The sequence below is a fragment of the Scyliorhinus torazame genome, chromosome 24 (assembly GCF_047496885.1).
Source record: "Scyliorhinus torazame isolate Kashiwa2021f chromosome 24, sScyTor2.1, whole genome shotgun sequence".
Classification (NCBI taxonomy): Eukaryota; Metazoa; Chordata; class Chondrichthyes; order Carcharhiniformes; family Scyliorhinidae; genus Scyliorhinus; species Scyliorhinus torazame.
Window position 1 is genome coordinate 43501374 of NC_092730.1, and position 57406 is coordinate 43558779.

Here is a 57406-nt window from a genome sequence, read left to right on the forward strand (position 1 = left end):
CTCAAATCTTTATTAAATTTGAGATCTCTTATTGTAAGATTCTGACCTCGCAATTTAGAATGCCCCACAAGAGGAAGCACCAACTCCACGTTTACTTTATCCACACCGTTTGACATCTTATACACCTCAATTACAGAATTGCGCATAAATTCTGAATGAGAAACTGTTGGCCAGTCTTCCTCAGTTTGAAACTCACAATGTCGCGCAAAAACATCCGTTACAACTATTACTGCGATGGGACAAGTAGTTTTTCCTCAAATGTTTTTTAAATTTGCTATCTCTTACTCTAAGGTTAAGAACTCTGGTTTGAGAATGCCGCAAAAGAGGAAGCAATAGCTCCACATATACTTGATCCTGACCGTTTTGCAGTTTATACACCTCAAGTAGATATCAGCGTAAAACGTCACAGTTACAAACTGTTTCTCTTCTTCACTTTGAAACCCACAATGTCGCGCAAAAGCTTACGATTACATTTTTACCGCGATGGCCGGCATTCAATCTCGGTTGAACTGCTTAGAAGGCAGCTATGCTCACCACTGTACCACCGCCGCTCACTGCCTGAGTCCTTTTGGTACCTGGCATTTGTTTGATAAACTGTTTGTAAAAAAAGTCGGACTAAGCTTCTGTTATTTTACTCCAATTTAATATGCTTCTGAATGAAAGTGTCCTTGTCGCATGGCTCCCGCTCAGCCAGAAGAATTGCCGAGTCCGCAATAAATATATTTATGCAATTGAATTCCGATGTTCTGTGTGTCCTTACATAGGATTCTTACTCCGACCTGAGACCGAACCTTGTCCTGATCCTGTGTATTTCACCATTATTCAGTAATCTACAGTCCCTCCAGTGGATTCTGACGTTATCGGTTCTTATTCCACAAGAGTCTGCTCTTGGGCGGCACAGCGGCACAGGGGCTAGCACTGCTGTCTCACAGCGACAGGGACCCGGGTTCAATTCCGGCGTAACACGGTCTTCGAATCGGCACCGACCCTCGGAATGAGCACTGTACCTTGGTCCAAAACCCTAACCTCTTCCTGTAACCTCACCTGAGGCAATTTAGCCGGGCCAGTCAATCTCGGGAATTGAGTAAGCGGAGGGAACTGCGACAGGAAACCAGGGTACCCAGAGAACACCCACGCAGACATGGGGAGAACGTGCAAACTCCGCACACAGTCATCCAATGCTGGAATTGAACCCGGATCCCTGGCTCTGTGATGCAGCAGTGCTAACCACTGTGCTTTGGTCCCACCCAAAAGCCGACTCCGCTGGACAGCACGCTGGCGCAGTGGTTAGCACTGTGGTATCACGCGCCGAGGTCCCAGGTTCGATCGCCGCTCTATGTGACTGTCCCTGTGAAGTTTGCACATTCTCCCCGTGACTGCGTGTGTTTCGCCCCCACAACCCAAAATAAATGTGTAAGCTAGGTGGATTTTCGACGCTAAATTGCCCCTTCATTGGAAAAAATGAATTGGGTACTCGAAATTTATTTTAAAAATGCGATTCTGGCGGATTTCGAACCAATAACGTCAGAACGTCTCAGCAGAACACGAAATACAAGTCCTACACTGTATCACTTGCTCCATAGAGCCACCAATCATATATTTTTTATTATTGGTTATTGTGTAAATAATTTAGTTGCTAATTCATCTGGCCCCAGGAGTATCCATAACACAGTTTGTAAATTGAACTTTGAGTTTGTCGTTTTTTTGACGCGATTAACCCACTCTTTTACTCATGTTTCTATTTACTATTGTTGACTAAAGATTCCGCGGAAAACAAGTTGAAACTGGATAGATGAAGTTAGATGATGAGAATATTTTGTGAATTTTATTTGAGGACTGTCCCCTCATTTTCTGTCGTGACCTGCGATATCTAATTAAATAATTCACCACTGTGATGGCCAGGAGCTGAACCTGTGTCAATTGTTCGGACAGTCGTAACTCTACTACCATCTCTTACCGGGCTTGGTCACCCCCTCTGTATTTATAGAACGAATACACAAGCAATGAACCGGGATAATGGGTTAAATCAGAGATTAGATTGTTTTGCAACAATGTGGCTGGAATGGGAGTCTTACATTTTCCGATAGATCGGGATGAGCAGGTTCGCTCAGTCAGAAAGCAGATGTCTGGGGCTTTAATAGTGACTAATTGGTGTTTTACAATAATGCACTTCTAAAGAAGTGTGAAATACTGTTCCCTTTTATATAACTTAAACATTTAAATTGATTGAATGTCTTTTTAACTTCGAAAACAGGATGAGTTGGCCATAGCTGTGTTCTTTAACGCCTGTGAAGCTATCTGTATTTCAAACAAGCTGCGGCTGTTAACCCTTTGTGGGACCTTTCCCTTTCTTTTAAAATCTCAGGCTTTTCCAGGCTTACTTTCATGGCTCAAATGACATATTTTTCCATTTTTGCATTACACCCCCTCTTGGCATTTGAAACATGGCCCCCTTCTTTTAATTCTTATCCCCCTACTCATTTTATACCATTGTATCCTATATCTGTGCTTTCAATATTCAATTTTCCTGGTTTCAAATCGTGTCCCAACCCCATCGTGTGCTTTTATCCATCGCTTATACCACAGTTGACAGACAGGTTATTCCTTAATTGTAATCACCGTGGACTATCGTGGCATCTGTTCAGAAAGGTAACACAATAGCTATTTTTCGTGTATTACACTATCTCCAAAGCATTTTATCTCTTGGGATAGCAGCACCGTACAAGCTGCCTCGTGTCCCTTAGGATCAGTAAGCCACTCAATACATCAATAACCAAAAAGGTTGTTTATCTGTCACTGGCAGTCGAGTGTCCCATTCCTGTTGAATCCAAATTGCTTTATGTTCCTCATTGGTATCGTAAACGACTATATCATGTATTAATCACTTACTTCCGTGCCTCATCAATTTAAAAGGTGTCTTTGAACTCACTTCCAACCCTGATTTTCTCTCATGGGTAACTAACATGTCCCTGAACCAAGTACGTCCGGAAACATTTGACAGACATGCTATTGTAACTGACTGCCATGTCTCTTCAAGATCCCTTTCCTCCGTTATCATGTCTTGAGACACATGAAGCGTATATTTGCCCTTATAACAGTCGCCACATAACCAACCAAAAATGGTTGACAACCCTGTTTCTATTACAAGGAGCAATACATTTAATACATCCAACTGGTGGGTGTCCAACTCAATTGAGCCCACTTTCTTCACTTCGAATCATCACTTTATCGTCTTCCATATAAACATTATTCCTCCCTGTTGTCAAGTACAAAGTTACAAAAGTAAGCCTTATCTCAACACTTTGCTTTGCAACTAATCACACAAACAGTTTGTGTGTTACAGCTTTACATATGTTTTAGCAATCACAATTTGAAAGACAAAATATAATATCAACACATCGTTTCCTGGTCTTAACAGAGTGCTTTATAAGCCAGCACTTGTGACCAATAATGAGAGTATATAAATCACACATGGTATTAACAACATCAATATTCCCCGTGATATGATATGTGCTGGTACTTTGGTAAATTACCCACGAGATTACCCTTACTACACTTTAAGTGAACCCCTTGTTTAACCCCTTGTATTAAAACAGTCCCATTTTACAGAAAACTCACACCCTTTGTGGTTGTTGAGTAAACAAAATTTGTTCAAACTGTTGAGCAGCTTTAGCTCCGTCATCATCAGACAGACTGAGATTAACTGCTGGTTTTCGCTATTGTATGACAAGTTGTGCTCCTGTCTCAAGTTCTAATTAACTCTGTCAGATTCTGTGCTGTTGCGTTTAATTCTAAGCATGTCAATTGTATCTGTAGATGTCACTTGTTCTTTAGAATAATTCATGCTTTTGACAGCATCCAATGCTATCCTAGTTCCAATTCTTCTATTGCCCAGCTATCTGCCGCCTGTTGTAGTTTAGTGCTGTAAGTCTACCTCTAACTAAAATCAACTACCAAAGTCCAGCATTTGTTCCTTGTCAGTTGGCATCTGTTATCTCAAGCCCATGTCAAATTATTTTTCATACATACATAACAATTCTTAAAAAGATGCACGACATTACTTTTTAATAACTATCATAATGCCTCAAGGGAACTTCGTTTAATACATTGGTTGTAAATTTCCCACCACAACATCAAGCTCAAACAAACAAAAATGTCATAATACTATTGTCTCGTAAATTGTGGGGGTTCCTCGTCAGTCACTGCTGTCTGTCGCGACCCTTAAAAAATCCATCATGTAGTACACGTCCCGTGGAGAACTCAGATCATCCATTGTTGAATCCCAAATTTCTTTATCCGTCAGTCTGGCCTCAATAAAATTCGAGATGGATTTGCAGGTATAACATTAGTTATTTTATTCAGCTTGCAAGCTAAACTTAGTCCACAGTGATACAGATAACATGTTGCTCTCTGCAGCTCCGGGACTAAGTGAATGTCCCAGACAAAGAGATCAGTACTGATACATTCAAATGGCATCAAGTTTCACATACTCGACACCCATAGGTCATCCTATGTCCCTCCTGACCTGTTTGATCTATTCTGATTGGCTCACTTCCAATCCCTTTCTCCGGCCCCTATCAATTCAACATCACTCTCATAGACACACCTCTTCCTGCTTTTTCCCATGCGGTCTAAAATCCTTTGTCTCTACTTGCCAGAATCAAAGTGGTTTATTTCTACATTACATTAACTAATATCTCTAAAGTAACTATTTTATATCACATTCGTCATTCCCTCCTTTTATCATTCCATGATAACCAGACTATCCAATCCATAGCTACGGTTCCCGATCTAAAAAGATCCGTCGCTGCATTTCCAATTCCTGTCTTAGCCCCCCTCCCCCCCCCCCCCCCCCCTCATCTGCCTCACCCTCATGGATTTTAACAGTTAAATTTTTTGAGGCGCTGATCTGATCCAGTGCACCCCGCATGCTACCCATCACACATTTATGGATGGCTAGGCTCACAAAGATGCAGCCGATAGCTACCACTAAATACATGGCCATATTTATCAACCAGTCCTTCCAACCTCCAAATCCCCAGTTACCCCAAGAGCCAGAACCCTGCATCCCGTCCAAGTGATCCCGTATGCGATCCATAAATTTAGTGATGTTAGCGGTCAAGCCTTGAACTCCCATGATACACTTGCCCTGCACTATGGCGCATGCCCCACCCTCACGAGCCAGAAGATAGTCAAGAGCATACCGGTTCTGCATTGCAAACAACCGTATCTGAGACAACTCCTTGGTTATTGCCCCGAGGGCTCCCAAGGTTTCATTTCCCAAGATGGTAAGGCCGCAAATAAAATAATTCCTATCACTGACAGCCAAGGAACCCCCCACACCTCCCAGTGTCAATACGCTCAGAATGCCCCACCCGGCTGAGTGGCCCCGGTTGGGTGCAAGAACCTGAGGTTTTTTCCAGTTCTCGCAAAATTCAGCAGAGACTGCCCGGCGTGCTAACTGATTATGCAGGTTCCACGCCGAAGGGCAGGGGACTGTGGTAGGGACTAGGGTCCCTATAGCAATTCGGCGGGGAAATGGGGGTGACAAAACGTTGGTCGCTGTACCATTAAATAAAAAGTAGTATCCTTGCTCCGTGTGCAGGCTAGCATCACAATCAGCATATCGGTTGCGTAAGGAACCCCCAGTAGCCCAGTTTATCCAACTTTGAAATGCCCATTCGGGCCGCCCAGCAATGCGGAAAGCCCTAGTCCCAACAGTGATATGAGAGACATTCGCCCAGCCACAAAGGAGCTGGAGGCCGGCGTTCAATGGAACACAAGTGGTGTTGTAACAAATGCATTGGCCAGACGCCTGGGTGATATGGCACCTCCTGTCCGTACAGGTGGGGAACAGACATGTTATATTTGTGTCCACTTCTACCAGCAAACAGCCGTATCCTTCACTGCTGAAGCAATTCTCGTACGACCGGGAATCCCTATTGGGAGTGAAGTGGCTAGGTATGTACGCCCTCCACCGCCGCAGCCTATCGTACTGTGAATGGGAATTATCCCGAGGAAGGGGAGGGCAAATAGCCGGTGGTGCTGAACCCGGATCGTAAGGAAGAGTGACCTGATCGGGCAGTGGCTCGGAACGCTGACAATGAACCACCGTTTGGGGAGTGCCCCAAAGCGGTGAAACAGAAAATAACCTAGACACCGCTGCGGGGTTTGGGTAGCAGACAACCCGTCCCTGGCCATACAAGCGATGGTAAATCTGATAGAAGAGATTCATACTACCCGGGTTTTCCTCAGTTTGGCCTTTAATTAACTTAAGTGTATCTCCCGGTAACCTACGTTCTAGCTGTACTTCCCTTCTCATACGCCCCGTCCTCTCTCTAGTCCCTTTCACTTTCTCATAGCCTCTTCCTACGCTCTTCTGACAGCCTGATGTTACCTTTATTGCACCACCCTTAACACATCCAAAATCGAATTTACATGTACTCCAAAAACAAGGCAATGTCCATATAATGTTCCCTTCCCATCGCCGGGACCGGTGCAACTGCTTCATGACTCCTGCATTCTCCTTAACTTTGATGATCTTCCATGAGTCGATACCATGTCCTCGTATATGGGGGCAGCGAAGAACATCACCTTTGCACAGGTGATGTATCCTTGTAGATTGGTTGGGGCTACACAGATACATAATATTCCCCTTTTCCATGTCCATCGCCAATAACACGCCAAGCGGAGTGAGGCCAAATATCATACAGACGATGCGTAGCCACTCCATCATGCTCCACACCTGTAAAATAGCACTGGAGAAGGGAGGCAGGTTAGTATCCGACCTTTTACAGTAATGGAGATGGACTCAATTTACAGTGATGTAGGTGGACCCAAGCACTTCGCCCCTCCACTTTAACTGCTGTGGGGGTGGTAAGGAGAACTTGGAAGGGCCCGTCCCATCGCGGCTCCGACCCCTTCCTAGTCCAATTTTTGACCATGACATAACTACCGGGCTGGACTGAAAGTGAGCTAGGTACTGGGGGCAATGGCTGGTGAGCCGCGCGGACCTGGCCATGGAGCTCCTTGAGCACCTGCGTGAGGGCTAGGACATAGGTGGTCATCTCTTCAGTCATATGGTGAAACTGAACCAGTCTGGGAACCTGCAGGCTCCAGGGAGTTCTAAGAGGCCTGCCATAAAGAATTTCGGCAGGAGAGAGCCGGGCCGGTCCCGCAGGTGTAACCCGCAGCTGGAAGAGGGCAACGGGGAGCAACTTAAGCCATGTCAGTCCCGTGTCTGCTCTTAATTTAGCCAATTTAGTTTTGAGGGTCTGATTGTGTCTCTCAACCAACCCGGCCGCCTGCGGTCTATAAGCACAGTGTAACTGCTGGCGTATGCCCAACTGGGAGCAAAGCTTCTTGTTAATTTGTCCAATAAAATGAGGCCCATTATCAGAACTTAACTGGGCTGGTATACCGTACCGGGGAATGATTTCCCGCATCAATACTTTAACCACAGTAGCTGCTTTATTATCGATAGTCGGATACGCCTCGACCCATCTGCTGAACACATCCACAATGACCAAAACATATTTATAACATTGACACCTTTCCAACTCAATGTAATCCATTTGGAGCGTCTCAAAGGGACCACTGGGCAACGGGGTTTGCCCCATCCCACAAGGGATACCTTTTCCGGTGTTATATTGCAGACAAATCAAACACCGATTACTGATACTTTGGGCCAACCCCTGCATTTTAGGGTGCCACCAAGTGTCCAGCAACAAATCACTAGTCCCTCGAGCCCCACAATGAGTTGCAAAGTGTACACATTCAATGACCCATAAAGCCAGCACATCAGACATACAAGTCTGATGTGCAGGCGTGGTCCATAAAGAGGAAACAGAATCATATGTACAACCTAACCGTTTCCACATTTGTTTATCACTCTCAGGAGCGTCCTCCTGTAACCATATGACGTCTTGGATGGTTGGCATTGACTTGTCAGAAGCAGACATATTTATAGTAGATCGTTTAGTCTGACTTAACATCTTAGGCACCATCACTTGCTGAATTTGCGCGGCTGTTCGCGCTGCACAATCTGCTCTTTCATTACCAACGTCAACTGGGGTTCTACCATTCGTGTGGGCAGTGCATTTAATAACGGAAATCTGCGCGGGCATAAGGAGGGCCTGCAGTAGGTCATTAACTAAACCCCGGTTGGATATTTCTGTGCCTGCCGAGGTAAGGAATCCCCTATTCTTCCAGAGTTGTCCGAAGTCATGAACTACCCCGAAAGCATATCGGGAGTCAGTGTAGATATTTACCCGGCGATCTCCCCCAAGTATACATGCACGGGTGAGGGCAAAAAGTTCGGCTTGTTGTGCTGAGTAAGGGGTCTGGAAAGCTGCCGCTTCTAGAATCAGACCATCCTGATCTATGATTGCTTAACCGGACAGTCTCCGGCCAGTGGGGCTTACTAATGCACTGCCATCATCATACATAATCATGTCAGGTTGTTCTAACGGAATATCACTCAGATCGTCCCTTATTGTTGTAGTTTCCTGAATCAAGGCTAAACAGTCGTGACCAGGCGCGTCCTCATTGACGGGGGGACCGCTAAGAAAACAGGCTGGATTGATAGTGGTACAATATTTAAATGTCAGACGTGGATTGTTCAAAAGGTATACCTCATACCTATTCTGACGAGCTGCGGTAAGATGCTGAGTCTGCAGTTGCCTCAGTAGTGCGATGACCGAGTGGGAGCTATACACCGTAATATCCTGTTGGAGGGTGAGAGCAAGTAACGGCTATGCGATGGCATTGATTGAACGTAAATCCTGTACTGGTCTGGTTTGGCTGGTTTAGGCACAGCAAGTATGGGGGTGTTACATTCTGATTGGCAAGGGACCAAAATACCCTGTTGCAACAGCTCTTGAATTAATTTGTCTATAGACGGAGCAGCTTGGGGTCTCAGGGGGTATTGCTGAATGGAAGGTAGCTTTACATGATCCTTAATCATTACCTTTATAGGTGTAACATTTGTCTTTCCCACTTGTGATGGGTATTCCGCCCAGACCTGTGGATTGACATATTCCAACACACCATCTCCCCTGTGATGCTGCAGTTGAGTGTTAATCGTTTCAGGGACCTCAAAATATTTTATGGTAGTGCCGTCCGGCATGACTTGAAGTGCGTACTCTGTTGGATCCGAATGATCCACTGCCCTCCTGACCATTCGCCCCATATCCCTGGCATGGTACTGGTCGTGGACCTGACGTGTAATATGAGGGCTTACCGAAGCTGACTGTGGCCATAACTGTGGTGATATTGTAACAAAATCGGCTGTACCTTCTTTTCCGATGACTGTGGCTGTAACCTTGACTGGCCATTCGGTCTCAATTAATGGCCGGTATTTGTCCTCCAACTCCCTGTTTCGTCCAGTTCTGTCATAGGCCAGGGTAATGTGATGCAGTGACTGTTCAATGTCTAACGTCCACCACTGGGGGGGTGATAGAAATAGAGCACTGTTGTCTCATCCTCCATGATGTAACCGTTACCCCCTCATCTCCGCACTCTAGCTGTAGCTGGAAGATACACAGTAAATCTCGGGCCAACAAGTTACAGTCCAATCCAGTAGTCACTACAAACTGATGATCTGCAGACTTATTCTCGTAAGTGACTGTCACAGGCTCAGAAATAGGATACTCACACACCTGTCCTGTCTTTTAAAGGGGCATTCCTGTTGCCAGTGATCTGCACGGCCGCAATTAAAACATGCATTGCTCCCTCTATATCTGCCTCGTCCTCTTCTCCCAGTAGACCAATGGCCACTCAGAGGGGGCTGCGGTTGTAAAGCTGTCGATGCGTTCGGTGGGCCATAAAAAGGAGCTAAGGGTCCCTTTGGGTGGGTTTGGTATCCTCCTCCTCGCTGATCCACCCACCCAAAGTCACAATATTGGGGCTCCTGCTGATAAACTACCATTTCTGCCGCTTGTTGGGATCGCCAATCATCCTTTTTCATTACATACTCAGTCTTAACCTTTGTAACTGAGCCTCCTTCTTGGCCTACACCCTCCTTCCAATAAAATCTGACTGCCCTTGCCATCTGGGAAGGGTCGTTCTCTGTCCAATTCATGTTATTACATTTCACAGCAGTAACCACAGAAAGTGGTAGGCAATGCATTAACATAGCACAATATTGAGGGGAATTCTGACCATTTTGATACAGCAAATCGCCTGACTGCCCCCGGTAGATTTCATTAAAACGCTCCAGAAATTCCTCTGGCTCTTCAGTCTTCTTAGGTTTTAGGTCTAAGATAACAGAAAGATTTATGGGCCTTTGAAATGTGCTATTCAACGCATTCAAGATCTGTGTCCTTCTATCGTCGTCTAACGCATAGGCCTGCTGAAGTGCGGCATGACTAGCATAATTCAGGTGGTTAAGATAATTGCGGTACTCTGCTGGGGTTAAAATCTGCTGGACTAGGGCCCAGAGGTCCCTTGAATCAGCTTGATAAATTGAGATGGTAGTTCTCAAGGAATCCACGAAGGCAGCAGGAGATTTTTTTCTATCTGGGATTGTAGCCATAATAGCCATCATCTCACTGGGTGTCCATGGGAAGTAAACGTCTATCGTGGGGTTCGCTCCCGCAGTCACTGCGTCGGGGTTTCGCATCTTCCTAATCGGTAACTGTCTCCGAATGTCACCAGGGGGCACTCTAGCTATTTCCCCTGGTTGTTCCAAGACTTCAACGTCTCTCCCTGTCACTAGGGGGAGTTCTTTCTCTTCAAAAGAAGTTGTTTCAGCTTCCTTTGTTCCCGAATCTTGTGGTTTCTCCTTAGTTTGGAGAGACTTAGGTGATATGCTAAATTGTTTCTGGTGAGGGTCAAGGCCCTCTCTCGCTGTCCGAGATCTTGTCCTAGAGCTAACTGGGCTTGTGGGACAGAGTTCCTTTTGCTCTTCTGGTCGTGAAGTTGGTAAATCAGGACCCACACTATCACCCACACTATCATCCAAAAGGGCTTGAGTTTCTGGCATATTTGGAATCTGGGGAGCAATGACTGGGTATATATTATTGTACTCTGGTGGTTCTGGAATGAGCGCAGACCATGCTATGGGTGTGGACGGAACTTTTACTGACTATTCCAAATTATTGAATTTTTCTTTTTCTGTCAATTCAAGGCCAGCCATTGAACTACGTAGCTCATCTTTTGTTTCACACGTGCCTTTCCTGTCCCTACTTGGTTGAAAAGGTTCTAACAGTGGTTTTTTTTCTAAACTTAAAAATGTTTGAAAATTCAAATTGAATTACTGCAACTTGCAAGCTAAGCTCTGATCTCAACTCAGAACTAAATTTACGGTTTGCTTAACACAAACTTGTATAACATTTACAACTTAATTATGTCTTTATCTTAACAATTTTTTTCTTTTACATTCACATAAATGTTGGCAAAATCAACTATCATCTCCAGATTTACACTTTTTTAAAAAATGCTGTCCGTGACCTCCTTTAAGTTTCTATTAATCTCCTGATAAAATGAGATAAACATTATTTCAAGTAAGTAAAACTTAAGATTCTGGCAATTTCAATCAATTGCTTTCGAAAATAATAACTTTTATAAAAGAGGTGGAGAAACCCACTGGTTTCCTTTAAATAATTCAAAACGTAACTTTGCTGGTGTTCACTGACTCAAAGGAAAGGTATCCGATTACACTACAGGCTGCTGCTGTTACCTCAAAGCCTGAGTGATAAGCACTGTCTGTCTTTTGAATTTGCCTGCTGCTGTTAACCCTTTGAGAGACTTCTGCTTCAAACAATATGCAGCATTCCCCACAATCTCAATTAGTCCTCGGAACTGCGTTTTTCGCCACCACAGTCCAAGGGTACAATTTTAGCTTAATCAACTATATATTTAAAACACTCACACATAGAGTTGAACAATCTTCAGATTTAAAAACAGTTATACTGGACTGAACCTTCACTACCGAAGTCCCATCAGCCCCTGAACCCATATAATAGACTGAACCTTCACTACTGAAGTCCCACCAGCCTCTGAACCCTTATACTTGGAATTGAATCATCATTTGAGATGTCACATCAACCCAAAACCCTAACACAAGCCGAATCAACAATATGAAATCCCATCAATTAAATTGCTAATCCCCAGACTGACCTGTGATTTCGTCGAGGCGGTCTTTCTGTGCCAACCGCGAGTGACCAGACTAATCAGACGATAAGAAGAGGGGAACAATCAATGCGCGTTCGTTTTCCAGTTCTACATTGAGGGCCCTTTGTTCCCCATCCTCCTGTTCATAATCAGTCTAATTCTGATTTCGCAGTTGGATCAGGATCGCCCTGAGAAATCCCGGGTTTCGGCACCAAATGTTGAATCCCAAATTACTTTATCCGTCAGTCTGGCCTCAATAAAAGTCGGGATGGATTTGCAGGTATAACATTAGTTATTTTATTCAGCTTGCAAGCTAAACTTAGTCCACAATGATACAGATAACATGTTGCTCTCTGCAGCTCCGGGACTAAGTGAATGTCCCAGACAAAGAGATCAGTACTGATACATTCAAATGGCATCAAGTTTCACATACTCGACACCCATAGGTCATCCTATGTCCCTCCTGACCTGTTTGATCTATTCTGATTGGCTCACTTCCAATCCCTTTCTCCGGCCCCTATCAATTCAGCATCACTCTCATAGACACACCTCTTCCTGCTTTTTCCCATGCGGTCTAAAATCCTTTGTCTTTACTTGAAAGAATCAAAATGGCTTATTTCTACATTACATTAACTAATATCTCTAAAGTAACTATTTTATATCACACTCGTCACCATCAGCTGGTGTCCAGGCCACATGTCCAGTCAGAGATGTGTCACCGAAGGTTTCAGTGCTCAGTAATCATTTGATACTTCGGTTTATTCCTAACTCGAAAAGATTTCTTCCTGGCTTTGTCATTTACGTTCCTCAAATATGTAACCAATTGTATCATTTTTCTCTCTTTCCGTTGAGCAATTTTATTTCAACATTTGCAACATAGGTTTTGACAAAATTTAAAATTTCCCAATTTCCACAGCAATGCTGCGGCAATTACCCCTCCCGCAATTGATACAAACAAGTACCAATTGTTTTGAACCAAGGTTAACATATTCCAAAACCATTTAAATGGACTTGCTATAATTTTAATTGCTGTTTTAAATGTTTCTTTAATTTTTAAGCCCACGTCTATTAAATCGTTTCCCAAATTACTCCTACTTGTGGTTTTATTTTGCAACGCATTTCTTATCTTATCTTGCCCTTTCTCGGGGTCCTAGTTAGTATCATTAGTTTTCCCCGAATACTGTCTAAAAATCTTTAACCGATCTGATAATTTTAGTACGTATTCCAGGTTGCTTGTAAGTGCTCCCAACATTCTACTGAACATTTTGTTACTGACACCGTTGCTTGATTCTAACATACTGCTGTTGAGCCCTATCTCCTGGATGTCTTAGAAATTAATGATTTCTTCCGTTATATTTAAACATTTGCTTATTCTTATTTTTATTCGGTGTTTTATCTGATTGAAGCTGGTATCTATTTTTCCATATCCCATTACTTCACCCGATTTCCCGAATGCAATTAGAATACTAATATTCCGATACTAATCACGGTAATCCCCATTAACCTTGTTGCCCCCATTTTAAGCAATCTAGCTTACTCCTAGTCCTAGCTTCTTCCATTCCTTCTTTAAACCCGATCCTTGTATCCCTCTTGATTGTAGTCCTATTTCTCCTTCCAAACAAATGTGTCTGTATCATTCTATCCATCTGAAAAATCAAACGAACAGGCCAAGGTTGGAGAGGGCCCTATTTGTTCATTTGTATTTTCTATTCATGTTCGGATACTCCAGAAGTGCCCTCTCCAGGACCTCCGGATGTCCTTTGCTACCATCTGTTTCTTTTGGGGTTTTTTGCTGGCTTGGTTTTTGCTCATTTATGTACTTCATACAATTAAGGCCAGTTAAGCCTTCTCCTTCTATCATTGCACCACTGAGTGAGATTCGAAGAATCACAAATCCCTCCTCTTTTGCTCGCTCAGTGGTCCAATCTAGTTGAAACCTCCCCTGATACATTTCGGATATTGCTACTGCCTTCACTTCAATTTCTTTATTTCTGATTATGACAGGAGTTTTATGAAAGGTAAGTTCTGAACATGACATTTTAACTTCATCATCTGTCCTATCAATGCTGCTAACAGGTTTTAATTCACTGTCATCCCACTCTACTTCATCACATAATACTAGTGAGTGCAGTAATTCCCTGACACTCATAACCAAACATTCCTTTCCTATAAAGCCTGTCCATTGTCTGGGGTTTTCAATTTATCCACAGAACTCCCTTCACTGTATCGGGAAAGTTTTGGTTCATATTTTTTCCAAATCCATAGCCCGGGTCAATCATTAATTTCGTACACCATTCCTTTTTTCCTTGTCCAACCGGTTTGGGGTATGGTCTACCTTCTGGCATGGCACCATTGCGGTTTTACAGTCTCTGAACACTGTTAGGCTAATTTTATGTCCCCGGGTCATCCCAACATCTTTTAAACTATATAGTCCCTCACTAATTGGGATAATAAATTTGTCACTTCTCCACAATCCTGCACATCCTTTCAGAATTACATCATCGTTAGCTAGGTTGTCTCTGCAGTAATGCCATTTTGTCATTATCATACCATCCCATATACAATCCTTGCAGATTACGTTTCTTCGTTGCTGCCGAAAGGTTGCCTATGGATTATCATAATCCCTTGGTTATTATTTAGCTGGGTCAGATGTTTTAGTTCTGGTACAATTCTTTTTGCTCCAGACGCCATGCTTCTCTAATTCAACTATATGTTCACCCAAATTCTGAACGATCTTTTCTTTACCTTTTACCTGGTTTTAGTTGGTAGCTTCACCCAAACTGCCTCTGTGCTATCGATTGGTATTTAATATCCCAATTTTTCCTGCGTCGAATTTTATTAAATATTTCCCTGCCATCAGATTCTCATTTCCTGATACTGAAAGTAATTCTCCTAATCTAACTTCTGGTCTAATATCTTCATTCCCTAAAGCTCCTTCTACCATGTATTTAACATTCTAAACATCATTTTTCCTGCTCCTGACTATATTTTGAGTCTTCGGGCACTAGGGACCTGCTGGAGCTGTGCCGTGTCAATTTCAACCGGTTAGTTTCAAAGTACTTTCCTGCACAGAGCTCTGACTGCTCCCGAGTAAAACCTCTTTTGTGTTTATGCTGTGACCAATTTAGTTCTGAACATACTGATTTACTACCTCATAATATTGGTCACATTTCTACCTGCCGTTTATAACTTCTAATTGATGTGAAACTCGGTTTTGCAAAATACAACATTTTATAAACTTGAAACACCAAAGGGAAATTCACAAATCCTGATTAAACACACACACACTCATTTATCCACCGAGACCTTGGATGTCTATTCCATCGGGTTTTAGGTACTCTAACAAAAATTGAGACCCCTCCGTTCTGATAAGCCTCTCTTATCCAGGAGTTTTTTTTGCCTCTTTTAATCTCTTCCACTCTCGCCCCGTACTCTCGCCCCGTTGCTTCATCTCTCTTGACCGTGTTTCAGAGCAAGAGGATTACCCTAATTGCCATTTCCTGGACTTCTAAATTTCTGTTCCTGGTTGTCCCTTTCAGGTGCACTCCGACATTCAGGATATGCACCCTATCTGGGACCTAGCCAGGGGTACTGAGGCACTATCTTCTTGTTTTAGTTAAAGGTCGATTGATCTTGGTCTCTAAAGTTTTGTCGGCGTCCCTATTTCTCTCAGCTTTCCCTCACAATCTGCTTGACTCCAAGGAAGATTTATTTTTGTCCTCCTTCTACGAGTAATGGATGCAAGAATCCCAGTACCTTTACTAAGATGTCTTGCAGGCTTTTACTCAGGGTCAGTATCTTCTAGTCTTCTGACGCTCGCACCCAACAGAGTTTCATGTGTCGTCCTCCCCCCCCCCCCCCCCCCTCCCGCCCCCGATCCACAGAATATCCTTCCAAAAGACAATCACACATGACTTTCCGCATTAAACTCAGCAGGTAAAGTTCGCCTCACACATAGACTAGAAACTTCTAATATTCTAGCCGTTGTGCCGGTTAGAAACTTCTAATAGTCTAACAATTATTTGGGAATTAGAAACGTCTAATATTCCTCCCTGTGTAGGTTAGAAACTTCTAATATTCAAACCTCCACCTGCTTAACTAGAAACTTCTAATATTCTCGCCTCGCTTTACCCAGAAACTTCTAATATTCTAGGCCTCCAAGTTGTGCGCCATGAAGTTAAAACCTCACCACTATTCTTAGAATTCCCCCTGTACCAGAAAAGGGTCAAGATATTCTAAATGATGAACAGGGATTCTCACTCCCTGACTCCTATGCAGACTTAGGTGGGGGCTATTCGGGTCAAACCAGTGTTTCATGTTATCCCACGGCATAACCCATATCTTCAAAGAAGATTCTATTTACTTTCCACTCAGGTGCTTCACTCACGGGTCCGGCTTTTCTAAGTAGAGTGAAGTAAACTTTCTAATAAACCCTCTTTCAGGTTATCAATTTAAGTTAGTTTTAATTTCAAATTAAAAGATGTAATCACTGTTTTTACAGAAAAGTAATAAGATCTTTTCTTTGCATCTTCCTGGTCAGTTGTTAGACCTTCAAGTCTGCCTTGACAATTTTCTCCTGTAACTTTTGGTTTTTTCCTGATGGATTCGCTGTTCTGCTCGGCTTCCGTGTTCAGTCCTTCCCATGACCGAGGGCAGCTATGAGAGCTGGCTGCTGAATTATTAGGTATTATATAGCCCTTTGCGCAGCCTTAGTTTCTACATGGCATTTATTGAAATGTAACTGTTGCTTGCCGACTGTAGCTAATGCAAGCTCCCTGTCGTTGAACTAGCTTATTCTGCTTGACATGTAATACTTTTGTTTGGCAGGTAATACATTTATTTGTTGCTTCGTCAGCAACTTTTCTGATATCTGTCTTTAGTGATGTTTTTTCTCAGTCTCAATACTGGATATGAACTCGTGTTGAACGAAGCAGTTCGCCTCTGCACTTCTACTGGTCAGCTGGTGTCAACGGCAGGTCGCCCTCTATATTTCTAACCTTATCTGGCTTGGACCTATACTCTATGACCTGATTATTTGCTAAAAGAGTTTTAACGTCAAAAATGTGTAAATTATGGTAGAAACGTACCACCTCATGTGTTTCTTAGCTGGAAAGCAGATGTCCTGGGGGGGGGGGGGTGTTTGCTAGAGCTGTTGGGGAGAGTTAATGTGGCAGGGGGATGGGAACCGATGCAGGAAGTTGGAAGGTAGTAAAACAGGGACAGAAATAAAAGGCAGTAAGGGGGAAAGTGTCAGGCAGAGAAGCCACAGTCAAAAATCAAAAATAGGGCAGTGCAAGGTACAGTGACTGAGGGGAGCTCAGTGAATAGGACCAGGAATACTAAAAGAAATAAAACGGAAAGTGAAAACATTAATGGTAAGCGACGCGGCAGTTTGTTACAGGAAGATATGGGTTCGACGACAAGGAAAATTAGGAGAAATGTTAAGAGGAAATATAACTTAGGAGAGGTTACTGATTGAAGTGTTAAGATTAAGAACAGAGGTAAAACAGCCAACTTAAGTGTACTTTACCTGAATGCTCGTAGTATTCAGAATAAGGTTGATGGCGCAAATCATCGTGAATGACTATGATTTAGTGGCCATTACTGAAACATGGTTAAAGGATGGTCACGACTGGGAGTTAAATATCCGAGGGTATCAAACTTTTCGGAAGGACAGAGTGGATGGTAAGGGAGGTGGTGTAGCTCTGTTATTTAAGGATGACATCCGGGCAACAGTAAGGGATGACATCGGTGCGATGGAGGATAAGGTTGAATCCATTTGGGTGGAAATCAGGAATAGTAAGGCGAAAAAGTCACTGATAGGAGTAATCTATAGGCCACCAAACAGTAACATTATGGTGGGGCAGGCAATAAACAAAGAAATAACAGAAGCATGTAGAAATGGTACAGCAGTTATCATGGGGGATTTTAATCTACATGTTGATTGGTTTAACCAGGTCGGTCAAGGCAACCTTGTGGAGGAGTTCATAGAATGTATCCGCGATAGTTTCCTAGAACAGTATGTAATGGAACCTACGAGGGAACAAGCGGTCCGAGATCTGGTCCTGTGTAATGAGACAGGATTGATTCAGGATCTCATAGTTAGGGATCCTATCGGAAGGAGCGATCACAATATGGTGGAATTTAAAATACAGATGGAGGGTGAGAAGGTAAAATCAAGCACTAGTGTTTTGTGCTTAAACAAAGGAGATTACAATGGGATGAGAGAAGAACTAGCTACGGTAGATTGGGAGCAAAGACTTTATGGTGAAACAGTTGAGGAACAGTGGAGCACCTTCCAAGTGATTTTTCACAGTGCTCAGCAAAGGTTTATACCAACAAAAAGAAGGACGGTAAAAAGAGGGAAAATCGACCGTGGATATCTAAGGAAATAAGGGAGAGTATCAAATTGAACGAAAAAACATACAAAGTAGCAAGGATTAGTGGGAGGCTAGAGGACTGGGAAATCTAAAGTGGGCAACAGAAAGCTACTAAAAAAGCTATAAAGAAGAGTAAGATAGATTATGAGAGTAAACTTGCTCAGAATATAAAAACAGATAGTAAAAGTTTCTACAAATACATAAAACAAAAAACAGTGGCCAAGGTAAATATTGGTCCTTTAGAGGATGAGAAGGGAGATTTAATAATGGGAGATGAGGAAATGGCTGAGGAACTGAACAGGTTTTTTGGGTCGGTCTTCACAGTGGAAGACACAAAAACATGCCAGTGACTGATGGAAATGAGGCTATGACAGGTGAGGACCTTGAGAGGATTGTTATCACCAAGGAGGTAGTGATGGACAAGCTAATGGGGCTAAAGGTAGACAAGTCTCCTGGACCTGATGGAATGCATCCCAGAGTGCTAAAAGAGATGACTAGGGAAATTGCAAATGCACTAGTGATAATATAACAAAATTCACGAGACTATGGGGTGGTCCCGGCGGATTGGAAATTAGCAAACGTGACACCACTGTTTAAAAAAGGAGGTAGGCAGAAAGCGGGTAATTAAATGCCAGTGAGCTTAACTTCGGTAGTAGGGAAGATGCTGGAATCTATCATCAAGGAAGAAATAGCGAGGCATCTGGATGGAAATTGTACAATTGGACAGACGCAGCATGGGGTCATAAAGGGCAGGTCGTGCCATCTAATTTAGTGGAATTGTTTGAGGACATTAACAGTGCGGCAGATAACGGGGGGCCAATGGATGTGGTATATCTGGATTTCCAGAAAGCCTTTGACAAGGTGCCACATAAAAGGTTGTTGCATAAGATAAAGATGCATGGCATTAAGGGGAAAGTAGTAGCATGGATAGAGGATTGGTTAATTAATAGAAAGCAAACAGTGGGGATTAATGGGTGTTTCTCTGGTTGGCAATCAGTAGCTAGTGGTGTCCCTCAGGGATCAGTGTTGGGCCCACAACTGTTCACAATTTACACAGATGATTTGGATTTGGGGACCAAGGGCAATGTGTCCAAGTTTGCAGACGACACTAAGATAAGTGGTAAAGCAAAAAGTGCAGAGGATACTGGAAGTCTGCAGAGGGATTTGGATAGACTAAGTGAATGGGCTAGGGACTGGCAGATGGAATACAATGTTGACAAATGTGAGGTTATCCAATTTGGTAGGAATAACAGCAAAAGGGATTATTATTTAAATGATAAAATATTTAAACATGCTGCTGTGCAGAGAGACCTGGGTGTGCTAGTGCATGAGTCGCAAAAAGTTGGTTTTCAGGTGCAGCAGGTGATTAAGAAGGCAAATGGAATTTTGTCCTTCATTGCTAGAGGGATGGAGTTTAAGACTAGGGAGGTTCTGCTGCAATTGTATAAGGTGTTAGTGAGGCCACACCTGGAGTATTATGTTCAGTTTTGGTCTCTTAACTTGAGAAAGGACGTACTGGCACTGGAGGGTGTGCAGAGGAGATTCATTAGGTTAATCCCAGATCTGAAGGGGTTGGATTACGAGGTGAGGTTGAGTAGACTGGGACTGTACTCGTTGGAATTTAGAAGGATGAGGGGGGACCTTATAGAAACATATAAGATTATGAAGGGAATAGATAGGATAGATGCGTGCTGGTTGTTTCCACTGGCGGGTGAAAGCAGAACTAGGGGGCATAGCCTCAAGATAAGGGGAAGTAGATTTAGGACTGAGTTTAGGAGGAACTTCTTCACCCAAAGGGTTGTGAATCTATGGAATTCCTTGCCCAGTGAAGCAGTAGAGAGTCCTTCATTAAATGTTTTTAAGATAAAGGTAGATAATTTTTTGAAGAATAAAGGGATTAAGGGTTATGGTGTTCGGGCCGGAAAGTGGAGCTGAGTCAACAAAAGATCAGCCATGATCTCATTGAACGGTGGAGCAGGCTCGAGGGGCCAGATGGCCTACTCCTGCTCCTAGTTCTTATGTTTTTATGTTCTTATGTCTCATATTTAAGTGGCGTCAGCAAGGTTTCCCGCTTAACCTTCTCCCCCATTTTAAATGACATATTTTTTCATTACAACCTGTTCCTCGCACGAAGGTATTGAGAGACGAAGATCTGAGCGACGTGAAATATCCAATTGGAGAGATGCATCCTGGCGACTGGAATCTCTCTCCACAGCTGCTTCCGGTGCTGCTTTCACAGCCGAAGAACCCCTCCAGTGTCCAAACAGGTGAAAGTTCATCCAGTCGAGGCGGCAGAATAGTGTTCTGGGAGAAATCAACTTAGTCACATCGACTGCGCTGCGGTTAGCTGAAAACAGGTGTGAAAGCGCGGATCAGACTGAAAGCAGAACTTTGACACTAATAAAGAAAAAGGCAGATGTGCTGCTAACAAATCGCAACTTGCTTCCGTTTTGTGTGGGTGAGAATACGAATAGCAGAGAATGGTTTCGATCCATCGACCTCTGGGTTATGGGTACAGAACACTCCCGCTTCGCCACACGGCTCGTGGCTCATTCTTTCCGTTATCGGACTTGAGGCAAAATTTGAAGAAATCTCTAACAGCGTGATCAATGTTCCCAGAGAGGCGAATCTGCCGCCCCGAACTTCATTTTTTGAAGAAGATTCCAGTCACTCCCCACTTTCCCATCAGAACAACGTCACAGAAGAAATCACATCACCTTCACAGAACAACCATTCAGCACGAAAGTAAAGTATCTGAACTATGCTGACCAGAATCAGTGTGCTCAAACGTCTGTCCTTGTTGAAAAAAAAAAATGAGGCAGTGAATAGTTGTGTGGCTACCGCAGGGCAGTAATGTTGTAGCTCCTGGTTTAAGGAATAGAGTGCCGCAGCGGAAGCGTGCTGGGCCATTAGCCCGAGGTCGAGGAATCGAGGGTATTCCCTGCTATTTACATTCTCCCTCACGCCAAAAGTAAACATAACACGCGTTCCTGTTTGCTTTGCAGCAAATACCTATCAGAAACTTTCTTGCAGTCTCTTCCCGACATTAGTCCCAAGAATGAAAGAGACAGCATGACACATTACAACATTGTAAAGCTCACACATAGGGAACCACAGAGAAAATGCTTTAAAGTCTCAGCAGGTCTGACAGCATCTGGAGGGAGAGAAATGAGCTGACGTTTCGTGTACAGGTGACCCTTAGTCAAAGCTGCTCGGGAAACGTTATCCAGCAGTCACCCACAGAGGGGCAATATAGATATATAACGATATCCAGTAATAACTCACAGGGGGCCAATGAGGAAATAAAGCTTTATCGAGCAATGAATCACAATAGAAACCGAGTTCCCAACTTCCCCTCTTGGACGGGTGTGAACAATCCAACCTGCCAGACTATTTACAAGAGAAGAAGAATTTTACCCTTCTCTTGGGATCAATATTAATTCCTCAACCAGACTCACCGAAGCAGATTATCGACTCATTAAATGGGCTTTTGCCGGTGGGGTCTTGCTGTGCGTATTTAAGCAGGAATCTCGTGTACTGAGACCAACGCTTTTCCATTGAAAGGGAGGTATTGGATCTTCCTGGGGTTGAAAATCTTGTGGAGAAATTTAACCTCGTGGAGGAAAAGGCAATATCAGGAGTGGGATTCGAACCCACGCCTCCAGAAGAGACGGCGACCTGAACGCAACGCCTCAGACCGCTCGGCGATCCTTATGCGTTGTCGCTGAAACTAAGATCCGTGCACCTATCGACTTATAGTTTATCTTCATCGTTATTTCATTTCAAACAAGATATGCTTTTTCTACTTTTGAACACCAGCCAGAGCCCTGTATCTGAGTGCCATCCTTGTCCAAACCGCTGGTGATTAAGGAGCTTCTCATTGCTGCATTGATCAGTTTGCTCTAATCAACAGGGTCCGAATTCCCGCTCTACCTTTTCCTCACACGAAGGTATTGAAAGTCGAAGATCTCAGCGACGTGAAGTATCCAATTGGAGAGTTGCGTTCTGACGACTGCAATCTCTCTCCACAGCTGCTTCCGGTGCTGCTCTCACAGACAAGGAGCCGAAGAACCCCTCCAGTGTCCAATCAGGTGAACGTTCATCCAGGGGAGGCGGCAGAAGAGTGTTCTGGGAGAAATCAACTTAGTCACCTCGTCTGTACTCTGGTTAGCTGATGAACAGGTGTCAAAGAGTGGATAAGACTGAAAGCAAAACTTTGGTACTAATAAAGAAAAAGGCAGATGTGCTGCTGACAAATAGCAACTTGTTTCCGTTTGGTGTGAGTGAGAACATGAATAGCAGAGGATGGTTCGATCCAGCCACTTCTGGGTTATAGGCCCGGCACTTTCCGCTGCGCCATTCGGCTCGTAGCACATTCTTTTCGTGGTCGGACTTGAGGCAAAGTTTGAGGAAATCTGCAATAGCGTGATCCATGTCCCCAGAGGGGCGAAACTACCGCCGCGAACTTCATTCTATGAAGGTGATTCCAGTCACTCCCCACTTTCTCATCAGAACAACGTCACAGAAGAAATCACATCACCTTCACAGAACAACCATTCAGCACGAAGGTAAATAATCTGAACGATGCTGACCAGAATCAGTGTGCTCAACAATCCTTTAAAAACACTTACCTTCACAGGAACAGGCCAGTCGATTTCAGCGGGAGCGGTGCGCAAGTGATTTCTGGGAGGTAAGTGTATCCTTTAAAAACACTTACCTTCACAGGAACAGGCTAGTCGATTTCAGCGGGAGCGGTGCGCAAGTGATTTCTGGGAGGTAAGTGTATCCTTTAAAAACACTTACCTTCACAGGAACAGGCCCGTCGATGTATCCTTTAAAAACACTTATCTTCACAGGAACAGGCTAGTCGATTTCAGCGGGAGCGGTGCGCAAGTGATTTCTGGGAGGTAAGTGTATCCTTTTTAAAAAAAACACTTCTCTTCTGTTTTATTGTTTTCGCCCCGCGGACTTCTGGGAAGACCCCCCCCCCCCCCCCCAATAAATTCTGGTGGTTTCTGAGAGGTAAGTGCATCCTTTAAAAACACTTACCTTCACAGGAGCAGGCCAGTCGATTTCAGCGGGAGCGGTGCGCAAGTGATTTCTGGGAGGTAAGTGTATCCTTTAAAAACACTTACCTTCACAGGAGCAGGCCAGTCGATTTCAGCGGGATCGGTGCGCAAGTGATTTCTGGGAGGTAAGTGTATCCTTTAAAAACACTTATCTTCACAGGAACAGGCCAGTCGATTTCAGCGGGAGCGGTGCGCAAGTGATTTCTGGGAGGTAAGTGTATCCTTTAAAAACACTTACCTTCACAGGAACAGGCCCGTCGATTTCAGCGGGAGCGGTGCGCAAGTGATTTCTGGGAGGTAAGTGTATCCTTTAAAAACACTTACCTTCACAGGAGCAGGCCAGTCGATTTCAGCGGGAGCGGTGCGCAGGTGATTTCTGGGAGGTAAGTGTATCCTTTAAAAACACTTATCTTCACAGGAACAGGCTAGTCGATTTCAGCGGGAGCGGTGCGCAAGTGATTTCTGGGAGGTAAGTGTATCCTTTTTAAAAAAACACTTATCTTCTGTTTTATTTTTTTCGCCCCGCGGACTTCTGGGAAGGCCCCCCCACCCCCCCCTACCAATAAATTCTGTTGGAGAGGAAACCCGAGACACTACACGTGTAGTGTCTCCCACCCGCCCTCCTCCTCTAACCTAATAATAAGACCCATTGGTGTGAGGTAAGTGCCATATAATATTATTATTATATTATATTATTAGCATTGTGCAGGTCAAGGTTCGGAGGTGGAGGAGCAGTCTCTGTCAGGGAGAGAACCTGAGAACATCTAAGCCACTCAGAAGGTAAGGAGGTAAGTAAGTGATTTTTACTCATTTTTACTTTTATACCTTTTTCAAATTGTGTGTGTCGGGGGAAACTGAAGTGACATCACAGAAAAGCTGTGACCTGAGTGGCTGGTTGGGAATCTACACTAAATTAAAAAAATTAAGCATTGGTAACTAATTAAACATTATTACTTAATTATAATTTAGAGGGATATCTAAGCCAGAGATCGGAGAGTACTATATTTAGCTTTCGCATTTATATTAGAAATCTAGTGCTAGGAAACAGATAGTTAACAGTAACTTTGAAAAAAAAATGTAAATATATTTAAAAAAAACTTTTTTTTTTTAAATTTAAATTTTAATTAATTGACGAAACGTAAGTTAGAGGAGTGCAGTGTTCTGACTGTGAGATGTGGCAGGCCCGGGAGGCTTCCAGCGTCCCGGATGGCTTCATCTGCAGAAAGTGCACCCAACTGGAGCTCCTCACAAACCGCATGGTTCGGTTGGAGCAGCAATTGGATGCACTTAGGAGCATGCAGGTGGCAGAAAGCGTAATAGATCGCAGTTATGTAAATGTGGTCACACCCAAGGTGCAGGCAGAGAAATGGGTGACCACCAGAAAGGGCAGGCAGTCAGTGCAGGAATCCCCTGTGGTTGTCCACCTCTCGAACAGGTATACCCCTTTAGATACTGTTGGGGGGGATAGCCTATCAGGGGAAAACAGCAGCAGCCAGAGCAGTGGCACCACGGCTGCCTCGGATGTTCAGAAGGGAGGGTCAAAGCGCAGAAGAGCAATAGTAATAGGGGACTCTATAGTCATGGGCACAGATAGGCGCTTCTGTGGATGTGAAAGAGACTACAGGATGGTATGTTGCCTCCCTGGTGCCAGGGTCCAGGATGTCTTCGAACGGGTAGAGGGCATGCTGAAGGGGGAGGGCAAACAGGCAGAGGTCGTTGTACATATTGGTACTAACGACATAGGCAGGAAGGGGCATGAGGTCCTGCAGCAGGAGTTCAGGGAGCTAGGCAGAAAGTTAAAAGACAGGACCTCGAGGGTTGTAATCTCGGGATTACTCCCTGTGCCACGTGCCAGTTAGGCTAGAAATAGGAAGATAGAGCAGCTAAACACGTGGCTAAACAGCTGGTGTAGGAAGGAGGGTTTCCATTATCTGGACCACTGGGCGCTCTTCCGGGGCAGGTGTGACCTATATAAGAAGGACAGGTTGCATCTAAACCGGAGAGGCATAGATATCCTGGCCGCGAGGTTTGCTAGTGTCACACGGGAGTGTTTAAACTAGTATGGCAGGGGGGTGGGCACGGGAGCAATAGGTCAGAAGGTGAGAGCATTGAGGGAGAACGAGGGAATAGGGACAGTGGGGCTCTGAGGCAGAGCAGACAGGGAGAAGTTGCTGAACACAGCGGGTCTGGTGGCCTGAAGTGCATATGTTTTAATGCAAGAAGAATTACGGGTAAGGCAGATGAACTTAGAGCTTGGATTAGTACTTGGAACTATGATGTTGTTGCCATTACAGAGACCTGGTTGAGGGAAGGGCAGGATTGGCAGCTAAACGTTCCAGGACTTAGATGTTTCAGGCGGGATAGAGGGGGATGTAAAAGGGGAGGCGGAGTTGTGCTACTGGTTCGGGTGAATATCGCAGCTGTACTGTGGGAGGACACCTCAGAGGGCAGTGAGGCTATATGGGTAGAGGTCAGGAATAAGAAGGGTGCAGTCACAATGTTGGGGGATTACTACAGGCCTCCCAACAGCCAGCGGGAGATAGAGGAGCAGATAGGTAGACAGATTTTGGAAAATAGTAAAAACAACAGGGTTGTGGTGATGGGAGACTTCAACTTCCCCAATATTGACTGGGACTCACTTAGTGCCAGGGGCTTAGACGGGGCGGAGTTTGTAAGGAGCATCCAGGAGGGCTTCTTAAAACAATATGTAGAGAGTCCAACTAGGGAAGGGGCGGTACTGGACCTGGTATTGGGGAATGAGCCCGGCCAGGTGGTAGATGTTTCAGTAGGGGAGCATTTCGGTAACAGTGACCACAATTCAGTAAGTTTTAAAGTACTGGTGGACAAGGATAAGAGTGGTCCTAGGATGAATGTGCTAAATTGGGGGAAGGCTAATTATAACAATATTAGGCGGGAACTGAAGAACATAGATTGGGGGTGCATGTTTGAGGGCAAATCAACATCTGACATGTGGGAGGCTTTCAAGTGTCAGTTGAAAGGAATTCAGGAGCGGCATGTTCCTGTGAGGAAGAAGGATAAATGCGGCAATTTTCGGGAACCTTGGATAACGAAAGATATTGTAGGCCTCTTCAAAAAGAAAAAGGAGGCATTTGTCAGGGCTAAAAGGCTGGGAACAGACGAAGCCTGCGTGGAATATAAGGAAAGTAGGAAGGAACTTAAGCATGGACTCAGGAGGGCTAGAAGGGGTCACGAAAAGTCATTGGCAAATAGGGTTAAGGAAAATCCCAAGGCTTTTTACACGTACATAAAGAGCAAGGGGGTAGCCAGGGAAATGGTTGGCCCACTGAAGGATAGGCAAGGGAATCTATGTGTGGAGCCAGAGGAAATCGGCGAGGTACTAAATGAATACTTTGCACCAGTATTCACCAAAGAGAAGAAATTGGTAGATGTTGAGTCTGGAGAAGGGTGTGTAGATAGCCTGGGTCACATTGAGATCCAAAAAGACGAGGTGTTGGGTGTCTTAAAAAATATTAAGGTAGATAAGTCCCCAGGGCCTGATGGGATCTACCCCAGAATACTGAAGGAGGCTGGAGAGGAAATTGCTGAGGCCTTGACAGAAATCTTTGGATCCTCACTGTCTTCAGGGGATGTCCCGGAGGACTGGAGAATAGCCAATGGTGTTCCTCTGTTTAAGAAGGGTAGCAAGGATAATCCGGGGAACTACAGGCCGGTGAGCCTTACTTCATGGGAGTGAAATTACTGGAGAGAATTCTTTGAGACAGGATCTACTCCCATTTGGAAGCAAATGGACGTATTAGTGAGAGGCAGCATGGTTTTGTGAAGGGGAGGTCGTGTCTCACTAACTTGATAGAGTTTGTCGAGGAGGTCACAAAGATGATTGATGCAGGTAGGGCAGTGGATGTTGTCTATATGGGCTTCAGTAAGGCCTTTGACAAGGTCGCTCATGGTAGACTAGTACAAAAGGTGATCACGGGTGAGCTGGCGAGGTGGATACAGAACTGGCTAGGTCATAGAAGGCAGAGAGTAGCAATGGAAGGATGCTTTTCTAATTGGAGGGCTGAGACCAGTGGTGTTCCACAGGGATCAGTGCTGGGACCTTTGCTCTTTGTAGTATGTATAAATGATTTGGAGGAAAATGTAACTGGTCTGATTAGTAAGTTTGCAGACGACACAAAGGTTGGTGGAATTGCGGATAGCGATGAGGACTGTCAGAGGATAAAGCAGGATTTAGATTGTTTGGAGACTTGGGCGGAGAGATGACAGATGAAGTTTAATCCGTACAAATGTAAGGTAATGCATTTTGGAAGGTCTAATGAAGGTAGGGAATATACAGTGAATGGTAGAACCCTCAAGAGTATTGAAAGTCAAAGAGATCTAGGAGTACAGGTCCACAGGTCATTGAAAGGGGCAACACAGGTGGAGAAGGTAGTCAAGAAGGCATACGGCATGCTTGCCTTCATTGGCCGGGGCATTGAGTATAAGAATTGGCAAATCATGTTGCAGCTGTACAGATCCTTAGTTAGGCCACACTTGGAGTATAGTGTTCAATTCTGGTCGCCACACTACCAGAAGGATGTGGAGGCTTTAGAGAGGGTGCAGAAGAGATTTACCAGAATGTTGCCTGGTATGGAGGGCATTAGCTATGAGGAGCGGTTGAATAAACTCGGTTTGTTCTCACTGGAACGAAGGAGGTTGAGGGGAGACCTGATAGAGGTCTACAAAATTATGAGGGGCATAGACAGAGTGGATAGTCAGAGGCTTTTCCCCAGGGTAGAGGGGTCAATCACTAGGGGGCATAGGTTTAAGGTGAGAGGGGCAAGGTTTAGAGTAGATGTACGAGGCAAGTTTTTTACGCAGAGTGTAGTGGGTGCCTGGAACTCGCTACCGGAGGAGGTGGTGGAAGCAGGGACGATAGTGACATTTAAGGGGCATCTTGACAAATACATGAATAGGATGGAAATAGAGGGATACGGACCCAGTAAGTGTAGAAGATTGTAGTTTAGTCGGGCAGTATGGTCGGCACGGGCTTGGAGGGCCGAAGGGCCTGTTCCTGTGCTGTACATTTCTTTGTTCTTTGTTCTTTGTGTGTTCTTGTTGAAAGAAAAGAATGAGGCAGTGAATAGTTGTGTGGCTACCGCAGGGTCGTAATGTTGTAGTTCCTGGTTTAAGGGGCAGAGGGCCGCAGCGGAAGCGTGCTGGGCTATCAGCCCGAGGTCGAGGAATCGAGGGTATTCTCATCTATTTACATTCTCCCTCACACCAAAAGTAAACATAACACACGTTCCTGTTTGCTTTGCAGCAAATAGCTATCAGAAACTTTCTTGCAGTCTCATCCCGACATTAGTCCCAAGAACGAAAGAGACAGCATGACACATTACAACATTGTAATGCTCACACATAGGGAACCACAGAGAAAATGCTTTAAAGTCTCAGCAGATCTGACAGCATCTGGAGGGAGAGGAATGAGCTAACGTTTCGTGTCCAGGTGACCCTTAGTCAAATCTGCACGGGAAACGTTATCCAGCAGTACCCCACAGAGGGGCAATATAGATATATAACGATATCCAGTATTAACTTACAGGGGGCCAATAAGGAAATAAAGCTTTATCGAGCAATGAATCACAATAGAAACCGAGTCCCCAACTTCCCCTCTTGGACGGATGTGAACAATCCAACCTGCCAGACTATTTACAAGAGAAGACGAATTTTACCCTTCTCTTGGGGTCAATATTAATTCCTCAACCAGACTCACTGAAGCAGATTGTCGAGTCATGAGCTGGGCTTCTGCCGGTGGGGTCTTGCTGTGCATATTTAAGCAGGAATCTCATGCCTGAGAGCAACGCTTTTCCATTGAAAGGGAGGTATTGGATCTTCCTGAGGTTGAAAATCTTGCTGGAGAAATTTAACCTCGTGGACGAAAGGGCAATATCAGGAGAGGGATTCGAATTCACGCCTCCACAATAGACCGCTCGGCCATCCTGATACGTTGAAACCGAAACAAAGATCCGTGCACAAATCGACTTAACTTCTGTCTTCATCTTTATTTCATTTCAAACAAGATATGCTTTTCCTACTTTTGAACCCCTGCCAGAGTCCTGTGTCTGAGTGCCATCCTTGTCCAAACCGCTGGTGGTTAAGGAGCTCCTCATTGCTGCGTTGATCAGTTTGCTCCAATCAACAAGGTCCGATTTCCCGCTCTACCTGTTCCTCACACGAAGGTATTGAAAGTCTAAGTTCTCAGCGACGTGAAGTATCCAATTGATGAGTTGCATTCTGGAAACTGCAATCTCTTTCCACAGCTGCTTCCGGTGCTGCTTTCACAAACAAGTAGCCGAAGAACCCCTCCAGTGTCCAATCAGATGAATGTTCATCCAGTCGAGGCGGCAGAAGAGTGTTCTGGGAGAAATCAACTTAGTCACCTCGACTGTACTGCGGTTAGCTGAAGAATAGGTGTGAAAGAGCGGATCAGACTGAAAGCAAATCTTTGATACTAATAAAGAAAAAGGCAGATTTGCTGCTGACAAATAGCAACTTGTTTCCGTTTCGTGTGAGAAAACGAATACCAGAGAATGGTTTCGATCCATCGACCTCTGGGTTATAGGTACAGAACACTCGCGCTTCGCCACACGGTTCATGGCTCATTCTTTCCGTGGTCGGACTTGAGGCAAAGTTTGAAGAAATCTCTAACAGAGTGATCAATGTTTCCAGAGAGATGAAACTGCCGCCCCGAACTTCATTTTATAAAGGTGATTCCAGTCACTCCCCACTTTCCCATCAGAAAAACGTCACAGAAGAAATCAAATCACCTTCACAGAACAACCATTCAGCACGAAAGTAAAGTATCTGAACTATGCTGACCAGAATCAGTGTGCTCAAACGTGTGCTCTTGTTGAAAGAACAAATGCGGAAGTGAATAGTTGTGTGGCTACCGCAGGGCAGTAATGTTGTAGCTCCTGGTTTAAGGAGCAGAGTGCCGCAGCGGAAGCGTGCAGGGCTATTAGCCCGAGGTCGAGGAATCGAGGCTATTCTCTGCTATTTACATTCTCCCTCACACCAAAAGTGAGCATAACACACGTTCCTGTTTGCTTTGCAGCAATTAGCTATCAGAAACTTTCTTGCAGTCTCATCCCGACATTAGTCCCAGGAATGAAAGAGACAGCATGACACATTACAACATTGTAAAGCTCACACATCGGGAACCACAGAGAAAATGCTTTAAAGTCTCAGCAGATCTGAGAGCATCTGGAGGGAGAGAAATGAGCTGACGTTTCGTGTCCAGGTGACCCTTAGTCAAAGCTGCTCGGGAAACGTTATCCAGTAGTACCCCACAGAGGGGCAATATAGATATATAACGGTATCCAGTAATAACTCACAGGGGGCCAATAAGGAAATGAAGCTTTATCGAGCAATGAATCACGAGAGAGGCCGAGTTCCCAACGTCCCCTTTTGGACGGATGTGAACAATCCAACCTGCCAGACTATTTACAAGAGAAGACGAATTTTACCCTTCTCTTTGGATCAATATGAATTCCTCAACCAGACTCACCGAAGCAGATTGTCGAGTCATGAGCTGGGCTTCTGCCGGTGGGGTCTTGCTGTGCATATTTAAGCTGGAATCTCATGGCCTGAGACCAACGCTTTTCCATTGAAAGGGAGGTATTGGATCTTCCTGAGGTTGAAAATCTTGCTGGAGAAATGTAACCTCGTGGAGGAAAAGACAATATCAGGAGTGGGATTCGAACCCACGCCTCCAGAAGAGACTGCGACCTGAACGCAGCGCCTTTGTCCGCTCGGCTATCCTGATGCGTTGACGCAAAAACTAAGATCCGTGCACAAATCGACTTAAAGTCTGTCTTCATCTTGATTCCATTTCAAACAAGACATGCTTTCCCTACTTTTGAACCCCAGCCAGAGTCCTGTATCTGAGTGCCGTCCTTGTCCAAACCGCTGGTGGTTAAGGAGCTTCTCATTGCTGCATTGATCAGTTTCCTCTAATCAGCAAGTACCGATATACCGCTCTACCTGTTCCTCAGACGAAGGTATTGAAAGTCTAAGATCTGAGGACGTGAAGTATCCAATTGGAGAGTTGCATTCTGGCAACTGCCATCTCTCTCCACAGCTGCTTCCTGTGCTGCTCTCACAGACAAGTAGCCGAAGAACCCCTCCAGTGTCCAATCAGGTGAACATAGAACATAGAACATAGAACAATACAGCGCAGTACAGGCCCTTCGGCCCACGATGTTGCACCGAAACAAAAGCCATCTAACCTACACTATGCCATTATCATCCATATGTTTATCGAATAAACTTTTAAATGCCCTCAATGTTGGCGAGTTCACTACTGTAGCTGGTAGGGCATTCCACGGCCTCACTACTCTTTGCGTAAAGAACCTACCTCTGACCTCTGTCCTATATCTATTACCCCTCAGTTTAAAGCTATGTCCCCTCGTGCCAGCCATTTCCATCCGTGGGAGAAGGCTCTCACTGTCCACCCTATCTAACCCCCTGATCATTTTGTATGCCTCTATTAAGTCTCCTCATAACCTTTTTCTCTCCAACGAAAACAACCTCAAGTCCATCAGCCTTTCCTCATAGGATTTTCCCTCCATACCAGGCAACATCCTGGTAAATCTCCTCTGCACCCGTTCAAAAGCCTCCACGTCCTTCCTATAATGCGATGACCAGAACTGTACGCAATACTCCAAATGCTGCCGAACCAGAGTTCTGTACAGCTGCAACATGACCTCCTGACTCCGGAACTCAATCCCTCTACCAATAAAGGCCAACACTCCATAGGCCTTCTTGACAACCCTATCAACCTGGGTGGCAACTTTCAGGGATCTATGTACATGGACACCAAGATCCCTCTGCTCATCCACACTTTCAAGAACTTTACCATTAGCCAAATATTCCGCATTCCTGTTATTCCTTCCAAAGTGAATCACCTCACACTTCTCTACATTAAACTCGATTTGCCACCTCTCAGCCCAGCTCTGCAGCTTATCTATATCCCTCTGTAACCTGCTACATCCTTCCACACTATCGACAACACCACCGACTTTAGTATCGTCTGCAAATTTACTCACCCACCCTTCTGCGCCTTCCTCTAGGTCATTGATAAAAATGACAAACAGCAACGGCCCCAGAACAGATCCTTGTGGTACTCCACTTGTGACTGTACTCCATTCTGAACATTTCCCATCAACCACCACCCTCTGTCTTCTTTCAGCTAGCCAATTTCTGATCCACATCTCTAAATCACCCTCAATCCCCAGCCTCCGTATTTTCTGCAAGAGCCTACCATGGGGAACCTTATCAAACGCTTTGCTGAAATCCATATACACCACATCAACTGCTCTACCCTCATCTACCTGTTCAGTCGCCTTCTCAAAGAACTCAATAAGGTTTGTGAGGCATGACCTACCCTTCACAAAGCCATGCTGACTATCCCTGATCATATTATTCCTATCTAGTTGATTATAAATCTTGTCTCTTATAATCCCATCCAAGACTTTACCCACTACAGACGTGAGGCTCACCGGTCTATAGTTGCCGGGGCTGTCTCTGCTCCCCTTTTTGAACAAAGGGACCACATTTGCTGTCCTCCAGTCCTCTGGCACTATTCCTGTAGCCAATGATGACATAAAAATCAAAGCCAAAGGTCCAGCAATCTCTTCCCTGGCCTCCCAGAGAATCCTAGGATAAATCCCATCAGGTCCCGGGGACTTATCTATTTTCAGCCTGTCCAGAATTGCCAACACCTCTTCCCTACGTACCTCAATGTCATCTATTCTATTAGCCTGCGGCTCAGCATTCTCCTCCACAACATTATCTTTTTCCTGAGTGAATACTGACGAAAAATATTCATTTAGTATCTCGCCTATCTCTTCAGACTCCACACATAATTTCCCATCCCTGTCCTTGACTGGTCCTACTCTTTCCCTAGTCATTCACTTATTCCTGACATACCTATCAAAGCTTTTGGGTTTTCCTTGATCCTTCCTGCCAAATACTTCTCATGTCCCCTCCTTGCTCGTCTTAGCTCTCTATTTAGATCCTTCCTCGCTACCTTGTAACTATCCATCGCCCCAACTGAAACTTCACACCTCATCTTCACATAGGCCTCCTTCTTCCTCTTAACAAGAGATTCCACTTCCTTGGTAAACCACGGTTCCCTCGCTCGACGCCTTCCTCCCTGCCTGACCGGTACATACTTATCAAGAACATGCAGTAGCTGATCCTTGAACAAGCCCCACTTATCCAGTGTGCCCAACACTTGCAGCCTCCTTCTCCACCTTATCCCCCCCCCCCCCCCCAAGTCACGTCTAATGGCATCATAATTGCCCTTCCCCCAGCTATAACTCTTGCTCTGCAGTGTATACTTATCCCTTTCCATCATTAACGTAAACGTCACCGAATTGTGGTCACTGTCCCCAAAGTGCTCTCCTACCTCCAAATCCAACACCTGGCCTGGTTCATTACCCAAAACCAAATCCAACGTGGCCTCGCCTCTTGTTGGCCTGTCAACATATTGTTTCAGGAAACCCTCCTGCACACACTGTACAAAAAACGACCCATCTATTGTACTCGAACTATATCTTTTCCAGTCAATATTTGGAAAGTTAAAGTCTTCCATAATAACTACCCTGTTACTTTCGCTCTTATCCAGGATCATCTTCGCCATCCTTTCCTCTACATCCCTAGAACTATTAGGAGGCCTATAAAAAACGCCCAACAGGGTGACCTCTCCTTTCCTGTTTCTAACTTCAGCCCATACTACCTCGGAAGAAGAGTCCCCATCTAGCATCCTCTCCGCCACCGTAATACTGCTCTTGACTAGCAGTGCCACACCTCCCCTCTTTTGCCTCCTTCTCTGAGCTTACTAAAACACCTAAACCACGGAACCTGCAACATCCATTCCTGTCCCTGCTCTATTCATGTCTCCGAAATGGCCACAACATCGAAGTCCCAGGTACCAACCCATGCTGCCAGTTCCCCTACCTTGTTTCGTATACTCCTGGCATTGAAGTAGACACACTTCAAACCACCTACCTGAACACTGGCCCCCTCCTGCGACGTCAAATCTGTGCTCCTGACCTCTATACTCTCATTCTCCCTTACCCTAAAACTACAATGCAGGTTCCCATGCCCCTGCTGCATTAGTTTAAACCCCGCCCCCCCCCAAAGAGCACTAACAAATCTCCCCCCCCCCCCAGGATATTTGTGCCCCTCAGGTTCAGATGTAGACCATCCTGTCTGTAGAGGTCCCACCTTCCCCAGAAAGAGCCCCAGTTATCCAGACATCTGAATCCCTCCTGCCTGCACCATCCCTGTAGCCACGTGTTTAAATGCTCTCTCTCCCTATTCCTCATCTCACTATCACGTGGCACGGGCAACAACCCAGAGATAACAACTCTGTTTGTTCTAGTTCTGAGCTTCCATCCTAGCTCCCTGAAAGCCTGTCTGACATCCTTGTCCCTTTTCCTACCTATGTCGTTAGTGCCAATGTGGACCATGACTTGGGCTGCTCCCCCTCCCCCCTAAGGACCCGGAAAACACGATCCGAGACATCACGTACCCTTGCACCTGGGAGGCAACATACCAAACGTGAGTCTCTCACGCTCCCACAAAATCTCCTATCTGTGCCCCTGACTATAGAATCCCCAATTACTAATGCTCTGCTCCTCTCCCCCCTTCCCTTATGAGCAACAGGACAGACTCCGTGCCAGAGGCCCGTACCCCATGGCTTACCCCTGGTAAGTCCCCCCCCCCCCCCACAAGTATCCAAAGCGGTATACTTGTTTCTCAGGGGCACGGCCGCAGGGGATCCCTGCACTGACTGCTTTTTCCCAGTCCCTCTTACAGTTACCCACCTATCACCAATCTTTGGTGTAACTAATTCCCTGAAGCTGCTATCTATGACCCCTTCTGCCTCCCGAATGATCCGAAGTTCTTCCAACTCCAGCTCCAGTTCCCTAACTCGGTCTTGGAGGAGCTGGAGATGGCAGCACTTCCTGCAGGTAAAATCAGCAGGGACACTAACTGCATCCCTCACCTTAAACATCCTGCAGGAGGAACATTGCACTCCCTTCCCTGCCATTCCTCTAACTTTCTACCAAGATCTGGCTAACCACTAAATTAAATTTTTTATAAAAAATAATAATAATATAATAAAATATGGTACTTACCTCAGACCAATGGGTTTTATTATTAGGTCAGAGGAGGAGGGCGGGTGGGAGACACTACACGTGTAGTGTCTCAGGTTTCCTCTCCACCAGAATTTATTGGTGAGGGTCTTCCCAGACGTCCGCGGGTCGACTTCCTGTTCCCGCCTAAAACACTAATTTTTTTTAAAAATTCTCAGCTCCTGCTGAAATTGACTAACCAGCCAGCTCCACTCCCGCCGAAATCGACTGGCATGCCCCTACAAAGACAAGTGCTTTTAAAGGACAGACTTACCTCCCAGCAGCCACTTCCGCACTGCTCCCGCTGAAACTGACTCACCAGCTGATTCTCCCGCCGAAATCGACTGGCCTGCCCCTGCAAAGACAAGTGTTTTTAAAGGACAGACTTACCTCCCAGCAGCAACTTCCGCACTGCTCCCGCTGAAACTGACTCACCAGCTGATTCTCCCGCCGAAATCGACTGGCCTGCCCCTGCAAAGACAAGTGCTTTTAAAGGACAGACTTACCTCCCAGCAGCCACTTCCGCACTGCTCCCGCTGTAACTGACTCACCAGCGGATTCTCCCGCCGAAATCGACTGGCCTGCCCCTGCAAAGACAAGTGCTTTTAAAGGACAGACTTACCTCCCAGCAGCCACTTCCGCACTGCTCCCGCTGAAACTGACTCACCAGCTGATTCTCGCGCCGAAATCGACTGGCCTGCCCCTGCAAAGACAAGTGCTTTTAAAGGACAGACTTACCTCCCAGCAGCCACTTCCGCACTGCTCCCGCTGTAACTGACTCACCAGCGGATTCTCCCGCCGAAATCGACTGGCCTGCCCCTGCAAAGACAAGTGCTTTTAAAGGACAGACTTACCTCCCAGCAGCCACTTCCGCACTGCTCCCGCTGAAACTGACTCACCAGCTGATTTTCCCGGCGAAATCGACTGCCCTGCCCCTGCAAAGACAAGTGCTTTTAAAGGACAGACTTACCTCCCAGCAGCCACTTCCGCACTGCTCCCGCTGAAACTGACTCACCAGCTGATTCTCCCGCCGAAATCGACTGGCCTGCCCCTGCAAAGACAAGTGCTTTTAAAGGACAGACTTACATCCCAGCAGCCACTTCCGCACTGCCCCCGCTGAAACTGACTCACCAGCTGATTCTCCCGCCGAAATCGACTGGCCTGCCCCTGCAAAGACAAGTGCTTTTAAAGGACAGACTTACCTCCCAGCAGCCACTTCCGCACTACTCCCGCTGAAACTGACTCACAAGCTGATTCTCCCGCCGAAATCGACTGGCCTGCCCCTGCAAAGACAAGTGCTTTTCAAGGACAGACTTACCTCCCAGCAGCCACTTCCGCACTGCTCCCGCTAAAACTGACTCACCAGCTGATTCTCCCGCCGAAATCGACTGGCCTGCCCCTGCAAAGACAAGTGCTTTTAAAGGACAGACTTACCTCCCAGCAGCCACTTCCGCACTGCTCCCGCTGAAACTGACTCACCAGCTGATTCTCCCGCCTAAATCGACTGGCCTGCCCCTGCAAAGGCAAGTGCTTTTAATGGACAGACTTACCACCCAGCAGCTACTTCCGCACTGCTCCCGCTGAAACTGACTCACCAGCTGATTCTCCCGCCGAAATCGACTCTTCCAGTAGAGTCGAACGTTCATCCAGTAGAGGCGGCAGAAGAGTGTTCTGGGAGAAGTCAACTTAGTCACCTCGACTGTACTGTGGTTAGCTGAAGAACAGGTGTCAAAGAGTGGATAAGACTGAAAGCAAAACTTTGGTACCAATAAAGAAAAAGGCAGATGTGCTGCTGACAAATAGCAACTTGTTTCCGTTTGGTGTGATTGAGAATATGAATAGCAGAGGATGGTTTCGATCCATCAACCTTTGGGTTATGGGCACAGAACACTCCCGCTTCGCCACACGGCTCGTGGCTCATTCTTCCCGTGGTCGGACGTGAGGCAAAGTTTGAAGAAATCTCTAACAGCGTGATCAATGTTCCCAGAGAGGCGAATCTGCCGCCCCGAACTTCATTCTATGAAGATGATTCCAGTCACTCCCCACTTCCCATCAGAACAACGTCACAGAAGAAATCACATCACCTTCACAGAACAACTATCCCGCAGGAAAGTACAGTATCTGAACTATGCTGACCAGAATCAGTGTGCTCAAACGTGTGTTCTTGTTGAAAGAAAAAAATGAGGATGTGAATAGTTGTGTGGCTACCGCAGGGCAGTAATGTTGTAGCTCCTGGTTTAAGGAGCAGAGTGCCGCAGCGGAAGCGTGCTGGGCCATTAGCCCGAGGTCGAGGAATCGAGGGTATTCTCTGCTATTTGCATTCTCCCTCACAACAAAAGTAAACATAACACACGTTCCTGTTTGCTTTGCAGCAAATAGCTATCAGAAACTTTCTTGCAGTCTCATCCCGACATTAGTCCCAAGAATGAAAGAGACAGCATGACACATTACAACATTGTAATGCTCACACATCGGGAACCACAGAGAAAATGCTTTAAAGTCTCAGCAGATCTGACAGCATCTGGAGGGAGAGAAATGAGCTGACGTTTCGTGTCCAGGTGACCCTTAGTCAAAACTGCACGGGAAGCATTATCCAGTAGTACCGAACAGAGGGGCAATATAGATATAAAGCGATATCCAGTAATAACTCACAGGGGGCCAATAAGGAAATGAAGCTTTATCGAGCAATGAATCACAATAGAAGTCGAGTTCCCAACGTCCCCTTTTGGACGGATGTGAACAATCCAACCTGCCAGACTATTTACAAGAGAAGACGAATTTCTCCCTTCTCTTTGGATCAATATGAATTCCTCAACAAGACTCACCGAAACAGATTGTCGAGCCATAAGCTGGGCTTCTGCCGGTGGGATCTTGCTGTGCATATTTAAGCTGGAATCTCATGTCCTGAGACCAACGCTTTTCCATTGAAAGTGAGGTATTGGATCTTCCTGAGGTTGAAAATCTTGCTGGAGAAATTTAACCTCGTGGAGGAAAAGACAAAATCAGGAGTGGGATTCGAACCCACGCCTCCAGAAGAGACTGCGACCTGAACGCAGCGCCTTAGACCGCTCGGCCATCCTGATGCATTGACGCAGAAATTAAGATCCGTGCACAAATCGACTTAAAGTCTGTCTTCATCTTGATTCCATTTCAAACAAGACATGCTTTCCCTACTTTTGACCCCCAGCCAGAGTCCTGTATCTGAGTGCCATCCTTGTCCAAACCGCTGGTGGTTAAGGAGCTTCTCATTGCTGCATTGATCAGTTTGCTCTAATCAACAAGGCCCGGTTTCCCGCTCTACCTGTTCCTCAGACGAAGGTATTGAAAGTCTAAGATCTGAGGACGTGAAGTATCCAATTGGAGAGTTGCATTCTGGCAACTGCAATCTCTATCCACAGCTGCTTCCGGTGCTCCTTTCACAGACAAGTAGCCGAAGAACCCCTCAAGTGTCCAATCAGGTGAACGTTCATCCAGTCGAAGGGGCAGAAGAGTGTTCTGGAAGAAATCAACTTAGTCACCTCGACTGCACTGTGGTTAGCTGAAGAACAGGTGTGAAAGAGTGGATAAGACTGAAAGCAAAACTTTGATACTAATAAAGAAAAATGCAGATGTGCTGCTGACAAATAGCAACTTGTTTCCGAAAACTTTGATACTAATAAAGAAAAATGCAGATGTGCTGCTGACAAATAGCAACTTGTTTCCGTTTGGTGTGATTGAGAACATGAATAGCAGAGGATGGTTCGATCCATCGACTTCTGGGTTATAGGCCCGGCACTTTCCGCTGCGCCATTCGGCTCGTAGCACATTCTTTTCGTGGTCGGACTTGAGGCAAAGTTTGAAGAAATCTCTAACAGCGTGATCAATGTTCCCAGAGAGGCTAATCTGCCGCCCCGAACTTCATTCTATGAAGATGAATCCAGTCACTTCCCACTTTCCCATCAGAACAACGTCACAGAAGAAATCACAGAAGCTGGGCTTCTGCCGGTGGGATCTTGCTGTGCATATTTAAGCTGGAATCTCATGTCCTGAGACCAATGCTTTTCCATTGAAAAGGAAGTATTGGATCTTCCTGTTATAAAGAAGAAGGCAGGTGTGCTGCTGACAAATAGCGACTTGTTTCCGTTTGGTGTGAGTGAGAATATAAATAGGCTTGCAACTTGCTGGCGAGGCCGTCGCCGGTGATGATGACGTGGCGTGGACTCGCTGAACCAGGTTCAGGAGCTCGAGCACCGAGCAGGGACGCTCTGTCAGGCCCGACGATTTCAAACCACAGTGTTGCCTTGATCGCCTTGTTGGATACCCCTCGTTGACAGGAACCACTGGCAGCTATGGCATTGCCATTGTAGTCATGGAACTGGCAGGCCGGTGGAAGAATGCTTGGTCTGGCGCGCATGGTGTCGAGGCCGGATTTTGAGATGAGGTTCGCTGATGCGCCGGTGTGAAGTTTGAATCGGATGCAAGCCTTGTCTCATTTCATTTCATTTCGTTTTCATTTCATTAATTGTGTGGACAGCACACCACTCGTCGATCCACACTGAGGATCGAGAGGCGTTCCGCGTTGTGGTGGAAGGCAGCGCATGTGTAGTTATGATGCCCACCCGGTATGGGGACCTGACGCACTCAGCATCAGGGTCTGTTGGGCTGTCGGGATCGGAATCTGGCATGCCTTGTTGTATTGAGCGGACACTTCTGCGCCGCAGCTGGGATCGCTGGCTGCTGAGCGGTGGAGCAGATCTGCAAAGGGCTGCATAGTGGCCAAGCTTGAAACACTGTAGACACCGGCGTCCTTTTGCCGGACATTTCCGCTTTAAGTGGGTGGACCCACAATTCGGAGATGTCATGACGCCACCGACAGGGCATTCCGTGCGCCATCGCGCATGCGCAGTGCGGTCGGTCGACGTACGCACCTGTGCAGTCGTGTTTTCGGCCTCGTCGTCCCCTCGGTAACGGCGCACATGCGCAGGGACCTGGGAAAAGCGCAAAAAGTGACCACTCTCCTCGATGCTCAAGCCCTGCATTTGAACAATGGCCTGCACCCGTTCCACCTCGTGGGAGGCCAGTTTTGCAGTTTCTGCCGCCCTGATGTGGGAGTAATGATTCTTAGCATGCTCATGGATAACGCATGTCTCGATAGCAACTGAGAGGGTCAACTGTTTGACTTTCAGGAGCTGCTGCCGAAGGGAGTCGGAGTGGACCCCGAAAACGATCTGATCCCGGATCATGGAATCTGCCGTCGAGTCATAGTTACATGACTGCGCTAGGATGCGGAGATGGGTCACGAAGGACTGAAAAGGTTCATTCTTACCCTGAAGCCTCTGCTGGAAAAAGTACAATTCAAAGCTCTCATTCACCTCAGTGTCGCAGTGGCTGTCAAACTTCAGCAGGACTGTTTTGAATTTTGTTTTGTCTTCGCCGGCAGCGAACGTAAGGGAGTTGTAGATGTGGATGGCGTGGCCCCCCACGGTGGAGACAAATAATGTGATCTTCCTGGCATCCGATGCTGCTTCGAGGTCGGAGGCCTCGATGTACAGGAGGAACTTTTGCTTGAAGATTTTCCAATTGGCGCCAAGGTTGCCGGAGATGCGGAGCTGCGGAGGAGGCTGGTGTTTTCCATTTCACCGGATGGCTGCTTCCTGGTCAATGCTGATTCACTCGAGGTAGGTCCGTAAAGATCAGTATCACTCTGGTACCATGATGTGTTAGGCAGGTAGGCTCAATGTGGACTGCACTCGATGCAGGGAAGCTAAAAACAGACGTCGAACACTGGAGAAAATCCAACACTGTTTTATTCAACGATAGAACTGATACACATATTCAGCTGTGGGTCGACACTATACTGAACTGACTGGAGACCTTGTAGTAGCCTGATCAGACTTACTAGCTACCGCATGGTGTTTGCACTTGCTAGCTCGTGGACTCTGACTGTCTCAGTGGCTGGGTCCAGAGAGAGCGGGAAACCTAGTGCCCTCTGGCTTTATAGTAGTAGTGTCCTGTTTGGTGATTGGCTGCACTGTGTTGTGCTTACTGGTCATCCTGTGTGTCCATCACTGACTGTCTGCATCTCATTATATACATGAGTGGATATTATGACAGACTCCAAATCCAATGGTCTTTTTCCGCGGAGATTCTATCCCTTCTCACAGACAGACTGGGAGACTCGTCATCGCATGAAAGCAATAACTTCCTGGAGTGATTCCAGGTTGGGTTTATATCGCATAAATTGTCAATGAATGTCTTGTTAAACGTGGTTCAGTTAGCGGAGTGGCTGTGGCTTGGTACTTGCAATCAACTGGGGTTCCCCCGCACAGATTCGAAACCTACCTGCACTGTAGGCAGCACGGTAGCACAGTGGTTAGCACAGTTGTTTCACACCTCCAGGGATCTGCCTTTGCGGAGTCTGCGCGTTCACCCGGTGTCTCCGTGGGTTACCTCCGGGTGCCTCCGGTTACTTTCGGACGTTCGGTGCAGACGCAAGAGGCCGAATGTCCTGCAGGGATTCTCTGGATAACAAATTAGAATCGTCAGAACTCCGACATTGACGGGATGTTTAAGGCGTCTGACTGATCTTCATCATGATGCGATCAAATGTTTGTATCTTTCAGACTTTCCGCGGTGTTTTATTTACAATGTGTAGAAACATGTTTAACATGGTGTTGAAGTGTTTCCCATCAGTCCATTCAGAACAATCCTTCAGTTGATATGGAAATGTAATTTGCTGACAGAAACAACATTCCCAACACTTCACATCTGGCTGCACATCTGGACCAATGCACAAAGACGAACTTCTTCCGTTAGTTATTGGGGATATTAAACATCCATGAGGTGGTTTGGTGAAGTCAGGTCATATGGCGAGTTGGCCGAGAGGTGATGGCGATGCGCTGCTAATCCATTGTGCTTTGCATCTGCGGGTCTGAATCCATCCTCGTCGATGATCCATTTCCTGCGTCTCCGCGTTGGGCCACTTATTGAGGGTGACCTGATGATTCATTCAGTGTATCCGGAACTAGGATGGAGTTTAGATTCGGAGTTCAACAGGCCTGAGGAGTGAATCTTCTTGCACCATTCTCTATACCGATGTTCCTAATCCTCTGTCTGATAATCGATTTAAATCACGACACCAGCTTTGGGCAGGAGTTTGGCACCATGAAAACTTGCGGCTTCAGAATCTCTAAAACAGACGCCAGCTTCATCTGGGGCACTGCTGGCAGATTTTGTCTTTCCAGAACCGGCCGCCCAGCCGTGAAATCAAGTTCATCAGATGACCTCATTACACTGTAAGACGGAGGAGCAGAAGTAGGTCATTCGGCCCATCCTGTCTGCTCCACCATTCAAAGAGATTATGACAGATCTGATATAATCCTCAAATCCACTTTCCCGCCACATCCCCATAACCCTTGTTTTCTTTACTGATTAAATCTTGAACATATTAACTGACCCACCCTCGACAATCCTATTCGCTGAGAAACGATATTTCCACAGATACACTATCTCTTTAGAGAAGAAATTACTCATCATTTCTGGCTTAACTGGGCGGTCCCTTACCCTGAGATTAATCCCTCAGGTCCCAGACTCTCCCACGTGGAGAAACAACCTCTCAGCATCCACCCTGTCAACCCGCCTGAAAAGCAATTAAATCTGTGAATTTGAATGGTGGGAATTATTCCCTGTCCCAAAGATTAGTTCAGGCCTCTGGATTCCCAATCCAGTGACATAATCTTTCATCCCTCTGAACAACAGTTGATTCGGCTCATTATTAAACATCTTGGGCCAGTGGGCCGATGAATGGCAGATGGAGTTTAATTTGGATAAATGTGAGGTGAGGCATTTTGGTAGCTCAAATCAGTGATTGACCTACTCAGTTAATGGTAGGGAGTTGGGGAGAATTACAGAACAAACAGATCGAGGAGAACAGGTTCACACATCCTTGAAGGTGATGTCGCAGGTGGACAGGGTGGTGAAGAAGGCATTCAGCATGCTTGGTTTTAAGGTCAAAATATTGAATCCAAGAGTTGTGATGTCTTGTTCAAGTTGTACAAGACATGCTGGTAAGACCACACGGGAAATACTGTGTTCAATTCTGGTCACCCTATTTTCGGAAGGATATTGTTAAACTAGAAAGGGTGCAGAAGTGATTTACAAGGATGGTACCAAGACTTGATGGTGTGAGTGAAAAGTAGAGGCTGGATAGGCTGGGACATTTTTTTCCTGGAGCGTAGGAGGCTTATGGGTGATGTCATAGAGGTCTATGAAATAATGAGGAACAGAAATAAGGTAATGAGGAGCATCTGAACGGGCTGCCAGAGGCAGTGCAGTGGTAGTGGCGGGTATCATTTTGATTTTAAAAATCAGTTAGACAGTTACATGGGCAGGTTGGGTGTAGATGGATATGGGGAAAATGCGGGCAAGTGGGACTAGCTTAGTGATAGAAACTGGGCGGCATTGACAAGCTGGGACGAAGGGCTGTTTCCATGCTGCCAACATCCACTACTCTTTGACTCTGTCTGTCTTCCTGATGATATTAGAATATCCTCCACAGAATTGTATTGAACCGATTGATACATAATATTTTATTCTATATTTTATCCAAGTCAAACAGGTACTGTGGATTCATCAGGGGATAAACAAAATACTAGGATGAGAGCGAATTGAATGAACAATGTTCCCAAAAATTATATTCCAAAAAGAGCCCTGCAACGTTTGGATGGAAAGGTGAAACTTTGAGCGGAGAAAGGAAAACTCGGCTGACAGCAAGCTCCACCGGATTTCTATATCAAACGATCGCGGTGGGACACGAGCTTCCAATATCTTCATTAGGTTCACAGAAATCAGATGCCTTAGCCATTAAGCCACGCGACCATCGCATGGGACATACGAGCCGATGTTTATCGCATGTGAATAAATACTGTGATTCTCTCTGTTTCCCTAGAAACCAGTACAATGCAGAAGGAGGCCATTCGGCCTATCGACTCTGCACCGACCCTCCAATCCTGCACCCCACTCATGCTTTAATTTGGATCGAGACTGGGACGTTCGGTGCTGTTCCATGTAAAGCAAAAATGAACTTCGAGGATATTTCCAATTTAACTGTTTTTCTTCCGCAAACAATTGAATCAGTAAAATTGTGCGTTTCGGGAGCTGGGATTTTCGAGTCTCTCAAGGCTTCTCTCCAAATCCATTGGTCATTTTAAGGTAGATTCAACCGCTCCGCACATAAACACCGGGGCACCGTTCATCGCAGGAATGCAAGAACTTCCTGGAGTGATTCCAGGCCGGTTTTATAATGTTTAATGAATGACCGATTGAACCGGGCTGCGATGGTCGAGTGGTTAAGGTGTTGGACTTTCCCCAGCAGGTTCGAGCCCTGCTCCCAACGACTGTGACTGAAGAATTAATCGATTTTTAGTCAACGGTTTGACACAACGTTCGCTACTTAGCAAATTCTAATATCCTCAGGAAGAGGGTTAATGGTATTTTGGACATCAGGTCGGCTAGTTTAGTCGGTAGAGCATCATAGATTATCATAGAATTGCATCGAGTCTGTACCGGCTCTTGGAAAGAGCACTCTACCCAAGGTCAACACCTCCACCCTATTCCCATAACCCAGGAGCCCCACCCAACACTAAGGGCAATTTTGGAGACTAAGGGCAATTTACCATGGCCAATCCACCTAACCTGCACATCTTCGGACTGTGGGAGGAAACCGGAGCACCCGGAGGAAACCCACGCACACACGGGGAGGATGTGCAGACTCCGCACAGACAGTGACCCAAGCCGGAATCGAACCTGGGACCCTGGAGCTGTGAAGCAATTGTGCTATCCACAATGGTACCGTGCTGCCCTCATGCATGGGACTCTTAATCCCAGGGTCGTGGGTTCCAGACCCACGTTGGGCGCTTCCATATTGTAATCTGAGAGTGTTGAGCTGAACGAACTGATTTGGTAACAGGAACACAAGGTTATGTTCCTGGACTGGGAATCCAGAGGCCTGAACTAATCTTTCGTGACAAGATTTAATTAATCTGGAATTGAAATTTCATCTCAGTAATGGCGCAGGAAGGTTCTGCTGCAGACGGATCATATTTCCACAACTGGGAACACATTTACACAACAGGGAATGATTAGCACAACCACAGTGAAGTTCTGTCACCGGCAGAGTCACGGTTCCAACAGAGAGAACAGTTACACAGCAGAGAGCTCAGTTACACAGCAGAGAGCACAGTTACACTGCAGAGAGCTCAGTTACACAGCAGAGAGCTCAGTTACACAGCAGAGAGCACAGTTACACAGCAGAGAGCTCAGATACACAGCAGAGAGCACAGTTACACAGCAGAGAGCTCAGTTACACAGCAGAGAGCATAGTTACACAGCAGAGAGCACAGTTACACAGCAGAGAGCTCAGTTACACAGCAGAGAGCACAGTTACACAGCAGACAGCAGAGAGCTCAGTTACACAGCAGAGAGCTCAGTTACACAGCAGAGAGAACAGTTACACAGCAGAGAGCTCAGTTACACAGCAAGAAAAACATTTAATTGCCTATCTTTGTGGAACAGAAAATCCCTTTTTGATAAATAACCAGTTTTTCCATCTCAGTACCTTGCTGGTTTGCTCGGCACCTTTTCTGTGTGTCATTGTGTGTGTGTCCTGATAGTCTCTTCCTGCTTTACTGTGTCTTTCTCTGTCTGTCACAGCCGTGCTGATGTTCCGTGTTATTGCCCAGCCAAGTTGAGCTTCACAACACGTGGTTCTCGTTTAAGAAAAAAATAGTTACGTGGCTGCCGCAGAACAGCAATTGCGAACACGGCGAATTTAAAAAGCAGAGTGGCGCAGCGGAAGCGTGCTGGGCCCATAACCCAGAGGTCGATGGATCGAAACCATCCTCTGCTATTTATATTCTCAGTCACCCCAAAATTAAACATGACGCTATCACCCTGCGGCACATCCGCCTTTTCTTTTCAGTAGATTAGTATCAAAGTGTTGCATCCAGTGTGATCCGGACATTTGCGCCAGGAATGAAGCAGACAGCATTACATCACTGTGAAGCTCAAAGTAACAAAATAGGGAAGCTCTTCAATTGACTCTCTCTGAGGAAAACAGACAACATCTGCTGTGTTGTGTGAGTATTATTGGTGCCAATATCACATCTCCACTGACTGGAATGAATTATGTTTTATTAGCACAGTCATGTCATTTGGTAAAGATCGAACCGGGAGTTTTTCAGTGTTTTCAAATCCTATAACAGCGAGAACGTGAAAAGTTTAGATAATAACTTCCAGGAATACCCCACAGAGGGGTAATAAGCATATATAACAATATCCAATAATAAACCACTATAGAAACCGAGATCACAGTTTCGCCACTCGGACGGATGTGAACAATCCAACCAGACTATTTAGAACAAGCGGAGATTCCTGCCTCCAGCCACCTCACTTTCTCCAGCTCTCTTCCTCAGCTCGAAACACAGGAAAAGACGCAAACGCCTCCAATCAAATTATTATTGCGATGGCCGGGAATCGTACCCGGATCAACTGCTTGGAAGGCAGCGATGCTCACCAGTATCCCCCCATCACTTACTGCCGAATGTTGAGCCCTTTTGATGCTTTGCATTAGTTTGATAAATTGTTTCGTAAACAACGTCTTACTATGTTTCTGTTATTTCACTCCAATTTAAAATGCCCCTGAATGAAAGTGTCCGTGTCGTACGGCTCCCGGTCAGCCAGGAGATGGCACCAGTCCACAATAAAAGTATTTATTTCTGATGTTCTGTGTGTCATTACATGGGACTCTTGCTCTGGCCTGAGACCTTACCTTGTCCTTGTGTCCTGATGCTGCCGTTTGCACCCTGGTTAAGTAATCATAGAATCCCTCCAGTGCAGAAGGAGACCATTTGGCCCATCCAGGCTGCACTGACCCTCGGAAAAAGCACCCCAACACGGCCCAATCGTCTCCGAACCGTTTGGATACATCAGGTGTCAGTCTCCTCTGGAGACGGGGGTTCAATCCCACTCCTGACATTGACATTAATTCTCAGCTGCGATAAAATGCCAGAGGTCCCGGGTTCAAAAATCCGGACGACCCCGGATGGTGTCATTGACTGAAATCGGGAGGAGGTTTGAGCTCCAGGGACGTTATTGCAGCGAATATATCAGTGCAGAACACGTGAAGAAACGGACAGGGTATTTAAAGGTCGTTTGATCATGGTGTGGGATTCTGAATTTCTCCTCAAGTAAAAACAGACGCACGCTTGTGCATCCGCGCAGCTGGCTGAATACAATGGTTATTTGTACCTGATAAACGTTTGATTTGACAAACGCGCTTGCGGGATGAGGTGGCCGAGTGGTTAAGGGGACGGGTTGTTAATCCATTGAGCTCTCCGTGCGTGGGTTTGAAACCCATCATTGTCGATTTTTCATCCTGCTTTCCCCCAGTGGGACTCATTTTTCCAAAGTATCTGCAATCACTGATGTGACAATCCAGTCCAAGTTGTGAGGCCGGATTGCATCGAGTTGTGTTGGAAGCGCGAGAAATAAAAATCCGTCTTGTTCGGATTGAGATGCATTGATCGGGTAGTGAGGTCGGAACCACTCTGTCTATTGGGTAGTGTCAAAGCCAAGCGACATTTCATTGTTCGAGAGAATGAGGAGTTTAGGGAATCAGGATATTTACCCGGCAAAAATCTGCTGGAGGAGGGAATGAGGGGAGTCCAAAAATGTATTCAGAACCTTAATGTAGCGGCGGCAATGCAGATTCACCAGAATGATACAGACATAGAAGGTTTCAATTACGAGAACAGATTAGAATTATAGAATCATAGAATGGTTCCAGCACAGGGTGCGGCCATTCCGCCCACCGTGCCCATGTCAGTCGCCCAGAGCTGGAAAATCTCAGCAGACCTGGCAGCATCTGTGGAGCGGGAACCAGAGAATGGGAAGCAGGGTCAGACTGGACTGGAAACTGTAACTCTGTTTCCCGCTCCACAGATGCTGCCAGACCAGCCGAGTTATCCAACATTGTCTATTTCTGTTGCAGCATTTTATGAAGAATCTCCAGAGCGGCCTTGCCTTTGTGCTCGGCGTTTCTATTTATTTATTTAGTTCTGTATAAATTTAGAGCACCCAATTATTTTTTTTCTCCAATTAAGGGCCAATTTAGGGTGGCCAATCCACGTACCTTGCACATCTTTGGGTTGCGGGGGTGAAACCCACGCACACATGGGAAGAATGAGCAAATTCCAGGCGGGCAGTGACCCAGGGCCGGAATGACGCTTCTATTTATGAAGACTGGTCCCGTATGGGCACTAAGGGCAATTTATCCAATCCACCTAATGCACGTCTTTGCACTGTGGGAGATATCCGGAGCACCCGGAGGAAACCCACGCAGACACGGGCAGAAGGTGCAGACTCCGCACAGACAGTGAATCGAACCTGGTACCCTGGCACTGTGAAGCCACAGTGCTAGCCACTTGTGCTACCGTGCTTTGTGCCTAGAGAGGTTATTGCAGCGAATATATCAGTGGAGAACAAGTAAAGAAATGAAAACGACATTTTTAAAAAACCGCACGCTTGTGCACCCAGGTAACTGGCTGAATGCAATGGTTGTATGCAACCCCGATAAACCTTTGATTTATTTGCTGAACAAGAATTTCCCCATCTGCGCCTTAAAAATAATCAATGTCCCGCTTCCGCGGCCTTCTGAGGCAGAGTTCCAAAGTCGCACAACTCTCTGAGAGGGAGAAATCTCCTCATCTCCGCCCGAAAAAGAGCGACATCCTTGTTTTTAACTGCCCAGTTGTTCTGGTGTCATCCACGAGCAGTGAGATTGAACCAACTGTTTGGGCAGCACGGTAGCACAATGTTAGCACAGTTGGTTCAATATTCTCAGATAATAATATGGACGCGGCCAACTGGGAGGTAGAGTCCCATGCTCTACTAACTGAGCTATCCGAGTCTCCGCATGTTTGATTAAACTGCTCAAAAATATAAACTGAGCGGGTCAATCTGAAATATCCGCAAACATTTACCAGCATTGTGGCTTTGAACGGAGTCGTTTCGGGAACATTCCCACAGAGAGAAATTCCTGGAACCAGCGGCAGAAAATCCTCCTGAGCCTGACGTGATTTGAACACGCAACCTTCTGATCTGGAGTCAGACGCGCTACCTTTGCGCCACAAGCCCAAGTGCGGACCATTGCGGGTTTCTCCTCATAGATTTATGTTTTATTTATACCCAACTGTGCGAAAGAAACGCAAAGAAGTTCGATTGAGGGATATTAAAGGACCCTGAAGTAAAGCAGCTGTACCACGTGGTTAAGGGGATGCACAACAATCCATTGTGCTCTGTACACGTGGCTTCAAATCCAATCCTGGTCTGAAACGTGTCTGTTGTGTCTCTGTTTGGTCCCCTCATGGGGTTGTGGTGATCCACTGTAATAGGAGATGGAAGGTAGGATAAATAATAAATAATAATTTATTATTGCGATGGCCGGGAATCGAACCCGGGTCAACTGCTTGGAAGGCAGCTATGCTCACCACTATACCACCATCGCTCACTGACTGCCGACGTGTCCTTTTGGTTCTTGAGATCAGTTTGATTAACTGTTTCTTATCAAGTACTTACTTTGCGTAAGTTATTTCACTCCAATTTAAAATGCTCCTGAATGAAAGTGTCCGTGTCGCACGGCTCCGGTTCAGCCAGGAGATGGCACCAGTCCACAATAAATGTACATTCTATCTGTCATTACACAGGACACTTACTCTGGCCTGAGACCTTAACTTGTCCTGTGTCCTGATGCTGCCATTTTCACCCTGTTTAAGTAATCATAGAATGCCTCCAGTGCAGACGGAGGCCATTCGGCCCATGGAACCGGTACCGACCCTCGGAAAGAGCACCAGATTTCGGTCGAAACGCACCTAACCTTTCGAATACGTCAGGATGGCCGAGCGCACGGTCGCAGTCTCCTCTGGAGGTCAGGGCTCGAATCCCACTCCTGAAATTGACTTTTCCTCCGCGAGGCACCATCCAAACCTGGAACCCCTCCCTAACAGCACTGTGTGTGTACATACACCATATGGACTTGCAGCGGTTCCAGAATCCCCTCACCGCCCATTCTCACGGTCAATTAATGATAGATTGTAAATGTTTGGCCGAATCAGCGACAATCAAAGCCAGAGCCCTTGTGATCAGCTGAACATCCTCAGACTCTGTAGCTTCGTCCGGTAAAGTGTCTGCTCCCTAAAGAAAAATTTGGACTCAAATCCCAGCCCAGCCTTATTCCGTTTGACCACCTGTGCGATTGAGAACTTCCTCCACAACAGGGGGAAATGTGTTGGATTTCTAGTCGGAAAATATGCCTTTTGCAGGTTTAAATTCAGTAGAATATCTACAGAGATTGCAACGCAAGTACTGATTTTAGCTGCCATCATCCAGTTGTTAAATCTTTCCACTAGAAACCCACTGGATTTTTCCCTTTGACTTGAGTCCTGCTCCCAGAGGATCAGTTCAGTATTTTCAGTAATATTATATTTTGAATGCTCTGTGTCCAGAGAATTGTGACGCTGAAATTGCTCACACTTCTCTCCATTGTTATCTACTCTGCAGGTATTGACTACACCATCGAATGGAGACATGCTCGCAGGGCTGTGAGAGAGGCTTTCTTTCAGGAGTGAGGCCTCGTTTGGTCCATCAGCAGCAACCGGATGCCTGCAGAGAAACTCGGAATACCGAGCCCCTCTTCCCAGGATGGACTTAATCAGGGACAAGATGTTGTTTGAAGAGAGAATCAAAGGTCTGAAGAATTGGTCTGAGATTCCTGGCGTTTTGTGAAGAGAACAAGATGGTGGAGCAATGTGACAATACCAGGATACGAGTTTGGGATATTATCCAGTCTGTGCTGGGGGGCCTGCGGGAAGGACGTTGTCTTGTCTGCCCACCCAAGCTGAATGTTGGGATTGAGGTGGTGATCAGATTCCGAGAGGAGGGTGAAATCCTTTCACTGAGTTTCAAGCTCAGAGTTCGGTTGAGTGTCTTGAGTTACAGGAAGATACAGACGGGATGGTCAAATGGGCAGAAAAGTGGCTGATGGAATTTAACGCTGAAAAATTAGATGTGATCATTTGGTAGGGGGTTTTCGCAGTAACTTCATTGGAGTGTTAATATAATCCTATTTGTGACAATAAAGAATATTATATTATTATTATAGGATTAATGTTAATGGCCTGACACTGGGAAGTCCTGAGGAACAAAGGGACCTTGGAGTGTTTGTCCAGAGATCTCTGAAGGCAGAAGGGCAGGTTAATAGGGTGGTGGAAAAGGCATTTGAGATATTTGTCTTTATCAATCGGGGCATGGATTACAAAAGCAGAGAGGTCATGGTGGAGTTGTATAGAATGTTGGGGAGGTCACAGCTGGAGTACCGTGTGCAATTCAGGTCACCACATTATAGGAAATATGTGACTGCACTGGATGGGGTGCAGAGGTGACTCAGCAGGATGTTGCTTGGGATGGAACATTTAGGATATGAAGAGAGGTTGGATCGGCTTGTTTTCTCTCTCACGCAGGAACAGAGATGACTGAGGGGTGATCTCATCGAGGTATACAAGATTATGATAGGTATAGACAGGGCGGATAAGGAGCACCTGTTCCCCTCAGTCACAAGGGGACACTATTGTTCTGTGATTCTGTTACAGATCAGATCTTGGAGGTATCGCTGCTGTATTGCCAGGTGGCGTGGTGTGATCCGGAGAGCAAAAGCTTCCATCGAGGACGGGGTTCTCAATTAAAACAAACTGGAGGTGTGGGATGTTAGAATCTGCTCAGCACTGATTCATTTTTATTCATTGTTGTGTCCTAGAATAAACACGTGGATTGTAGCAGTCCATTAAAAACAAAAATAGAATTCGGAAATTTCTGGCCAGTAACTTCACCATGTCCACGTTACATCACTCAGCATCCTCAGCTGCATCACATCTGGTCCACGTTTCCTCAGCAGAGAGCAGTTTCACAGCAGAGAGTACATTTCCACTGGAGAGATCGCAGTTTCTCAGCAGAGCGCACAGTTCACGGCAGAGAACACAGTACCACAGCAGAGAGCACAGTTTCACAGCAGAGAACACAGTACCACAGCAGAGAGCACATTTCCACAGGAGAGGTCTCTCTCTGACACAGTGTGTGAGTGTGGGATTTAGTCTCTCTCTGATACAGTGTGTGAGTTCTCCCTCAATGCTCTCACCTTCTGACCTATTGCTCACGTGCCCACTCCCATGGTGTTGAAGTGTTTCCCATCAGTCCGTTCAGAACAATCCTTCAGCTGATATGTTGGAAATGTAATTTGCTGACAGAGACTATATTTCCAACATTTCACAACTGGCTGCACATCTGGACCAATGGAAAAATACAACCTTCTTCCGTTAGTTGTTGCAGATGTTAAAGGTCCATGAGGTGGTTTGGTGAAGTCAGGTCATTTGGCGAGTTGGCCGAGAGGTGAAGGTGATGCGCTGCTAATCCATTGTGCTTTGCATCTGCGGGTCTGAATCCATCCTCCTCGATGATCCATTTCCTGCATCTCCGTGTTGGGTCACTTATTGAGGGTGACCTGATGATTCATTCAGTGTATCCGGAACTAGGATGGAGTTTAGATTCGGAGTTCAACAGGCCTGAGAAGTGAATCTTCTTGCACCAATCTCTATACCGACATTCCTAATCCTCTGTCTGATAATCGATTTAAATCACGACACCAGCTTTGGGCAGGAGTTTGGCACCATGAAAACTTGCGGCTTCAGAAGCTCCAAAACAGACGCCAGCTTCATCTGGGGCACTGCTGGCAGATTTTGCCTTTCCAGAACCGGACGCCCAGCCGTGAAAACAAGTTCATCAGATGATCTCATTACACTGTAAGACGGAGGAGCTGAAGTAGGCCGTTCGGCCCATCCTGTCTGCTCCACCATTCAAAGAGGTTATGATTGACATGATATAATCTTCAAACCCACTTTCCCGCCTTATCCCCATAACCCTTGATTCCCTTACTGATTTAATCTTGCACATAGTAACTTCCCCAGCCTCGACAAGTATTCGCTTAGAAACAATGTTTCCACAGATACACTATACTCTGAGAGAACAAATTACTCATAATTTCTGATTTAATTGGGCGGCTCCTTACTCTGTTCCTCTGTTTAAGAAGGGTAGCAAGGATAATCCCGGGAACTACAGGCCAGTGAGCCTTACGTCAGTGGTAGGGAAATTACTGGAGAGAATTCTTAGAGACAGGATCTACTCCCATTTGGAAGCAAATGGACGTATTAGTGAGAGGCAGCACGGTTTTGTGAAGGGGAGGTCGTGTCTCACTAACTTGATAGAGTTTTTCGAGGAGGTCACTAAGATGATTGATGCAGGTAGGGCAGTAGATGTTGTCTATATGGACTTCAGTAAGGCCTTTGACAAGGTCCTTCATGGTAGACTAGTACAAAAGGTGAAGTCACACGGGATCAGGGGTGAACTGGCAAGGTGGATACAGAACTGGCTAGGCCATAAAAGGCAGAGGGTAGCAATTTTGGAAGGTCTAATGCAGGTAAGGAATATGCAGTGAATGGTAGAACCCTCAAGAGTATTGAAAGTCAAAGAGATCTAGGAGTACAGGTCCACAGGTCATTGAAAGGGGCAACACAGGTGGAGAAGGTAGTCAAGAAGGCATACGGCATGCTTGCCTTCATTGGCCGGGGCATTGAATATAAGAATTGGCAAGTCATGTTGCAGCTGTATAGAACCTTAGTTAGGCCACACTTGGAGTATAGTGTTCAATTCTGGTCGCCACACTACCAGAAGGATGTGGAGGCTTTAGAGAGGGTGCAGAAGAGATTTACCAGAATGTTGCCTGGTAAGGAGGGCATAAGCTATGAGGAGCGGTTGAATAAACTCGGTTTGTTCTCACTGGAACGAAGGAGGTTGAGGGGCGACCTGATAGAGGTATACAAATTTATGAGGGGCATAGACAGAGTGGATAGTCAGAGGCTTTTCCCCAGGGTAGAGGGGTCAATTACTAGGGGGCCGAGGTTTAAGGTGAGAGGGGCAAGGTTTAGAGTAGATGTACGAGGCAAGTTTTTTACGCAGAGGGTATTGGGTACCTGGAACTCGCTACCGGAGGAGGTAGTGGAAGCAGGGACGATAGGGACATTTAAGGGGCATCTTGACAAATACATGAATAGGATGGGAATAGAAGGATACGGACCCAGGAAGTGTAGAAGATTGTAGTTTAGTCGGGCAGTATGGTCGGCACGGGTTTGGAGGGCCGAAGGGCCTGTTCCTGTGCTGTACATTTCTTTGTTCTTTGTTCTTTGTTCTGAGATCATTCCCTCTGGTCCTAGACTCTCCCACATGGAGAAACAACCTCTCAGCATCCACCCTGTCAACGCCCCTGAAAATCAATTGAATCAGTGAATTTGAACGGTGAGCTTTATTCCCTGTCCCAAAGAGTATTTCAGGCCTCTGGACTCCCAATCCAGTGAGATAATCTTTCATCCCTCTGAACAAAAAACAGTTGATTCAGCTCATTATTAAACATCTTGGGCCAGTGGGCGTATGAATGGCAGATGGAGTTTAATTTGGATAAATGTGAGGTGATGTATTTTGGTAGCTCAAATCAGGGATTGACCTAATCAGTTACTAGTAGGGAGTTGGGGAGAATTACAGAACAAACAGATCTCGGAGTACAGGTTCACAGCTCCTTGAAGGTGGTGTCGCAGGTGGATAGGGTGGTGAAGAAGGCATTCGGAATGCGAGGTTTTAAGCTCAAAATGTTGAATACAAGAGTTGGGACGTCTTGTTCAAGTTGCACAAGACATTGGTAAGACCACACATGGAATATTGTGTTCAGTTCTGGTCACCCTATTTTCGGAAGGATATTGTTAAACTAGAAAGAGTGCAGAAGTGGTTTACAAGGGTGCTACCAGGACTTGATGGTCTGAGTGAAAGGTAGAGGCTGGATAGGCTGGCACTTTTTCTCCTGGAGCGTAGGAGGCTTATGGATGATGTCATAGAGGTCTATGAAATAATGAGGAGCATAAATAAGGTAATGAGGAGCATCTGGAACGGCTCTGGCAGTGGTAGAGGCGGGTATCATTTTATCTTTTAAAAATCAGTTCGACAGTTACATGGGCAGGGTGGGTATAGAGGGATATGGGCCAAATGCGGACAAGTGGGACTAGCTTCGTGAAAGAAAATGGGCGGCATTGACAAGCTGGGCCGAAGGGCTTTTTCCATGCTGCCAACATCTATGACTCTGTCTGTCTTCCTGACGACATTAGAATTTCCTCCACAGAATTGTAGTGAACCGATTGATACATAATATTTTATTCTATTCTTTATCCAAGTCAAACAGATACTGTGGATTCATCAGGGGATAAACAAAATACTAGGATGAGAGCGAATTGAATGAAAACAATGTTAGAAGGAATTAATTTCCATAAAAAGCCCTGCAATGCTTGGATGGAAAGGTGGAACTATGAGCTGAAGAGGGGAAACTCGGCTGTCAGCAAGTTCCACCGGATTTCTGTATAAAACGACCGCGACAGGTATCTGATATCATCATTAGATTCATCGAAGTCAGACGCCTTGTCCATTAGGCCACGCGGCCACCGCCAGTGGCGTGCGAGCCAATGTTTATCCCATGTGAATAAATACTGTGATCATATCTGTTTCCATAGAAACCAGTAAAATGCAGAAGGAGGCTATTCGGCCCATCGAGTCTGCACTGACCCTCCAATCCTGCACCCACTCATGAGAGGGGAGGGACGGATTTCAGGTGTTGGAATGGGGGCCAGAGTTGCTCCATCGGACCCAATATTCCAGTAGAGGGCAGGTGCGTGAGCTTTCGGAGGGTCAGTACATACTCGTTGTGCCGAATGGTCTTCATTTGCACAATAGGGATTCTCTGATTCTATGTCAGCAGCGGGTTTAGGTGGCGAAGCGCTTGTGCCATACTGCCCACTCCTGACACCATGGAGAAATTCTGATCTCTCAAAGACTGGCGACCAAGGACGTGTAACAAAAAATAATTTATTTACTGTTTGAACAGCTGCTCCAGGCTTGTGCTCTGAGCGCGATCCGGGGAGAACACCTGATCATTTTAGATGCGGAACACGTAATCACGTGACCATTCGGTCTGCACAGGCCTCCTTCTGTGCTGCCAGTTTCTGTGATTGAATTGCTTTAATTTGGATTTGGACTGGGAAGTTCGGTGCTGTTCCATTTAAAGCAAAAATGAACTTCTAGGATATTTCCAAAGTAACTGATTTTCTTCCGCATACAATTGAATCAGTGAAATTGTGCGTTTCGGGAACTGGGATTTTCGAGTCTCTCAAGGCTTCTCTCCAAATCCAATGGTCAATTGTAAGGTAGATTCAACCGCTCCTCACATAAACACCGGGGCACCGTTCATCGCAGGAATGCAAGACCTTCCTGGAGTGATTCCTGGCCGGTTTTATAATGTTTTGTATGTTTTATAATGTTTAATGAATGACCTATTGAACCGAGCTGCGATGGTCGAGTGGTTAAGGTGTTGGACTCCCCCAGCAGGTTCGAGCCCTGCTCCCAACGACTGTGATTGAAGAATTAATCGATTTTTAGAAAAAGGTTTGACACAAAGTTCGCTGCTTAGCAAATTCTAATCTCCTCAGGAAGAGGGTCAATA

At 45.8% G+C, this 57406-nt stretch overlaps 5 non-coding genes across 5 annotated transcripts; 1 reads left to right on the top strand and 4 right to left on the bottom strand.

The window, feature by feature from the left end:
- Nucleotides 1–31266: 31266 nt before the first annotated feature.
- Nucleotides 31267–31349, bottom strand: trnal-cag (transfer RNA leucine (anticodon CAG)). Its single transcript has one exon. It is a non-coding gene; the product is annotated as a tRNA-Leu (tRNA).
- Nucleotides 31350–38730: 7381 nt separating this feature from the next.
- Nucleotides 38731–38813, bottom strand: trnal-cag (transfer RNA leucine (anticodon CAG)). The gene has a single exon. It is a non-coding gene; the product is annotated as a tRNA-Leu (tRNA).
- A 7730-nt stretch (nt 38814–46543) lies between these two features.
- On the top strand, nt 46544–46615 carry trnam-cau (transfer RNA methionine (anticodon CAU)). Its single transcript has one exon. It is a non-coding gene; the product is annotated as a tRNA-Met (tRNA).
- Nucleotides 46616–49830: 3215 nt separating this feature from the next.
- trnaw-cca (transfer RNA tryptophan (anticodon CCA)) lies at nt 49831–49902 on the bottom strand. Its single transcript has one exon. It is a non-coding gene; the product is annotated as a tRNA-Trp (tRNA).
- A 298-nt stretch (nt 49903–50200) lies between these two features.
- Nucleotides 50201–50272, bottom strand: trnag-ucc (transfer RNA glycine (anticodon UCC)). The gene has a single exon. It is a non-coding gene; the product is annotated as a tRNA-Gly (tRNA).
- Nucleotides 50273–57406: the final 7134 nt, after the last annotated feature.